The sequence below is a fragment of the Lepeophtheirus salmonis genome, chromosome 1 (assembly GCF_016086655.4).
Source record: "Lepeophtheirus salmonis chromosome 1, UVic_Lsal_1.4, whole genome shotgun sequence".
NCBI lineage: Eukaryota > Metazoa > Arthropoda > Copepoda > Siphonostomatoida > Caligidae > Lepeophtheirus > Lepeophtheirus salmonis.
In genome coordinates this window covers 32,863,047-32,916,728 of record NC_052131.2, presented here as the reverse complement: position 1 = coordinate 32,916,728, position 53,682 = coordinate 32,863,047, and the positions used below count along the sequence as shown (strand labels likewise).

Sequence of the window (53,682 nt, the reverse complement as noted above, 5' to 3'; positions counted from 1 at the left end):
ATAGGTAAGGTTTTTTTTTCGAACAGCTGTGTATTTTGAAAATGTTTCAAATATAAAAATGTATATTCGAAAATATATATATAATTCTGAGGACACTGCTGATAGCAAAATGGTATTTTTTAACTATTATTTTAAATTTAAGGAATTGGAATAGGTATCGGGATTTTTCACTTTAATCGAATCGGTATCCAATTTTTTTTAATCGTCACATCACTAGATTTGATTCCCTCACCTTTAATGTTATTTATTTTGTAAATGTTTATTTATATATGTACATTTAAAGGGTAGAAGTTTGAGGTCCCAAAGCCTCTTAAAAACATAGCAAAACTGCATTTATTTATAGGACTCAAAAAGGTATTAATCCCCCCCAAAAAAAAAAAAATCATAATAATAATAATATCTGGACTATGCATTGTTATTATATAATATAGATGGTATATTTTTGGAGCAAAATTATTTTTTGTCTATTTTCGAATGAATTCGAATTCATTTGACGTAATATTTAATTAGAAATTAATATTTCTTTTTAGTATGTTGTGCCATGGAACGTTATTAGACGATAAGGCAATGACGTAGCTAGCAATTTAGTCTGTATTATATCTATGAACATTTCATTTTCATTTTCAGCACTATAAGAAAATGACAAACATATAACCAATTTTGTATTTTTTAGTATACCTTTTTTAACATGGTACCTCATCGAAGAAACTATGTAATATTTTTTTGTTTTTGTTTTATATTAATAATACGGAAGCAATTTCTATTCTAAGAGCATGGTTCAATTTTAGACAACTGTTACTTAAGATAAATTGAATTAGTTTTACAAAAATGAGCCACTGAACCAAAAAAAAATTTAATTAAAGCTAATTCTCCAATTATTTCTGAGGCCAGATATGTAATGGCTGAATTGGAACTTTCCAATGCTGTTTGGGTTTTAAAAAAAGACAAATGTATTCACATTAGTGAGAAAAGTTATTTTACTGAATTTTCATATAGGGATTCAGGAACACAAGTCCAAGTCTTTGAACATTTTTATCGAGGTCTGTTCTAGACAACAGATTTTTTCTTTTTTCTCCCTCATAAGTAAGGTCTTTGTTAATAAATGCAAAGTAGGAAAATTGCATTTTTATAAAAACTTCAATCAACATTACTGTTAAAAATTAATTTCCCTGTAAAGATCTAAAAATTAAGTACGATCAAACTATATCAATATACAGGGTTGATCCTATCTAGTGGTACACATTTTTTTATATTCAATCTGGAATAACATGAGTGCAAAATCACGGAAGAGGACAACAAGACATCCAATCTCTGAACAAAGTAAGCTGAAACAGTTGGAAAGAGCAAAGAAGATTCTAAATTTTCTCAAAGCCAACAAAAATTTGAGCAATGTTTTGCTCTTTTCCGATGAAAAAAATTTCAAAGGTGAATCCCACTGAATAAGCAGAACAGTCACAATCACAATCATACATCCAGATAATGTCTCAGCTTCTGTGAGACATGTCTTCAGAACGAAAAATCCATTCGGAACCATGATTTTCGGCGTTTTGGATTATGCCCTCCCATTTTGGGAGGGGGGAGAGCGGCTCAATGTAGATGCTCACATTGAATTTCTGGATTAGAAAGTGCTACCTTGGCCCAGAGAAAAGTTCATGGACAACTTTGCTTTTCACTCAAGACAAAGCTCCGTATCATTGCGTCGCTAATACCAGGTATTCCTGAGAGACAACTTCAATATTTGGCCGTCTCCTCACCTGACGCGAATCCATTTGAATACTCTATCTAGGCACGTCTGAAGGAGAGGGTGTGTGCTTCTCCTCACATGAGTGTCTAGTCTCTAGAAGCTTCTATCAAGAAGGAATGGACCAAGCTTGAGTCTGACTACATAGTCAAAGTCTACAAGAGATTTAAGCCTTGTATTGAGGCAATTATTAGAGCTGAGGGGCTCACATATATAAAAGTTGTGCCGAGCACTATTTTCAAAACATTGTTTTAAAAACCATTTTACAACAATAATTCATTATTTATTTCGACCAACGGCGATAAATAAAGCCTATAAAGGACGACTTATATTTAATGCTTATAAATTATAAAAATTATCATTCTTAATAAAAGTGAATAATTTAAAATAAAAATATAATTTTTTTTAAATTACGCGACAGTAAAAGAAAAAAAAAGCATAATAAAGTAAACCACAAATGTAAAGAATATATATACGTGTCACACAAAAAAAGAATTAATTAAAAATCGCTTGATGTCAGTTTCACTACCCTGGTGAAAGCAAAAGGTATTGTATTCCAAAGAATTGTCCATCTGTAAAAGAAAATATGCTGAAAGATGTCAATCTTTGGTTTTGGTAGGTGAATGGTGGTATTGTGTGTGAAGAGTCTCGTTTTGTGGAAAAGATAGCCTTTATTTAGTATCCAGGGGGGATTTCTTTAAAATTCGGTTGAGCGTAATTATATTTTTAATAGCACGTCTATGAGACAAAGTGATGAGGCCTAGTCTATCCATTTTGCATTCATAGTTTTTGTTATCTCCCAATCATTGCAAAAATGACACAAAACACCTGACACTTGCACTTTTCTAAGGACTTAATCAAGTAGTTTCTTGAAGTATTCCAGATCTAAGATCCGTACATTAAGATCGGGAGGACGTAAAGCTTATAAAGCTTTAACATAAACGAAGGGTCACGAGTTTTTGAAGCTTCTTTTAATAATTCCCAAATTTCGATTGGTCTTCCTTACAATGCAGTGTATATGCCTCTTGAATTTCAGAGAGATATAGATTCCTAAGGCTAAGTAATCATCTACCACCTTAAGACTTTGGAGAAAGGTAGCAGGACACATTTATTTACATTTATAGGTATTCTACAAGTAAAACTTCGGTTAATAAATTTGGTATAGACATTATTGATAGAGTTTAAATCAGAACAGATGATTTTCGTATCATCCGCGTATAAAAATGTATCTTCTGATAAAATTTCCACCAAATCGTTAATGTAAATTTCAAAGACCTTGCGGAACAAATGAAGTAACGTCACAAGGCTCAGAAACAGTAGAACGGATCACTACACTGTGTATCCTATTCGTCAGCCAGAAACTAAGCCACTGTAACAACTAACCTTTTATAGCAATTTAAAGAGAAGTTTCAAAGTGAGGGACTTTATCGAAGGCCTTGTTAAAATTAAAGTTTATAACAAGTCAGTCAAGGTTACAGTTACGATGACTGACGTTGTTTATACATACGGACTTCACTTTTTGTAATGTTTTTTACTGTTTGATGATAAAACGAAAGGTTTTGAAAGGTCCGGCAGATCTTGATGAATAAAATTTCACAAAATTTGCAGCAAAATCCCAATGTTAGTTCCATAGATTCGTGGAATTTCGATGGAAAACATAGAATATCTTGCAATTCTTGAGATAATGATTCCCTCGACTACCATATGATTCGATAAGTTTCCCTTATGTTACTCTCTGTGCCATATAGGCTTTAATGTTACTAGTGAAAAAAATTTAAGAACCTTTCTTCTTCAATATTGTATGCCTGAGTAAAGGTAATTCCGAATAAAATTGTCCCTTCCAAGAAATTTGACTAACTCTCTTTCAAATATATCTGTTGACACTTATTGACTATTCAAAGAAAAGAACAGTTAATATAGACGTGCAGTGTATCATTGTATATTTCCCCACAGTTTTGGATGCTCACAAAACTAATTATATCATTTGAGATCTGTAACTTGGAAGTGAATTCCCTTTTGTGAAGAAAGTATTTCATCATCCTAAGGGTTCTCCTATGCCTAATCATGATATAATCTTTTGCAAATCTCCCCTGGTTCCGTCGACTTCACAAGCCCATAATGAAATTTCAGAAACTAAGACATAAGGGATATATGAATTTTCTATGTTCTCTGAAGAGCAAAAAGAAAATCTTCTGCTATTAAAATTGGAATTGAACTTTGGGTTGTGAACAGTAAGGGTGTATTCAAACAGGGCAATTCTATCAAGCTTCCCAGTTCCATGAAGGTTTTGGAAGAAATGTCATCTATGTCGGTTCTGCCGGAGGATATACCATTATTATTGAATCTTGGAGTTCTGGACCAAACAATTAATTTTTAAAGCTGCTCATTCACTAGATATCAAAATGATGGAATTATTGGAGAAAACAAGCGCAAGAATAACAATGACATAGATACAACTTATCCATTAAGATAGTATTTTATAGATAAATTTTTTTGCAAGTTAAATTTACGCCATTTATAACAAAATCTTAATGCAAAAGAACATCAGTTCGACCAATTGGATGGAGTTCCATACAATCCTCAAAATTTACACTTTACATATATGATAACGGTTTCCATTAAGACTAAAGGGGTAATTGAGGTCTTATCTCTTCTGGTTTTCAATCCTGATTTCACTAAGAACTTACTGAGGAAAGAAAGATAGTATAATGGGTTGATGAAAAAGTAATTACGTATTTTTCACTTTATTTCACTGCTTTATAAGAAGTGTTACAATCATCCGAATTTAAGTCAAGTTCAATAACTTTTTGTCAACGAGAATCCAACTTCAGTCATACCCTCTATTATACCGTGCCTGTTAATTTCATTTCCAGGTAATTCATTCCCTATATTTCCATTCCTAATAATTTAATTCCCAGTAAATTCATTCCCATCCCTTTCATTCCACTTTGAAGAGGGATATTTAGTGACGTAATACGGTTTCTAAACTAGTTAGTAGTTTTTGTGTAGGGCTCTAGACGGAGGGCTTGGCGCTGGGCAGTTGGCACTGGAGAGGAGTGATGAATGATGATTAGTGATGGGTGGGAGACGGATACGAATATGATATTATTTATACCTTGAGAAATACAAGTAAATGCCGGCATTGCTCTTCTTGATCGTCTATTACTAAGGGTGATAATTTTGGTAAGAATACAAAAGCGTGCGAGGAGAAGAGAAGAAATACTTATGGCATCATTGATTAAATAATATACATCCTCTTCTATCAATCAAGAACGTTATCATTCCCGCCTTTATTATTCAATATTAATATAATATTAGATGCTGATAGTCGATAGAGAAATGAATAAAATGCCTGTCTGGATTTCGGAAAATGGAGGCCCAAGAATTTGGAAAATACTTACCGGATTAGAAGCAGATGGCTTATTGAATTTATCGATGTAAATATGCTTTTAGTCCCCTGTCTAGAATTACACGCTACTCATTATCCTCATCTCATAACCAGAGTATGGATATTCATCTATAAAATCAAAGGTAACGATGAATACATCAAGTCAGACTTTAACTTTGATCTCACAAAGACGCTTATTGCATGTAATATAGCCTTATCCATTGCTAATCATCCTGCGTTCAAAAAATTTATGGAGAAATACACGGGTAAATTCTTCCCTTCCCGAGGAACCATCATTAATTAATGGAGGATGTTAGTAATGATGTCATTTATAGAAATACCTCCATTGTAAATTGTGAAGTTCAGATAATTTTCAGCCTGTTTAGAGTCATTTATACCAAATTACGAAATGGAACTCTGAATTTTGTACCATCTAACAGTAAGTATTCATTTTTTTTTTAAATCTAATTATAAAATGTGATTCTATTTTAGCTAAAATTATCAACTCATTAAATGGCAAAAACAAGTGCATAAATGGTCACAACAATGGGAAGTCAAGATTTAATGTAAACTATAATTATCTTAACGTGTGTACTAGGGTATCAAATATTTTGGATGATCTATTGTGTATGGATGAAAAAAAGATGTTTGAAAAGTTTCAGTCTTCAAAAACCGTTTCTGTGACCTAACTAGCTATTTTAAAATGAAATTTGTCAAATTGAATTTACTATTAGTTAAGGGATTGAGATGTTTTAATTTTAAAGTTATAATGCTGAATTTTAAAAGTTTCATTAAAGTTCCTTCCGCAAGTTGTACAAAAGAATATAATCCTCAATTTTTATTTTGAGGAAAAACAAATTATTGCACAAAGAACTATTTTGGATACCTAAACGATCACAAACCCTATACTGACCTCCAAATCGAATCAAATAAGTATTTGTGTAGGTGCATAATATACATGGATAGGCTGTCACAAACCCCTTTCTATTTTATAATACAGTCAATTGTGATATATTCAAACTTTACTTCTACATATTAAAAGAAGCCGTATTAAATCTTTGTAAGTTAATCGCTCAATATAAACAATTTTATAAAGTATAAAACTTGGGGCATGATTCAGAATCATTTATTGATTCCACTTCAGTTTTATTCAACTCTCAATATCCAGAATAAAGAATGATTCAAACTGATATTTAAAAAACCTGTAATGAATCAATATAGCCAATTCTTATAGATTAAATTGTAAAGTATTAGATATAAATTTATATAAAATATACATTTAAAACTATGGCGCATCATTGATTACTACACTATGGTATTCATTTGTATCAAACTGTATTTAATACAAATTGGTATTAAGGAATACAAGCTGACTTTACTTAGGCTCAGTTTAACATTCCTCATATCCTAAAACTTCCATATTACATAAATAATGATATAATATCTTGAACTTATCCTCCAGTTAATCCAATAAGAAAACCTGAGCAACCGATCGGCCGGGATGCATTTTTGGATATTATATGGGATTTATGATGCTCAGGAAAGTGTTTGTGGAAGATTTTTTTTTAACTCAATAGTTAGAGTAGACTTGAGTGAACTGCTACCTGAATGTACGTTATACGAATAATCTGTAAAGGATTCAGTTCTTTTCATGATTAAGTTCTTTTAGTGAATCAGTTCTTTTGTTAAAACAGTTCAGTTGGTAGGTAAGTGACTTTGCAATTGTTTGTGTGTGCAAATTAGAGTGCACTCAAAGTAGCAAGCTAATAAACTACCGTGCAATACACAAATATATGCTTCTTCACTTGAATATATTGATAATAACTTAATAAAAAGTCAAAGTGGATAGAAATATTTGATTGAGGTTAAGTGATATATTATAAATATGGGAAACTTACAGTATAAACGAACAAATCATTCATGTAACTGAGTCGGTTCAGTAAATTCATTAAAAAGAGTTTTTCAAAGGAACGAATTGATCGCGAACGACACAGTACTAGTCAAGGACTACTACAAAAAATGTACTAGTGCACAAACTCAAAGAGGCAAATATGATGTAAATGATTAACTATTACTAGCACGCATAAGCTTTCTTAAAAATGAAAAATGAAGAAGATTTTATTTATATTTAGCTTATTTCTGTTAAAATTCTAGACCTAAACGATTGACTATAGTCTATAATTATATAATAGGTAAATTAGAGGGTATGACTTTGCGTCATATTTTAGAAAACACAAAATCTCTTCAAATTTTCAATGTTAGTATCTCCCTCAGTAAAATTTTAATTTGTTCAGGAGAGAATAGGATTGTAATCTCTACTAGTAGAATTATGGATGTTAAATATGGTAACTCGCCTTTACTCTGTATTACATTGATAAAGATAGTTGATGCTCCCTTATAAAGAAGAGCACCTATGGGGTTGATAAAATTTTGAGGTAAGTATTTATTCACAGCTGTGAGGATGAATAAATGGAAATTTTTTCGAATGCCTTGTTAAACTCAGTTGCAATGAGTGCACCATAGTTTTATTTATATCTCAACAAATCCATAGATGCTTGAACCTTTCTACAAACATCTGCAATATTTTTGATTTTAAGAAAACCTTTCTACTCATGACCCAGCTTCTTACTTAGAATAGGTTTTATTAGCTAAGCTCCCACCATATCCTATTAGATTTGTTCAAGGTTAATAAAAATACAAGGTTATACCCAAGAAGGCTACATCTATGGAATAGACATCGATTTTTACCTGTATGTTTATTAAAGTGAATGTAGAGTCGAAGTACTAATAGAGTAAGCAATAACAAAATATGGAGGGTATATATACATTAGTATTTTATATAATTAATTAATTCAACTTCAACAAAATATTACTTAATAAGTTAATAGTAATTTTATGTACTTTTCAGACTAAGTAGGGATTATAGTAAAGAAAATTCAACAAAAAATTATTTGCCAGAAGATTCATAGGATAATTTATCGGCTTTTTTTTTTATTACTATGTGATTTTTCTTTTTTTGTTTGTTTGAGGTTTAAAAGGATATCATCATTTTTAGACCCCACAAAGTTTCAGATGTTAACATTGAAAACTTTGCTTGAAATCTTGGTGAATAAGTCCTGAAACTTGTACCCCGATTTGCATTCCTTATCTTGAATTGAAAAAGCATTTTCGTCACCAATTATTCATTGATCCACGGCACAATTGAAAATATTGGTAGCGGAAGAAGAGTCGTACATTTTTTCTTTTAAATTTTGCCGCTTATAATGCAAAGAAGAAAATTGTTTATATAGCAAATTGTTAAAAAAAAACAAGTTCGACGGAGTAATCAGCCCTTCCCTATTTACCAAATCACTGAGACTTTTTTTTATCGGCTTCTTCTTCCGTTTTGGCTTTGATACTTGTCAAGTTGAAAGAGCTACTTCAACTAAGAGACTCCGGCAACCAGAACAAGAGATTTTTTTTTTGAAACAGATCTTGCAATAAAGCCACCAATATAATAAAGAGTCGTATTCAATGCGTTATCTTCGTAAGCAAATCCAATTTTGGAGTTGCATAGTTCGTTGCAGATGTCAAAACCAAAATCCAAGTCTTTCTCATATTTTAAATCGTTAGCTTCTTTATATATTTGACAGCTCCGTGATTGGAACCTTTATGTACTTTAAAAAGGCTCTCAAACGAAGAGCTTTTCAGCTCGGAGAAGTTGTTGGATTGAAATGTAGTAATTTACCCCTGCCATGCCATCATTCGATAACGTCCAAATCTCTGTTCGATAAAATAAGACTGGAATTTTCTAGTGAGGACAAAATCAAAGTTCCGGACATTTACCAAATAAAGTGACAATGCTAGTACATCTGTAAATTTAAAATGTTTGAGGAGTTAATGAATACTTGTACTTGTCTTCTTCTTTTTTTCTTCTTTTTTCAACTTCCTTGGCTCTTTCTTCCCAATCACTCAAGAAGGTAGAAAAATCTTGAAGAAAAGAAATGGTAGTATAACTTTCACACAAAATTGCTTCTCTTGAAGGATCTCGAAGTCTTACATCATCACTCAACTCCCTAACATTCAAGCGGTTCCACCATTCTCGAATAACACGTATAAAAGGGGGCAGTCTTACCAAAATAATGATAGCCGTGATCTGCATACCACTCTAAGCCAGCCACCGTACTTTAGCGTAATACCGCAATGGCTAATTGTACCGACGATCTCACCAATGGCGTAGGTGCTAGACATTTTTCAGTAAGCAACCGAGCAATTTTGGTCCCTTTTGTCATTTCGATATTGTATAATTCTCGGATGTGAGCAAACTTTGGAGATCCCACATTCTGAGAACGAAACCGTGGCAAAAAACAAAACATTCCTGCAACAATCCAATTATTATAAATAGATTTGAATTGATGAGTTGGGCCAAAGATTCTGAAAAATTTCCGTTCAATGCTATTAGGATGAGAGAATATCCCGTTAGCAGAACATTCCTTCTTGTTATAACTGTGATTAGTTACATGATTATCGACTCCACAGGCCACAACGTGAAATCCAATATCTCCAAGGTCTCGAGTCAATGTATCAACTATATATTTTATTTTGTCACTATTCAACGCGTGGCTCTCTTGAATATAACAAATATCATGAAAGGAACCGCCAAGAGAACTTATCATCCAACAAAATATTGTCTTCGTCACTTTGTCGCATTCACTTAATCCAATGACTTTTCCTCCCGAAAACTCGATTCTTTGAGCACAATAAACTTCATCGAGAAGGAGCTTTACCCCACGCTTTCGTTCATTTAGGTCTTGGGATCTGCACTCCAGGTAGGTATTCGTAGGAGGATGAAACCTTGCTCCAACATTCAAAGGTTGCATCCTTCGGTCAAGGGTTCTGGGAGATAGAAAAATCAAAAATGGTTCATTAACAAGAGTTCTATAGCATGCAGAGGAAGTTGTTTTAAGTACTGCTGAAACACCTAATAAGCTTGGTGAGTATATTCGAGCTCCGATAGTCAAATTACATTGCTCGATCGCAAATTCCAATTTCATATTTTTGTCATCGGGAAGAACACTTTGTTTAATTTTTTCTTGTAATTTTTTGATAGCCTCTTGTATAGCAAATTTTTATTTATCAATTTCGATGCTTTTCAACAGAGACAAGGTGTTAGGGATCCGCAGAGTCTTCGTATATATTCCTTTTTTGTTAACAATTTGTTTGAGCTTATAAAGAGATACTATGGAGCCGTTAATGAAAGCTCTGAAGGTATTATCATCCTTAATAATGATCCCTCGTTCCACCAACAGAATTCCATTCTCACTCTCACAAAATAGGACAATATCAATTGTGTCGGTCTTTATTTGAAGAACTTTAACCCCACTAGGAGATGAATTTTTCATTCTAAAATGAGTAGATTAAAATTATTTTCAAAAAGGACTATACAGATTATAAATAACGATCTAGGCATTAAATGTATATAGTTAGTTCTGAATGTGAAGTGGTCAGTTACCTTTCAACAAGGAGCTTACGGTTTTAAACGGAGGGATTTTTCCAGCCTTGAAAAAAGCTTCACAAGCCGGTTCTTACCTTTCTCTCTCTTTCTGGAAGCGATGTGTAGACGTAGGCGCTGTTATTGAGCGTCTTGACGATAAAGGGGCTGAGAGATAGCGAGGCAAGTTCAGATAGATGCAAGGAACGGCATCCTCCTTTAATCGAGGCTATTAAACCTTCCGTCTGGCTTTCCCTTTTTATTCCGTCTGGCTTTTCCTTTTTATTCCGTCTGGGATTTGAATCTTTGGACTCATACGTCAAGTAATTAGGTCGAAAATGAAGGGAACACACAACTACAACTTTTTTTTAATGATCGTTATAATCGTAATGGTCTCGTACTTTTTTGAGGGCAGCAATCTATTTGCACCTTCATATAGGACCCGTTGGGATCCTGTGGGTGGAGACTTGGGGAGGCATTTCCTTTCCTCGCTGACCCACATCGGAACCAGGGGCAACACAAGAGTAAGACATTGCTTAGTTTCACTTCTATAATGATAATAATAATACTCACACCGTTTAGAAGTTCATAATGGATGTTGAATGATGATGTACATAATAAGAGGGAGAATAAAAGAAGAATCTTACCCTACACTTGCATGTGCGAGAAAAACAATGAAAAGAGTTACTATTCCATAGATGTAGCCTTTCTTGGTTATACCATAACGCTTTTCCGACTTATGTTTGACTTCCACTACGTTTTTTAATAGTGACATCAAAGAGTATAAATGTTATCAAGAGTACCAATATATTGCCTTTCTTGACTGCTACTGTTAGAGTAGTGTTGTTATACTCTATGGCATCAAAATCTGTCGGTCTTGTCCAGCAGTCGGTATGATATATCAAATTAAAAATTCTGGTAAGATCGATTACATGGTGACATACCCCTTGTATATCTTGGATTCGTTCAAAAAAATTTAAGAGTCTCGTTGCCTGAATTTGGTTACACTCGCTTTCTTGGAAGGAGGAATATTCTTCCCTAGTAAGTGATGGAGGAAGCGTTTCCTTCTTCTCCATATATGTAATTTCCAAAACTTAAAAGGTAAGGGATCAAGTCTTCAGGGCAAAAAGTGAAGATTTTACCTTTCATAAAATCTGGACGAGAACTTTATCATTCATATAAGATTTTCAAATGTAATCCGAAATATTTTTAATAAGAAAACATAGAACAACCCATTGTTATTTTTGAGCTCGCTAATTTGTAAATTGGACCAACAACAACTTTTAGTAACTTACCATGAAATATATTCAGTATCGATTTTGAATCGACTCAAATTCCTATTTGGCAAAATTTTTATTTTTTTGGGCTGAAAATTATTTTTGGATGGCAATTTTTAATCTTCTCATTGGGTTTCACCTTTTGTCAACTTTACTTGGCATTTCCTCTACTGCAATACAGACCTTCGATATAAATTATAAGTATCTGTTGTAATATTTCTTAAAAATAGAGAACTATCATTCATTTAACCTTTCTACATCTTCTTAGAACCGTTTCATCTTCTTCTTTTTTAAATTTATACAGGATACGTGGACAAAATCTGCCGCTTCAAAAAACAACAACTACAAGCTTATTTTATAATATTTATTGATAAAATAAAAACGAATATCTTTATTAGGATATGCAGCAGCTATCTATTTAATTTAACCGCCGTCTGCGGCCAAAATCTGCTGAATGCGGCTACGAAACCGGGAACAGGCATTTTGGATCTGCGCTGCTTCTATCTCACTAAATTTATCCTTGATGCAGGTGATAAGAGATTGCTTGGTGTTATGGGAGGAGCTGTTGGTCATGTTCTCCACGTAGGACCAGACAAAGTACTCCAACGGGTTCAAATCCGTTGATGAGGGAGGCCAAGAGAAGAAGGGTACGAACGCAAAAGCATTGTTTTTCAGCCATTCTTGCGTCCGCTTAGCTTTGTGGGCCGGAGCCGAGTTCTTCTGCCTGAGGCCTGTCTTGAAGATGTGGGGCGGCATGACATGACCCTCACTTGACATGACCCCAAAGACCATGACAGTGGACGGAAACTTGGTCTTCATGACCCTGGGGACATCTCTGTTGTTCACGGCAATCCAGCGATGGTTCTGGGAGTTGTGGATTTGATCCTGAACAAAATTCTTCTCATCAGAGAAGAACCAGAGCATGGTTTAAAAGCAATTCTTTATGTATTACTTAAAAATGCTTTGAACACTCTTCCAATTCTTTGATCCATTTCGAAATTATAAAAACCTTCCGTGTTGGGCAGCCAAAAATTATAGTTTCAATATTTTGTGCTCACCAGATTATTCTGTATTGACAGCAAACTCTCCTCAAATAAAATTTAAAAAAAGAATAAAGATATTCAATCATGATCTAACCAAAAAGAACGAAGAAACTTGAAACTAAATCGTCCTCTGGATTTCACATTTTATTAGCAATAACTACATAACTCTAGACATGAAATGCTCATAAATTTTTTCAAAGTCCTGGATGCGACCAGTATTCATAAATTAAATAAACTTCACCCTATCCAATTTTCAGGCAACAGGTATTTTAAATAAAGATAAGTGAGTATATTATAAGGCATCCCTTCAAATAACAGACAAATGCATTATACCAATAATTTATCGATTTGATGTTTTTTGTTTTTTAGAATGACCTTTGCATGAAGTGTTAGATTATTTTAGATTTATATTATTATTAAGTTTTTATATAGATTTTTTTGATCATGTTGAACACTTGAATAGAAATGTGATTAAATAAATCTTTAGAAAATTACCATTTAAACATGTATGTTCTCCTTACATAGTTTTTTAATCAATTTTAACTTTTAAAAAAATGAGAAAATACATTTATAAAATGTTGACATTGAAAAAAATTAGATTTGATGTTTTTTGTCTTCATGATGAGATTGTAGACATTATATATTTGAACTACTAAAGAAAACGTACCGTCACTTGGGATATGGCGTCCTCGTAGGTTTATTTTCTCTATTAGTATAGTTATCATTATTACCCATTGAATAGGGTAGAATAAATGGAACGCCGTCCTCCTCTTGTGGATGCAAACTCAAAACGGATAAATATTTTACGTTTTCCTCAGAAAAAAATTCCGTTTTGTGCAAAGGATAATCTTGAAATAATTCAAGATTTCTCTCTAAAATACTGATGTGCTCATCTCACTCCAAGTAAGATGAACACATAGCCACTTAAAGGTCAACTTCATCTTGACTAAAGCAATTGAGATCCCTCTTCCAAAAAATTATATGAAAACATTAAAAAGAAATATTTTTTTACTCCAATTTCTATAGAGTTTTTTCATAAGATGTCAGCATTGTTGATATCGGCCAAAGTTGTATAAGATTAAAAACCCTTTTCCGTTAAGATTATCGAAAATAGTAATCTACTGTCATATGTATTTGAATGTCAAAATGGGTTTGACAAATCAAAGGTAGTTTATAAATATTTACTGTTCATCAAAAATAAATATATCTAACGTTCAGCTTTATTATTTATCACAATCACAAAAATATGTTATCATACCATTATATGTTAATCCAAATTTGGAGATGGTTTCTTGCACGCCCTGTTCTCGAAAATGGACGAGATTCCAAAATCCATCGGGTTCAAATCCAAACTAGATGGAGGTCAAAAGTCACCGTTCCAAAAGCAAGAAAGATGAGTCTTGCACCACCCCTACGTCATATTGTACATGCTGTAATTTGGATAAGCAGACTGTAGATTGTACAAGTAGCAATTCGTATACTTCATAACATATTATCTAATTACAACATCAATCATATAAAATAAATAATTATGCATTGATGCTATTTTTTTCATTTTCATCCATTAATCTAACTTATCTATAATATATTCTTACAAGCTAATGAACTGAGGATCCTTGTACTATAATCTAATGTGCAACAGAGTTCTTAGTATTAGTAAATTTTATTTAAAATAGCTACAAAATCCCCAAAGAATAAATCGACCAGATAAAACATAATCAGTTATTCTCACTACAAGTATTGTAAACTAGTGCTGTGTCAGTACTTATTTATTGGGTCCATTCCAGGCTTAGGATTGGCCCTATTAGTCCTCAGGACCGCTCCTTAGGACTGTCAGTCATTCGGAATAACACAATATTATAATTATGGACTTGAAATGCCTGAAGTTGGTTCTAAAGAAATCTGAGGACTCCAATTGGACTCGATAAAAAGATTCAAGGACTTGGAGTTAAGACTATATTTGGAGTTGTAGTGTAACGACTTTTTTCCATCTCTGATTGTCACTCTATTTAAGTATTTCATTTTGATATCCATAACTGTATTTAAACACATTTAAGGAGTTTATTGGTGAATCAATACTTTGGACCTTCACAAGTTCACAAAATTTGGCATAATTCTGTTTAATTTTCTATGTTGAAATAATACGTAAATAAAAAATTAGATATGTATAATTAACCTATTTAAGTTATTTTTTTTTCTGTTTTTTAATGCCGAAGGGTAGATGGCTCGGGGAGTGAAATGCTAAGGTGTTAAAGGACGGAGGGGTACTCACTTGGGAGTAAAATGAAGGGGGGTAGTAGTTTAGAGAGGGTTAGGAACCATAGAATCATTGATAGGACCGATTTTGGTGTTGAAATCCAAAACAGTTGAACAAATCAGTCTGAAATTTAGCAAGATATAAAATATATATATATGTATAAAATAACATATACTTTCTTATGATATTTTTTGGTGACTCGAAGGTGTGTCTTTGAGCGAAATAAAACCTCATTCCCCTTCTCTTTTTCCAAATATCTTTCCTTCTTTCTCTCTCTCCTCTTCTCCCTCTCTCTTATTTCTACATCCCTCTCTCGGTTCTATGACGATTCGCCTGGAACCTTTTTGCCTTGTACATTAAGGTGTCCCATAAAATTAATATTAATTTTTCCGGAATACATACCCTCCCTTTTTTTCTATCTGATCTCAGCTACTCAATTATGAAAAGAAAATGTCTCTAAGACAACGATAACAGGTGCCGACGAGAGCATAAAGTTAATTCGATGACTCGATTGTAGGGTGGACTGGGAAATTTGTATTTAAATAAAGATTAAACAAAAGGTACTTATCATAATTGACTATTAGTATATAGATGTATGTCTATTGTGTAAGACTTTGGTCAGTTGAATTTTTAGTATCTCCAAGTAATTCAGAAGACGTGTTTCAACTTTCTCCGTTTCACCCTACTCTATATAAAGTGATGAGTTTATCGTTCAGAATTGATAAATAATAGGACTCTATTTCATATATTAGGATTATTTTTACTTAATAACGCAATAAATTAATATTTTAGGATATATTTCCTTTTAAGTGTTTTATTTTATATTGAGGATATATGTATGTTCTTGTGTTCAGGAATGCAACGTAGTATAAATTGCTTTTGTTCCTCACCCGCTGTAATTAAACCATGGAAGTCTTTCCTAAACTTTTGAAATATATAAAATCAGCCGTAACATTAACTGCTCTAAGAATTGCCAATTTTTTTTCGGGCTCCAATCCAAGTAGAATTACTATCCCATAAAGATGAAGCTTCACGAAGAAAATAATTTTCAATTTATAAAGAAGAAAACCGTGTCATGCTTTTGACCGATATGATATAACATTTTTTTTTAAATCTGAAATCAAATTTCATATAATGATAGACAAGTTGTTAATGAAACAATAAATAAAGTTATCACTATTTTTAAAAACATTCACACACCAAACTAAGAACCATCAAATGCTGCTCCATTCGATGCGACATATCTTTTGCTATGTCCCTAGATATTTTCATATTTCAAATTTACGACCATTTTTTCTTTAGATTCTTGATCGATATCCTCATTGAAGAATGAAAGGGTAACAGCTTCCTCAGTCAAATACCATAAATGATAACTAAGTTTTTTTTCAGGCAGCTCATTATATTGCTTCGTCTATTTTTTCTTAAGCTTTCAATAGTTTTAACAAGCATAAATCGTTATATGGTGCTTTGAATGCTAAAATAAATTGAAAACAAGGCTTAACGTATATTGTTACAATCAATAAACATATATATAATAACACTATTTTATCGTCTTTATTTATTTTAAGCTGGTAGCTTAATAAGGATATCTTTAGAGAGTATAATTATTCTGGCCATCCAATGAGAATTTTTTTTATCATTGTCTCCACCTAAAAATATAATAGATAGTTGTATGAGCTCCATGTAATCATATCCTACAATTTCTAAGGATTGTAAGGAGTTTATTTGGACTATATTTTTCCAATAATCTTTTAATTTTTGAAAGAAAGGGATATTTGGACATGGAGTTACATTTTTGATTTTCACTTCCAAAACACTTTTTTTAGTTTGTTCATGAAGATGATGACGACAAGCAAATAAAAACATTTATATTTCAAATTTTTGCTCCAGTAGCATAACCGTGATTTTTCATCACAAAGTAAAACTACAAAATCTTGTACTTTGTCTTTAAAATCATTTTTTATGGAGTTCCCCGATCTTTCTTCGATCACTCCATATCCTTTGGATAGAAGACTTACTAATAGAAAATTCATGAATATTCAACCCCAATGAATCAATAATTGCTTCAAGAATAAAGACTATATCTCTCATACTTAATTGACACCTACTTAATGCAGCTACTAAGTTTGGAGTAATAAAATCTTTCTTAATCATTTTTTGGGTCTTTATTTCATGTGAAATTAGTTTGAACTTGTTTAGATATAAATCAGAAAAAAATTCAAACAGATTGTATAATATCTTGGAGCTCCTAGTCTGTAATTGCCTTTGAAGTTAAAATCAAACAAGTTCATAACATTTCTCTGATTTGAAATTTAAAATGTATGTAAAACCTCACTGTCTTCAAATTATACTAAGACATAATTGAATACTATTACGATGAGTAAAAAAGGTATTATTTATTAATTTTGAAAGATAAACTTAACATAATCACTCTATATAGAGTAAGGTGGACCAGAGAAAGTTGAAACACGTCTTCTGAATACTTCTAATTAAACTGACCAAAGTCTTACTAAACAGACATACATCTATATACTAATAGTCAAATGAGTTAAAACATATTTATGTTATGTACTTTTTGTGTAATCTTTGTTTGAATGCAAATTTTCCGGTCCACACTACAATCAAGTAATCGAATTGACTTTAAGCTCTCGTCAGAACCTATTATTGTTGTCTTAGAGATTTTTTTTTCATATTTGAGTAGCTGAGATCCAATAGAAAAAAAATGGGGGTATACATTCCAAATTTTTGAGAATTTTTTTTAATGCTTTGTAACGCTTTCGCATTGAGACGTTTTTACCTTGTACTGTTTTGCCTTGCAACATTTTTTCTTTATTGCTTTTTTGCCGATAACAATAATAGAGGGAATGCTATTTTTTTCTTAGTTATATAGGTTTGTCAGTGGAATTTTTACCGTTGTATTAGCAAAGCAAAAGAGGACACGGGGAAAACGTCTCAAGGCAAGAACGACTCAAGGCGAAAGCGTCACAAGGCAAAATGTTCTGTTCTAAGTCTACTAACCCCTGGAACTGGATGACTACCCCCTTATACGTTATTCCTATTACAAAATAATCGGCATTATGTATTTTAATTGAAAAATGTATTTATTTTAGTATTAAAAATTTTATGATTTATAGAACTCATAGCTTTTTTTTTAATTCAAACTCAAAAGTAGCATTGCCCAAATACTGCTATTAATAACCATAATATTCATTTATGAGTTTGGCCCTCTATCGTTTACTTGCTGTACTTCTCAATAATAATGATAAAATAGTTCGCATAATGTCTATATATAAAGTAATGTTTATTTCTCAATGATATATATCTAAGCAATAAACCTGCCCATAATAATTAACAGCTGACAATATAAAAAATACAGAAGACTAGCAACCACATGTTTTTTTCAAATGTTTCCTTCACCTTGTATCAGTCGAGGTTTGCAAAGTAATATAACAGCCAAACAGGATATCAACTAAGAATCTGCCATGGATTACACCTCTATATTTTTCCTTCAACTGCATAACCTCATTGGTGTATTAGAAGTTGTGCCGTTGAGGTGGTCCCACTCCAGATATTTAAATATAGAACTCCTTGCCATATAGTTTAAGCCAGAGGTTGGTAACCCTCGGCCCGTGAGTGAATTTTTACCTGCCCACAACCTTATCAATGACAATCATCTAAATTAATGCAATAAAATCTTTTAATACTGTTGTACATAACTATAACTGGGTATACCCAGACGGTTAGGAGTAATGAACACTTCTGAAGAGCTTTTTTAGATATCTCTCAACGAGTATATGTGGAGAAAGTGTCTCAGGGATATTAGTTCTTTTTATCGAATACTTGACGACATTATGAGTCAATATCCGACATGAGGTTATTTCATATTTTTCATTTATTTTTTTAAAATTCTCGAATAAAATAACTCCAAAAAGTTGAGATCCTTCACTTCATCGGTCAGATATTCTTCACTCCGCATTTTTTCGCTTGACGTACCAAAGTTATTTCCTTATTATTAAAAGGTTGCAAGAATTTAATTTCAAGTCTGTCGTTGTCTCCAATTTCGAGTTAGAAAGAGAAAGCATTGCATTGCACCTGGAGATGCAGATTAGAGAAGTCAAATATAGATGAAGTGGTAGGGTTCCATTTATCTTAATCCTCTTATATATTTCCTTTATAATTCCTGTAGTAAAAAAAGGGTTTTGTTTGAATATAGTTATATTGAATCCTTGTTTTCTCTAAACACCCAGAAAATCAATTATATATTAAATAATATGATTCTCCGCCATGATTTTCCAGCAATAGCTGTTTGGCCCTCTACCATGACACTACATAGCTGTTTGTCCCATACTCTCCAAGATATTACCGAACCTTGGTTTAAACATTAAATAATTCGCAACATTGTCTTCATTGACTACACGTAACCTATCAATTTATTTATTATGTAGGTTATAAACCTCTTAACTACACATGTTATGGGCAATGTGCAAAATACCCCAGCAATCAATAAAATTTCCAAATTTACATTGTCAGGTAAAATGATAATGAGTAATTTGATTATCAAACAATTCATTGCATGCAATTTGATCATTGAGGATTTGATTGAGATACAATTTCATTACAAGCAATTTGATAATCTAATGAAGGGATGTCCAACCTGTGGATCTCGGGCAGCATTACGGTCCACCGAATGTTTACGTGTGGTCCACTACTCATTCTTACTTACTTAAAGTAGTATTATTAGCAAAATTGTTGCAATATCATCACAATACGTAGAACGCTCATAATACGTACAAACATTGAAAAATATTTGACAGCTTATCGTATTGTCTAACATTCTAATAGGTCTGCTAGTTTAGTTGTTTTATTTTGCAATTTTGCAGGTAAAAATTAAATTTGGTCTTTATTTATATTTGGTCTAAAATTGAAATAGATTCCTATAAAATAGTTTTGTTTTAAATTTACATTTTTCAAGAAATATAACTTAATAGGTACTGTGTACCACTAAAATATTACAAGTGGCAATGCGTCCTATTATATTAAATGGCTAGACATACACGATCTAGTACATTTTGATTGATATTGTATTCAGAAGATCAAACTACAGTATGATAAGAAATTGTCACAAGAGACTCAATTTTATTTTGCAAAATATACCTCGGCCAACAGGTTTTGCAGGTGGATCTAAACCTATCGCCACTTCTATCCTGAGTATCAAGGGAAAATTACCACTTATAATATATTCTAATACACCCCGACCCACGGGTTACACTAGTTAACCGCTTGTCCACAAGTGGGATCAAAATCAATCACCGCTGCTATCCCAAAGTATGAGGAACCCCTTCTAATATCCTATGATACACCTCATCCCACGGGTAGCGCGAAAGACCTCGAGGTTCATGAGGGGAATCATTACCCACCACCACCGCTTCCTTCAGTATTAAGAAACTATCTATTAGGTGTTTATAATACATCTCGGCCCACGGGTTGGGCATGTGAACTTGTGTATGGAAATCGCCATCACTCACAATCTCAGAAATCATGTGAGAGTACAAATGGAGATATTCAAAACATTCTTATGATGTGGCAACTTGACAACAAGACGAGTAAGTTGAGTGATGGATAGTGGCTCGTTCAGTATGTCAAGAATCACCGCTTTCACTCTGATATTGGGCTAACTTCATACCAAGCTATGTATCACCATCCGATATAGGTCGGACTTGAGGGCTTGTATTTATCCAATCCAATTAGAGTGTGATATAACCACGGAGTAGCATCTATTAAAGATGTGTGGAAATATAGACCGTGAAAGGCCCGAAGTTGAGGGGAAAGAAAGAACACTGGTTGATCATAAGAAATAGGTATTCTGTCTACAATCTGTATCTGGAGAACAAAATTGTTCCATCTACAGTTTTAGATACTATGCTTCAGAAACTAACTCCCAGGGTTCTTATTTGGGGGGAAATGAAGATGATAGGACATCTATTCTCAAAGCAGTTTAAGGAAACTGAGGTAGACAATGCGTCAAAGTCAAAGTTCCAAATATCGACCGTGGAAAAATAGATCCCTCCTACGTCTTCTCTGTTGTTATCCATGTAGCAGAGAACGGATATTATAGATTAGGGACAAAAAAATGATGTCTTAATGTAAGAAAGTAGTTTGAGCCTTGCAAGGAGTCATTCCTCCCTATTGATTAAGTTCCCCGAGAGAAGGAAGTTATATTGCGACTGACTGCATCAATTCTGTTGGATGAAATGAAGATGGCTTTAAGTAGGCAATTGCACAGACTAAAAACAAATAAGTTCGTTTTCTAAAAAAAAAAAAAAAAAAAAAAAAAAAAAAACCTCTGTAATAGGAAATGATGACATAAGAGCACAACATGCTGCAAAAGTAGTTTATTTGGGGAATGTGTTTGTTAAATATTTAGGTAATATTAGGTATGTTACGTATGTTCAAAAAGATGATTTTTTGTAATTATTACATTTGATGTTGAAAAGTATATTTAAATAGGTTTTTAGCTTATGTATATTTTGAAGAAACTAATAAAATTTATATGAAATGTAGAACCATGTAGTTCGAATATTATCAAATAAGATCAACAATTCTAATGTAAATGTTATTAGATCTTTACTTGTTACTGTAGTTATCCTGATATACCCACATATAATCTCGTTCATTCAAAACATCTTAACCCTCCGGCTGCAGAGGAACCGCATTACGGTAATAAACCAAAACCAAAGTTACACATACCTTTACAGAGCCCACTAAGTATAATACCAAAAAAAGTTCAATTCCTGTGTGAATAAAGGAGGTTCTTGATGCTCAATTAATTAGTGGCAGTGGCTAATGACCCACCCTTTCGACCAGTGGTTCCCTTGCACAACCCATAGACTTGGGTGAATTATCGGATATTGAAAGGAGCCCTTGATACTCAGGAAAGCGGTGGCTGAGGGTAATTATCCCCCTTTTGGAACAGAACTTCACTTGTAAAATCCGTTGCTAGATCAGAGATGTCTAGCCTTTTAATAAAATAGGCCGCATTGCCACTTGAAATATTTTAATGAGCCACAGAACATATTAAGTTATATTTCTTGAAAAATGTAAATTTAAAACAAAACTATTATATACAAATTTATTTCAATTTTAAACCAAATATAAATAAAGGCTAAATTTCATTTTTCAAGGCAAAACTGCTAAAAACAGCTTAACTGCCAACCTTGTTAGAGTATCAGAAAATAAGAGATACCGTCAAATATTTGTCAATGTTTGTACGTATTATGAGTGTTCTACGTATTTTGATGATATTGCAATAATTTTGTTAATAATAATAGTTTAAGTAAGTAAGAATGAGTAGTGGGCCACACATAAACATTCGGCAGGCTGCAATATTGCCACCGATTCACAGGTTGGACATCCCAGCATTAAATTATCAAATTGCTTGCAATGAATTGTTTAATAATCAGATTACTCACTATCATTTTACCTGACATGTAAATGAAGTAAAAATGACAATTGGAAATTTTATAGATTGTCCGGGCATTCTGTACATTATCCGCTCTAAAAGTAATTTGAACATAGCCCGGGAATTTTGCAAAGTGCCCGATTTTCCACATTTCCCGTAATACAAACATCATAAGTTAGGATGTCACAAAAAAATAGAATATGCATACCCCTATTTTTTTCTATTTCATAACAACTACACTAATATGATATAATTCTTTATAGAGCAACGATAACACGTATTGATTTTATGTACCCGTGACTTAGGCATAGGGGGACTGAGATCTTTGATACTCTTAATACAGTTTACAGAGAAGTACCTTCTAATTTTAAGTTTATTTTAAATTTTTTTGACTTTAATGAAAAACCTATTGAATATTAATATTAAATATGAAGACAAAATATTTTGTTTTTGAGGTGGACAATTCTACAGGAAAAGAGTAATCAGGATTTGTTTGGAGGGCAATCTTAAGCTAGAGCATCAGTCGAACAGATCCGTCTGAGGTATTACCCCCTGCTCGTGGATTATATGAGTCGAAATAATAATATGAGATATATAATGAATATTATCTATTTAATGTTTTTTAATGAACATATGATTAATTATCAAAATAGACAAGGAATAGTCGATTGATTTCGAATATAATTAATATTTTTATCCTAATCTGTAGATAAAATCGTAGATTATAAACGATTAAAAAATTATACACATAAATCAAATCTACATATGCCGAGTATTTCCCATTCCTCCATGTCCCGCCTGAGAAGCTCCTTTGTTTGATCCAGCCTGTAATCCAATTTGAGAGTCTCTTCCTGCTTTGATCTGCTCTTCTGTAAAGTTCCTCTCATTTTTGGTGGACATTTTAGGTCCAATCTTTGGTCCAGTGTACTCAGGATGTTTTTGTGTTATTCGTCCCAAAGAGTATAGACAGAGCGTCACTTGTGAGATATTTCTGGCTTCAAAGAGATCCGGTGTTTGAAAAGCTTCTTCTTCAGGAACACCATAGGCTTTGACCGCTTTCTGTAAATATGTACAAATATTAGTACATATAATATAGCATGAACTTGCATAAATAAGTAGGTGTACTTACGAGGAAGGCGTTAATATTTTCCATCAACAGAAAAGCGGGACCTTTTTCTTTAAACTTGCTAATAGCTCCAGGAGATATTTTATTCATGAGTTTACAGAGGATCACACCGTTTTGTAGGATTTCTTCGAAATCTCCTTTGGGAAGGGGTTCTTCCAAAACAGATTCAACCCATTGGAGGATCTCTTTTTCTTCTTCTGGCTTCCTTGGTCCCATTTTGATACTGATGATGGTGGTGGTGAGTGGAGGATATGATTATGTAAATATACAAAGATGCGGTGGATGAGTAAGAGTGAATATGAGGTGTTCTACTTATAGACGGTAGAATACACTACAGGGATGAAATTAAATCATGATTTTCATACAGTTATGTCAGTGTGAGTGGGCCGTTCATGAACAAAGAGAAGCGCATTTCTTTTTTTATTTTTGTTAGGTAATAAGTAACTTTTGTGAATAAGTACATATTATTTCATGGAATTACCTATACCTATATAATATATATACATGACTATAGTTATATATTTAGAAAACAAAGTCATGTATGAAGTGAAACCATGGCACTCCCTTCTACTCATCATCGGCTATGCATATTACATATGTAGGGAAGACTGGGCATATTAGAAATATTTTTTGCTTCCCCCAATTAAAAACTAAGTTTTTTATGTATGCTGTCAATATTTGAGTGATTCTTGTCACAATTCAACAATATTTATTGTTTATTCTAAAAAAAAGATCATTTGTTAAACTTTTGCTTCTTAAAAATAAAGGTCATTCTTAAATTTGTCGTTTCTACAAGTAGGTAATTAAAAAAAAAAAAAAAACATTGCAAAAATTTCAAGAAACCCAACATCCCTTCCCCCCCCCCCAAGTATCGGCCCTAATGACATAACAAAACTGCCCTCAGGTAAACCCAACCACCGTTTTTTATTGTAAAAGCTATTTAGATGAACTAAGTGGGTAATTAGTAGGGATTAAGTCAAGTTATTTTATTTCTTTAACAATAGAGTTCATGACTAATTAATCAAAGTAAGCAAATCTGAAAAACATGATTTATTCTGTGAAGGCAGGGCAAAAAACTGAAAAATATGTGGATAATAGGTTTTACAAACAGAGGCAAGAACATAATGTCTGCTATTCTTTGAATCCCTTTGGAAATTTTATTGGCCAGGAACAATGAATGTGACACGTCAAAAGTTGCAAATATCCTCTTTACTCGAAACGGTTGCAAGAGTTAAACAAATATCTTAAGTTTGAGTTAGGAATTGTAAAAAAAAAAATAATGGGTTCAATAATATTTTTTGAAAAAAATGAAGAACTAGACCTTCTAAGGTGTTGAATAATATTATTAACTTTGAATGAATTATAACAGATTAAAATAGAATAATATGACTGATCAATATTATAGATCGGAGAAATTCACTCTTATAAACCTCTTCAGAGCCTTATCCTGGTCCTCAAACATGCTTTATTTGTAGTATAATTATATAAAATAATAAGTAAGAAAAGAAAATATGAGGAGAGTTGCAACTACAAATGACCCCTCTATGTGAGCGTGGTAATATCTCAAATTTATATTCAAAAACTGTTTTGCCCCCAAAACCAGTTTTAATTCAATATCTCGAAGAAAAGTTGACAAAAATGATTGATTTTTCGCCACAATAATTTGCAATCTATTATACAATTGTTATAATCCGTTTTGGCTGTAGTTTTTTGCTATTGGAGAAAAGAGGGATGTTCTAGCAATCGTCTCCGGTCTTCCCTACACTCAATAAAATGTAATACTATAATAGTATATTCTTAAAACAAAATTTTACTTTATCATTTAATAATAAGTAATGTAGACAGAATATAGAATTACGTATTTTTCAAATAGTCTTGAAATTCGACTCTCTTAATCTGTTGATCGAATAATATAATCATCCAACTCCTAACCTTATCTTAAAGAGAATAAAACATGACTCATTGATTATAACGGATAAGAAGGGAAACACCCAAAAATAAGATAAACGTGTGGTTAAAAACTGAAACGGAAATCCAAAAGGGGGAGCCAAATCCCCAATATTATTTATTTCTACAATAACAATTAATATAAATAATATAATAACTAAGATAGATATATACCAACTTACCGATGATGTTCCGTCAGTAATTATTGTAAAATATGGGAGAGAGAGAGATAGGGAGCTGTTCGTATATTGTACTGACTTAAAAACACACACCCGCCAATATTTGGATTCACAAAATTATGACTGATAAGTGATAATGAAAATCCATGATTTTTTTTGTGCGCCTTTCCCACATATTTAAAATGTTATCTGCTCATAAATATTTGCCTAGGTATTAACATAAAGGGATTTTCTCTTTTATAATTATATAAGAAAGAGGGTGTGAGTATTCTTTCCGGCTCATGGATGACAAGTCATCATTAAGGAAAACACTGACGAATATATACATCAAAGAGGCCTAACAAAGCGCGCTAATTTGAAAAAATAATAGTATTCATATTTTAATAATAATATTAATAAGTATTGTTGATGATTGGTTAAATAAATAGGTCGTGAAGTCGGGAAGGAGTAATGACCTAATAATGGCTCACACCGCCGCTATTAATTACAGCATCATGCTGCAGCATACATACCTTTATGTGTTTAAGATCCTTTTCTCTTTTATTAATTCAAATTCTCTTTTGAGACCCATCTCCATTCATTATATTTCAATCTGTGCTATCACTATAGCAAATTTACTGTTTGGAGATCCGTTCTGGCTAAATATTATGTAAAGTATTTTAGCTAGTTATAGGCCTTTCGGTGTGTGACGTCATTTTCTCTCACAACACTCATGCGCACAAGGGATCCATTATAATTTAATAATAGTGTATCCAATATCACTTACACTGACTATAAAAATATATATAATAACAAGTAAACGAAAGGGAAAAGTTATAACATCCCCTCTTTCTCGAATATCAGAAAAACACAATCACAAAATTAACATTACAATTGTATAATATAATACAGATTATTGTAGTGAAAAAAGCCAATAATTTTTACAAACTTTTCTTTGAGATATTGTATAAAAACTGATTTTGAGTGATAAAAGTTATTATTTATTTATTTTGTATTATTTTGAGTGATAAAAGTTATTATTTATTTATTTTGTATTATTTTGACTGTAACTTACCTTTATCATTTGAATTATTTTATCAGTTCATATATTTTTTTAAATTCAAAATACTTCCATTGAGAAGAAATTTGGCATATAGAGAGTTTTTACGTGACGTCACAATTTATATGTCGTCCATTTTGATTGCCTAAACACCAGTTTTATAACAATGAAAACCTTTTTTTCATTAATATTAAGGAAAATAATGAACTATTGGATGCTAAAACGGTACCAACAAATAGAAGGACTTAAAACTTACTATGTATAAAAATGTTATTCACCATTGCCGAGTTTTATTAAATATCTGACCCTAAAATGTACTAAAAATATGTTATTACATCGTTATACAATCTTAATTCCGTGTTTTATAACTATCATAATGGAAAGAATAAAGGCGGGTTACCACATCTATTCTGTGTCTACACGTCTAAGTGTACATATAGGTATAAATATAATATACCTAGATTAATATTAATGATATTTTTGTTAGACGAACCCTTCTCCCGATATTATTTATATATATCAATACTTTTATACCTATACAGGTGTGCGCGTCTAAAACTGAAAACTCCTTTAAATTTTGTGCGTTTTTCCTTGTCTACAGGCTTGAGAGCTTGACGAGGGGTTCTCTTGTAGACCTTAAGGCCAAGATCTTTCTTAATTAGCCGGTCCATGGTTCTTCTGCTGACGTTGAACTCCCTGGAGAGGCCGCTGACGGTGACCTTCCCTCTCTTGTCCTCGACATACTTTTTCACGGCAGCAACCATTTCGTCCGACCTTCGAGGCCTTAACTTAGATCTTGTGGTCGCCTCAGGAGTACCTTTGGCTACCACGCTATAAATAGTGGTGCGGCTGCAGTTCAGAACCTTGGCAATTTCAGTGGGAGTTTTTCCCCGCGCGGAAAGTTCCAAAATCGCGACTCGACGTATCTCCATATTATCTGCTGTTGTTTCACTGTTGCTGTTTAGATTTAGCCGGAGTTTTGTTTATAACTAGTCAAGACCCTTGCCTCGAAGTATAAATCGGGTTCAACTCAATAAAATCACGAATATGTGCATGGCGTAAAATTTAAAGGAGTGTTCAGTTTTAGACGCGCACACCTGTATATACACATAGGTATATCTTAAACGTGTACACGCAGGATAGACGTGGTAAGCCGTTATAAATTAAAAATATATTATAACTTATAATATATTTTTCTCTAACTATCTTACTTTTATCGCCCCTAATCGATCCAAAAAAAAAATAATACAAATTTATCCATTCTTAGGAATTTTCAATACATATTATTTTCATTATATTCAAATATCAGAGCTTATCATTGGCTTCAAGTAGTATTCAGTGCCACTATTAGGCCCTTTTTTATTAAAGCCATTTGATGGGGATTTATTGGAAATTTTTCCATTTTATATCCTAAAATATCAACTTAGTGCCCCCTAAATGGTGTGTCCTTCAATTATGATGCTATTTATGACTTACGTGAAAATGCTCCATACAAATCTACTATTTCTTCATCTTTATTATTTTATATTTCACAGCAAACATGTTTATCTGGCAGGGCAAGGCTTCGAAAAGGGCGGTGAGAGTAAATTTATCTAGGGAGTACTGTGTACATGGAGAGTGCACTTCTTTTCAGAAAATACATAGATTGACCAAAGCAATCATCTTTAGTAAATCTAGGTATATTCTTTTATATAATCAAACGCCACGTAGATAATCAACACCTCAAGAGGTCCATTTATTTCTTTTTTAGTCAAATTTTCTTAATTTATAACTTAAACTTTTTAACTATTGCAAACGTACCTAGGGATATAGTTCCAACACTTGACTCGCTACATTCAAATGCAGTTTGTGAGGAAACTACTTACTGATAGTATCTATAAATAAATTTAAACAATATAAGATATATTTTGCATATTGTGTCAAATTTTGGCATGTCTGAGCCAAACCAAATACCAATAATTGAGCTAAAAGCAAAAAGTATTGTAATTAGTCTTCTCTCCCCTACGCATACATTTAGTCAACATCAACCTCATGAATATTTTTAATGGGATATTTTTTTATTATAATCAGTCACTTTATATATTAATCATATTTTAAAGTCATATGATATAAAATATATCATATGTATGCAGAGTGCACATATTGTAGTAATTATCCATTCCTTTTATAATGAATTTACAATTAGAAACAACTGGCACAAAAACAAAAATTTATAATTTTTTTAAATTGTCAATGATAATTATTTTTTTCTTTCTCTATGGTATAGCCTTGATGATCCAAAAATCATCAATGATTGCGCCCTCCTAAAATGAGAGAAACATCAAATATAATTAGGAAATAAATCTAATCGTATCATATTTTATATTTTTTTACTTGGTCATCTGAAACTTGTTGGATATGCAAATGGGAACCATTCATCACATTCAATCTGGTGTAACCATAATCCATAGAACGAAACGCTGTACGATTGGGGAGTGGAAGAAACCCATCATGCCTTTCTTGGCATCCCTAAAAAAATTGTAAATAAGTGCAAATGAATAGCTACTCTTTTAATAAAATATGACATTAATACAGTTGAGTAGACTTGTTATTGTCTACTATTATATGTTTAAAAATAGGTACAAGGAGAAATATTCAGAACTATTACTAAAAATGGGAACATCTAACCTTTCACTATAAATAAAATTTGGCATTTTTTCTCTATTCTCTTTGTACTCTTAGATTAAAAATAATATAAAGAGAGCTGTAGGCATTCGTAATTCATAATTAAATTGGTACGAATTAGGTCTATTGAAGGTACAGTTATGATTTATGAATGATCGGGTATCTTCTGTCCTTCAATTATAAATGACATAAAAACGTTACTCAACAATATTTATGTGACGTCATAGCTAGATAAGCGAATATTGTATTTGTACCTAGTATGACTGCTTTCTCATATTGAAAGAAGTTCCAATATCAATATGAATATAGTCAGTGTAAGATTAAAATAGTCTGTGGAAATATGAGAAGGGATTCCTGGGATGAGGACTAATTATAATCCTTTATTTATATAACATTATTTTCTTTTAGACTATATTATGGAATTTGACCTTTGATTCAAAGAGCTGGGCCGTCTTTCTAAGCTAAGAGAAGCTAGAGGAAAAGAAAACATAATATCTCACACAATCTGGATTAATTCGTTGTCCTTTGCTACATATATTGTATGTTTAACTTGATAAACAACATGTACTAAATCATTACTATTTCTAAGTAATACAGCATACACTAGCAGCTTCCGTCTATAGTTGTGTTTTGTACTTCCTATAAATAACAAATCTCAAGACGCAAACCATTTGTTGGTAAGAAAATGAGTGAGCCTACTCCTCTTTTCCTACTGAGCCCAAACCTCATCACAGACAAAGAGTTTAAATCCTATCGAGTGAGTCGAGAGCCCATATCAGAGGTAAATCAAGTCGTGAAGAATGCAATCAATAAACCTGAACTACAGTCAAGTCATCAAAAGTCTGCAATTCTTGATCCTGAAGCCCGGAAAAACGAATTCAGTATTACTCTGAAAATCTTTCTCAAGGATTTTGACACACTTAAAGCCCAGGAGGCCATTGATCAGATCTTGGAGATATTAGGAACAGAGTATGTTGAAAATCTAAATTTAGCGCTCCCTGAAATGGGTTGCGACGCTCTAGGGTTTACATCTGATAACGTGGATCCAAATACTACGTCTGAGCATAGAGAAAATTTGATTAAATTGTGGAGATTTCTTGAAAAGCTCGTGGATCGTAAAGTTATAAAAAATCTGGGGATATCCGATGTAGAAACTGAAGTATTCAAATATATTTTTAACAATGTTAAAATTAAGCCCAATAATGTTCAGGTTCGTAAAACTAAAGAGTATTCGTTGAATAGGATTAATGAAATTGTCAATTTGGATTAGGTTAATCAAACTACATGCTGTGTCGTTCCTCCTGAGCTCAAAATTTTTGCTAAAGACAATGATGTCCATTTACTTACTCACAATGATCCTCCAATTATCTGGAATCCAAAATGCGAATCCTTGCAAAAGTTTAATTTACGATGGATAATTAGATCATTGGTAAAATTATCCCTTATGAGTCTATATATTACTATTAATTTAATTCTTCATAGGTTCATATCGAAGCAAGAGGAGTATTAAAAGATAAAAGATATGCCATCAGTCTGGAATAAAGGCATCATCATTTCATTGAAAGGAATGGTGAAAAACTTAGTCTTAAGATGTAAATTTACTGTGCTTATCAATCAATTTCTAATATACCTAACTCTCGAACTTAATCATCAGATACATTCATAGTAAAACAGGAGATTTAAAAGTCGTTTAGTTATCACTATGATTGCAATTTTACTTACAGCAGATCCCGTAATTATGTGAACTGGAGCCTTTGGATTGTCGTATGGCCTTTCATATGACCCATTCATTACTTTTGTGTTATAAATGGGCCATAGTCTTTCATAGTCATGCTCATGAGCCCATACGGCTAGGTCCACTTTATATTTGTACATAAGATCTTCCAACCCATATCTGAAAAAATGAGTTTAAACAAAATGTGTCAAGGGCCCGACATGATCAATTTACAAATGTAGAAGTGGAAGGCCAACGCGTGTTCTAGCTTTGAATTTTGTGCAATCATCCTTATCTGTATTTGAACAGTACATAGGTCGGTGACCAAAAACAAGGATCCAAGGTCGCTTCTCTCTGTTCTTAGACAGATTGGCCAACTTTTTTTTTTACAAAAAAAAAAAAAAAATTAAGGAACTATGGGTTTGAAGATATTGGGGTTTCCTTACTTTTAAATCGTTTTCAAACCAATCATGTTGTTGTTTAACTTGATTTAGGCCATAATTTAAAAAGTAATAGTATTCTGTCGACAAACTAATGATATGCATAGGTCCCATGTTGAAGCTATAGTACATGTTATCCCCTCGTTCATCATTTGGCATGTTGAAACGAGCTTTATAGTGGCTAAAATTCCTATAATGAAATAAACCTTAGATTGTACCTATTGGCATTTTTACGATATGTACGCAAATTGTTCGTGGTTTCCATTGCAAGTCATATATGGTACATAAGCTGCAATTGATTCTATTTGTCTCATGAATTCATCTCCAACTAGTCCTTCATCCGTATTCATGTCATACGCGAAGTCACCCACATGGAAAATAGCATCATACATTCCTTTTTGGGTATCCTGTTGTAGCCGAGGTAAGGACTGAGCATTGATATTCCCCATGTCTCCGTACATAGCTATCGATGGACTCCAATATGTGCCTTCAGGGAATGTTTTGAACCAAAATATTCCCGACCATCCCAAGGAACTTCCAACATGATAGTCTGCGATGAAAAAATGTTTTTTATTTTGAGGGAAAAAATTACGCTTATTTATGCATCTTACAGTAGGTTGTGTTTGGCCTTAATTCACTCATTTTTACCTTGTGAATATATTCATGTCTGGATGAGTCTTGACTAGTGTAAAAAATGTTTGAAGAGCCTGAGGCCGTTTGAGTCAAATTTTGAGGACTAAGACCATAGTTTGCATATGATGAAGTTTGATTCCAAGTGACCCATGTTACAAGCATAGATTGTTTCGAATCTAATGATAGTTAAATATGGTTAATTAAGGTTGATAGTATAAACCAATAGTAAAATAAAGAAGTTGGGATTCTTTTTTTAAAATCAATGATACACAAGAACGTAATACCTGTGAGTGATAAATGAATTTGTTCAGGAGTAAAGTAATCAATGGGTTGAGGAAAAACACCCGTGAAAAGAACACAAATAACAAGTTTGTTAATAAATTTTAGAGACATGTTGCCTTATATTTAAATGTAATTATACTAAAAGTTGTTTCCACTATGTTAAATAAAGTAAAATACAGTGTTATTCCCTATTCAATTGTATTTGTGTTCTACCCCATTCTAACTGCGTTGTTGATAAGAAGAATATAATGAAATGTTTTGTTTATGTAGAGCTACATTTATAAATAGCACATAAATATATTTGTAAATAAATATCCCAAACTTGATATACATTTTTTTTTTGAGAAGTGAAATAAGAGATTGGCCGGAATAACATTAAAAATGTACGATTTATTTAATATTTAAATAAGATGAGAGCAAAACTCCTTAAGCAGATCCTTTGATTATAAAGTATTTTTCTACAGTAGACCAATCTTGAGTATTCGATGCATCCATTCGAGTCTTTTCAGTGAAATAAACATTATCAAAATAATCAATAAGGATAAGAGTTTGAGATCTTGTTCCATAGGTACTTCCAGGACCCGATAGAATGAATAGGGAGGTGAGGAACTCGTATCTCGATCGGAATGAGGGATTAAGACATTGTTTCTCAATTTGAGGATCGGGGTAACATTTATCCGTGCATTGAAGGGCATTAAACAGAGATTCCGTTAAGGTAGATTGTTGAGATGTATCATTGTATTCGTGAACAATGTTAGAAAATTTGTGTAGATTGGTGGATGTTTTCCGATAAGGGGAAGATAATGGATGGTTGCTAAGGCCAATAAATGAGTCGTGGATTTGTAAGGGGCCTTCATTTTGAATATGATCTGCAAATAATAAAAGAAAACAGTTCAATTATTTGGATTAGAATCTATATTCAAAGTGTACCTTCTAATCCTGGACAGTAGTAGAAGGAGTCGAATGATCCCTGTGCATTAGGACTCATGAGAAAGAGATTGAAGGGATTGTATACATTCCCATGTTTTGAGAGTTCATTTAGATAATCCATTGATGTCTTTATCTTCCCCTCCTATTATTCAATATATTAATTTTTTTCTCAGAGCTACTATATATTAATCAAACTACTATTTGAAATTAAACCTTAAGGTAATCAATGATTAAACTCCCACGACTCAAACGATTGTAAGACTGTCCCGTGAAAATATTCGTAAGGAACCCAATTTTACCCTCTTCATTGATAGCACACCATGTTCCACCACGCTCTGAGGATACTTTTTCATCTCTTCCACAGAGTATTCCATCTTCCCAAGAAGCACTCGAAGTGGGACGATCAAAATGTTCATCCCTATTCATAATCATAATTAATTTGAACGTTTTTAGACTTGGGGAAGGATTCACGTAGCAAAAAGTAATACACATTTTTTTAAGCAGTAAAAAATATACTAATTAGCACAAAATATACAATGAAATATAATGAATAATTTTTGCTGGTAATTTTAGACAGGATCTTAAGTGACAACTGACAATTTGAAGTTCATTGTAACCGTATATCAATATGCGCACTTTCCAAGCAATTGATCGATAACAATAATAAATACTTATTAGTCGTTAATATTTATTATTTCATCAACAGCTGCATCCTGAAAACATTACGCAATAATTCATAGAGCGACATCTACCAGGGGGAGTTGATACGATTGAGCAAAAATCCTTCTCTTGCTAATAAACACAGGCCTTACCTCGCTAACACAAAAATATCCTAGGTATTTTGTTCTCAGCTGTCGATTCCCTTCTCTCGCTTCATACGCCATGGCTATTTCATAATTTATTATTTTTCATAAATATACAAAGTAGTAAGTTATTTTATACTGATGCTCCGTTTCCAAAAGAACAGGAATTCAATTTCTTGTTGATCCCTCGTCGTTTACATAATATATATATTTACCATCTCATTATTTATAAGAATAAATTTTGCCTATCATATTTTAATACAAATTAAAATAAAATATTACTAAGCAGTACTATAATAATCTAACGAATAAAATATAATGTAAATATTACAAAATATATTTTTAAATGGTGAAAAAGTAATATATGACGGTGATAGTCTAGGAGTACATACGAGAAACATAGCAATTGGTTTGATCGACTTATTTAGCTAAATACCAAATGATTTCGGGCCCTTTTTCTCTTTCTTTTCGGAGGAAAGGTTGCGTGGAACAAAGAAGATAACGACGTGAGCTAGGGTTTTCCTATGAAAACTTAAGAAGCTCAAGTGTAGTTTTTTCATAGGAATCATTTTAATTTAATCAAAAATATTTAAAAGCTCGAAAAATTACTCTTTTCTATTGTCGTTACTTAAATAATGAATCTAAACAGAATTTTTATTCCAGTTGATAGAATAAATAAATAATTAACTGACATAATTAGGTGCATATATGCTCAATTACAACCCAACTTTAGTAAATATGACTAATTTCATTCAAATATCAGTGTTTATCATTGGCAGTGAGTAGTATTCAATACAGATATCAAGTCTTTTTTTATTCTTAAAGCCATTTGATGAGGTTTTATCAATATTTATTGGAAATGTGTCTCTTTTATTTAGTAAAAATATTAACTTTGAGGCCCCAAGATAGCGTCTTCTTCAATTATGTTAAAGATGTTAATAAGATAACAAATAACATTCCCTTGAAAATGTAATTTCTTGGTCTTGAATAAATAGCATTATATTTAAATGACATTTTGTGAGTCAATCTCTCATTTAAAAAATCGATTAAATTAGTTAGTTAAAGTTAAATTTATTTTGTTATTCTAAGTTGAAATACTAAAAAAACTGTCTGGAATTAACCGTTAGTTCTCCGATTATTTAGTTAAACACCGTGTCGACATTATCTGTTCTAGTAAACTTTTCAACTGGAGCATTCCACATCTAATTGATAAAAATGATATTTTCTCAGTGTCGTAGAAAATGTTGTTTTTATATTATCTCCGATATTTTTATAATATTACATATAGTTTAAAATTAGATAGAAATTCAAAAATCTAAAATTTTAGCTGTCTTTGACTTCCATTATAGTAGTAACTTGAATTAATATTTCTTTCTTGATCGTTCAATTGGAAGTGGATAAAAATTTTAGTAAAAGAGACCGACAGAATCATCTTTATAGTTAATCTTGATAAAACTCTTAATGTACTAACTTAAATAGTTATTTTTTAATATCGGAATTAATTTTAACTTAAGCAAGGTTAGGTAAGTTTATTTAACTAAAATTACTCTAAAGTTAATTAACTTAAACTTAACTAGTTAAAAAAAATAAACTCAAAATTAATTTTAACTGAACAATTTAATTTTCATAAAAATTGAAATTAACTTTAATTCAAATAGTTATCAAAATAAAATAATAATTAACTTTAACTTAACCAGTTAAAAGATAAGTTAACTTGCCCATCACTGTTAATGACACACTAAATTTTCAAAATATTATGAGATGAAAAGTCACATAATAATGTGTGCCTTTAGGGGAAGGAATGTCTGGGGAATTTCCGAGTCATGCATCCTTTGTATAGTCACAACCCCATTTTATAATATAATTCAACGCCCATTTCTTGGTTTATACGAGAAATGATATATAAGCAAAGAACCTAGTATATTGTTTTGTATGTATATAGTATGAAAAGGCCCAGGCATAGATATATCATACTAAGAGAGAATAAAGGAGGAAGAACTATAGTATAAGTAGAATATAAAAACATTGAATTGTTTAGAGCGAAACTAGTCGTTTTTTTAATGTGAAAGGCAGAGGAGCTCCCATCCTTTTAAACAAATGCTTAAAGTGTTACAAAAATAGAAAATAGATACTTACAAACTGAGTCTTCAAAATTTGTGTGGAGTGGATATTACAATTAAAATACCTTGTGTTCGGATCAAATCACGAGAGTGCGACATATCTAATGAGATATTCACTCTAATTAATAACTTCTTATCACATATCTTCATTTTCTTTATATATATATTTTTTTATTAATTAAGAACGAAGTTATTATTATGAGTAAATATGAACAAGTTGAAGAAAGAGGAATTTATTGTTTCGAATTCTCATCTCCATAGTCTTCTTTCTCAGTCAGAAAGCAAAATGGACCCTAATCTCATAGGAACTATTATTGAGAACTTACTAGTGCAGAATATCAATATGGATTCACAAAATGATAAGATTAATGAACAAATCGATAATGAGAAATGCCTTGCAATTATTCAAAATAGAAGAAACTTCAAGCCACGTTTGAGGGAAACTCACTCTCTTTCTAGTAGAGGAAGAGAAGTTCCCAAACTCTCTCTCATGGTTGAGTTTGATGAAAAGTCATCCAAAGGAAAGAGCTGTAGTAAAACAGTTTTACATAAGTTTAACGCCAAGCGACTTCCAAATAATGCAAAGATTCAATTTCTGTAAAAAAAAAAAAAAAAAAAAAAAAAAAAAAAAAAAAAAAAATCCCGCATTCTTATTTATAGTGTTTAATATAATATATATTTATATTTGTAATGAATGGTTAATAAAGGTTTAATTACTACATAATATTACCAAATTTGATATTATACTTCGCATTATTTATTTTTGAAATATCTACAAAATTGATATCATAGAGCTTATGAGATAGATAAGCTTCTTACCTAAATTGAGTTTAGCTATAGATCCAATGATTTGCTTATTAAATTTTCCCGCTTTTGAAATTTAAACTTATTTGATGAAACGTCATAAACCTCAGTGATTGGCTGATATATTAATTTGTTCACTTATCCAGAATTATAGTGCTGATAGCTAGAGAAAAATATTACAACCAGGAAGGGAGTGAGGAAATATGGTGCTTGGAAAGCCTGGAGGGAAAAAGTTTCATTTACCTAAATCCCAAACCAAGTTTCGGGTTCCTAAGGAATCTGGAGGAGTGAACAAAAAGTTTAAACCACTTCATCCCATTGCATCATCTGTGACTCGTGATATTCTCTTGGAACATGAGTCTTCTTCTCGTGGTGGCGATAATGAACGACCCATGAGCTTGTCTCAGGGCTCTGTTTCTTCAAAGAAAACGTTTTCTTTGAGTAAAAATCGCCTTCACTCATCGCAAACAAATGGAGTATTTAAGAATAAACCAAAGTTTAATGTTAAAAGGTTTGGTTACTTCTTTCCATCTTATTAATTATGTAGATCGAAATTCTAAACTTTTTTTTTTTTTTCCTCTTCTTAACACGTATTTGTCGAAGGAAATGGAGCATAAAGTAATATGCCCTATATAATCAGGAACCTTTTAATGACATAGTAAAGAGGGCTCTATATTTCGTTTGCTACATTCAATTAGACACGTGTTTGAAATTGAGTAAATGCCTCCCTTAATGTTCTAAAATTCTATTAATTAATGTAAATGTACATCGGTGGAGTTTGGCGGGGGCTCCTGAGTTCAGACCCTCTAGATACATGTACGTTAAACTTATTCATTTCTTTTTTTTTACGAAATGTTGGAAGGTCAGAGTCCAAAAAATGCTGAAATATAAAGTTTGAGCTATATTGAAACGCTTATGAGAAAAGCTTACGATCTTATTATACGTACATAGATGACTAAAAAAGTACAAGTTGTACTTAGTATATCAATACATTATGTATTCATAAGAAATAATTATTTTAGGGGAGCTCTGTTTTTATTAAAATATGACATAAATAAGTATACTTAATTCATGTCTACTTTTAAAACTGTTGAAGGATTATTTAATCACATAATTTTTTTAATTTTTTATACGTATTCTATTATGACTTATGTTAAGTAAGAGTTTTAATTTTTCATAAAATCCTGAAATTTATAACTACAAGGGGTTAGAACAACTTTTTAACATTAATCAATATGACTCAGATGCGACTCATAACTTATTTTTCTTATCATTCAAAAATTATGGCGTTGGGGAAAAAATTTAAAATGGAAAATAGGGGGGAATAAGGTCAGTTGGTGAAATTAATGCCTAGTCCCAAAAATGCTTACTAAAAAAACAAGGCCCCCAATAAAATCCTGCCAACGCTCTTATGGTCGTAACTTTATATTTCATTATTTTTTATCAAAAGAAACCTTTTTGGAGTATGCCCCTCTTACATTTCAAAAATAAAAATACCCATGTCTAATGTATATATTATATAATACCTAGTATATAAATTTCAAACTCTGCCTATGTTAATATACCATTAATGGTCGTTTTCTTTAGTTAAAATATTCGGATTATGATGAAAGTATATATCAGGATATAATATTTTTACCTTAAAATAACCAAAATGTTCTAATGAATATATGTTGTGTACAACTTATAACTTATAATAGTAATTTGTACTAGTTGTTGCAATTTAAAATGCCTAATTTTATTATAACACCAAGCGTTTTTATTACCAAGATTATTTGATCCTATCATTTTGTTATATTAAAATTGCACATTTACTATGTATTTACAATTTATATTAATGAGTGAATTGGAGCTTTATAATGTGCAATAACAATAGTCCACAGGATTATATATATATATATATTTTAAATATCAAAAAGTTAAAATTTTTTGAAAACAAATTCAAAAATTATATTTTTCTGATAAAATATTCAAAAATCCGTAAGTGTTCTCAAAAAATTAAATTGTTTGGAATTTTTTTTTCTCCAAAATTCACAGTAGTTGACAAAAAAATTCAAATTTTTAATTTTTTGAAAATAAATTCCAAAAATCCACAGATGTTCACAAAAAATAAAATTATTCAGTAAAAAAATTCCAAAAATCCATAGTATATCTCTAAAAATTAAATTTCAAATATAAAATTTTCTGGTAAAAAGCAAAAAAAAAATAATTTTTTTTTTATGGGGGGCTACAGCCTCTTTAGCCAACCCCCTATTGACACTCCTGAATAGATTACTTGTCAATTATTAATTTTCATCAAAAAAAGTCAAAAATTACCCCTTTAATATAACAAACATCCATTGAAAATCTAATCATTGTATTAATTATCTTTCTCACAAGTAATAAAAATCATATATCATTTATAAGGCTTAAGATCAATTTTTGATTGCAATTTTTACACGACCTATATAAACGCTTTCTTTTTAATCTCCGTCATATGAAAAAAGATAATATTTAGGATCGGGCCTAGACATGGGTGTTTATGAACAAATGGTGACACTGCTGACCAAATTAAAGGACGCAAAAAGACGGATCATTTATTTAAGATAAAAAAATAGATGAAAGTGCTTTTATAAACATATAAAATCTTCATCTTATTTAGGGTAGGCTCTGCCAATATTTATTGGTTGGTATATACATATATATATATAGTTATAAATTATAAGGTGTATACTAATTCGTCTGCCTATACTTCTTTTCAAAGTAATTTGTTATTTATCTAAAACTTTCCAGATTTCTTACTCCATGACATTGATTGATTGATGATGATGATCAAATGAAGTATAACATTTTTTTTTTTAGTTGAAACATATTGAAACCATAGTTGAAACCGTACATATTTTATTAATTATGTGTATATTTATTACAATATAATGTTTTTTTTTAAATGTTAAAACACATTGAATTTTAGAATCTAAGTTATTATTATGTTTTACATTATTGAACTTTTTTACCCAATTTTTCAGTCATACGCAAAAAAAATATACCCGAAAAAACAAAAAAATCTGAAGAGAAAACTAAGGATATCAATTCGAATAGTAATTTGTCAAAGTTGAAATGTGTGAGTATTTTATGTATTCATAAAATTATAGCAATGTATTTGTTTTTAACATCTCAATTTGATCTAGATTTAGGATCGGTGTTAAGGGAGCATAGGGTAAACTTGCCTAAAGATACCTAGAGACTAAACCTCAGTGCTAGATATTTCTTTTAAATAAACAAGAAAGTGCATTTAAGTTGATTTTTTTAATAATTTGACTTATTTTTTAGAAAATCAAATGTGAAGTTTTTTTCCAATGGTCTTTTTATAAAACACTTCTTTTTTCAAATGATATTTTTTAGAAAACAAATTCATTTTTTTTTTCCTCAAGTGATCTTCCTTAAAGGATATGTATTTCTTACTTAAGATTATTATTAATTTAAATGAAAATACCGTTCACGGACCTGAGGTAAATTCTTCCTATCCCTCCTAAAATTACCACAGTATAAATTACTAAAATAATTTATATTAATCGCAAGTAAAACTTGAATCACTTCCAAAACTGAGGATTCTTTGAACGTGTCCTTTCAATAGTATATACATAAGTTCAAGGTATAAAATTTTTCTTTGGTGAAAAATTGAATCAGAATATATCGATTAAAATAAGAAATATATGTGAGCAAAAAGTAAAGAATCATTTTCCCACCTTACTACAATTAAGTTATTTGTAAGCTATTTTATCAAGTTCAGAACAAGATAAAGAAATATTGAAATTCGGACGTCTTTAGGTTTTCTTTTTGTTAAAAATTAGTCTAAATTCTTGATATGTGCTTAAAAAATATTTGGTTTTTCACTCAAAATCACCCAGTAAATCATAAAAGGACCAAGTTAAAATGTCAATTTTGGGTTTTTTGACAATAAAAAAAATATAATAACCAATACAAACCTGGAATGTCGTTTAAATAAAAATTTACTCATTATTAATCTTACCAGAACAAGGGTAGGTAATAAGAAAATGGCTAGATGAGTTTTAGCTATTAATACTACATAAATTTAAAAGGTAAAAATTTGTGGTTACTCAATATTTCTTAAGCGATATTTTACCAAATATAATTTCAAAAGCAAGTTTTTAAATTTCATAAATTATTATGACATAGACACAACACATATTAATAAAAAATATGTTAAAATATTTTTGATTTATTTAATTTAATTAGGTAAATAAAACTAAAAGAGTCTGTGCAGTGACTATTTGTAGAAACCCAAGAGGCGTTTCATACCAGTGATTCCGGAAAGACTTTGGAAGAGAGAAGGCTTAGATTTTGGCTTATCGAAGAAAATACGAATTCAATACTAATGTCGATTAAGTCAGAATTTGTGCTCTTCATTTTGATTCTTATTGTTTGATAATTTATTAAATTTGAAAGCTTACTTTTGACATTATATTAAGTGAAATATCGCTTAAGAAATATAGAGTATACACAAATTTTATGATAATGTTATCATTTATTTAAATTTTTACATTTTAAATTTATGTAGTATCAATAATCAAACCTTGTCCCAATGACGTAACTAGAAATAGAAAGAGATATTTATTTAATAAATCTGCTGTGCATGCCCAGCATTTTCTTGTTGCCTAACCTTGTTCTAGTAACATTGCTCTGTATTTCGTTGTCAGATGTCGATTCTTCTGCTCCGCCTCCGTATCAGTGTTTTGAACGTTGTTGGCAGGATTAACTTGAATTAGCTCAAGTTTAAAGCTCTGTACAATTCTTAACAATCATTAATCAATAGTTAGGACAGTATTAGGGAGATGGAGGACTAACTTTTTTGTTTACCTACAGATAAAGTCCTCTATCCTCATTCTGTTCATATGTTTTGCGCTCCTTTTTCACTGTTTATAATTTCAGGTATTCTTGGTTTAAGATAAATTTTTGCTCTCGATTTAAAATAATTAGGAATCATCCAAAATGAAATAATAAACATTCTAGTTTAAAATTATACCATAAAGCTGAACTTCTTTCTACGATATCTCATAAGTCATTTTGTAATGAAGTTCTTCGCGTAGAGATTAACTATATTAGTGGATATATCGCTTATTCTATTTTCAAAAATGGAGTCAAACATTGTTCTAGGAGTATGTTTGGCTACGGATGATTTAGAATTCCGTGGCTCAGCTCATCCAATGATTTAACAATTTCAATATATGAAAATGGAAATCATCAACAGATCGATTGGTCTTTGATTAAGTCAATAGAGGTGGACTTGTAAGACCAAGGGATTTTATGACCCTCATAGTTCTCCATACATATAATGTACTCAAAAAATATTTGATTATGATGTTATATGAAAAATTATTATTTACTTTAAACATCCTAAACATGTGCACTTGAGAAAAATGCTGATGGGTCAAGAAAAGGTGACAAAGTATGATTTTAAGAATTATTTAAAATTAATTTCTTCAAAAATGTTTGATTTATTTTCAAAAAATTATACTATAGATATAAATATCCAGGTAACATTCAACCAAAAAGAAATCAGCCCAAAAATAAAGAATCAGGATTATTATTATTTTTTGGTAATTTAGATTGGTTTCTAATTAATGGTCAGTTATAACAAAGTTATTTATACAGTTTTTGAATATCACTTGTATCCTTAGATCTTTCCAAAATCGATTAATATATAATGATTTGATTAAGACATTTTGAAAAATTCTTTATTACTTATACATTTTAAAATACATGATACATATATTGTATACTTAATACGTAACAATCAGCGTATATTTCAGTGTTGTTGAACATTGTTTGTATACATATTTCTTATCGGAATAAATTAAAACTTAATTGTATTGTAATGTATATCGGAATTAAGTTTCAAAAAATATTAGAGTCCATGTGGAACTAGATTTTTAGGAAAAAATTATATTAAAAAAGAGTGAGTTTCTCCATCGACAAAAAGGTTTGTATCGATCCCACAAGATAAAAATGACCGAATTTCTTATTTTTCCCGCAGTCACGATTTAAACTATGTCTGCGCCCAAATATCCGTCCAAATTTGTCTAGAAATAATTACTTTAGACCAAAACGTGGAAAAAATAGATACTGAGTTTTTACATAAATTACGACGTTCTGATGATAAGATATTAGATGCTTCATGTAAGTGCCAACTCGTCTTGAAATATTTTAGATGTTGTTATATATTTATAATTATAATTAATTATTTCTTTGTTTTTACTGCTTCATTATTATTTATTTGTAAATATGATCATCAATGAAAGTATCTCCTTACTTTATTAGGTGCCTTCCAACCTAAATGAAGATGATGATCTTAATACAACCATCGATGAGGTAAGAAATTTTTGCAAGGGACTTAAATTTTTTTTTTTTCTTCTTTAATTTTCTTTAATTACAATTTGATTTATAAAGCTCATTAAACTTATAAGAGTTCAAAGTAATACTTTATAAAAAAAACTATATACCATTTAATATGTACTGCTTAATCTCTTTTCTTTACATATGTCACTTATATATGGAAAACACGAAAGGGTTCACATTACTCTCTTCAAAAATGAAATTAAAGTGTTGTTTTTTTTGTATAAAATTAACTTTGCTGAACATTAGTATTTTTTTAAAGCAGTGGTTCTTAACCAAGGGAGTGGGAATTTAGATCTTGTTTAAAAACGTTCATATTTAGAAATTAGTTTATATGTGTTAAGTACAAGTTGTGATTTGTAAAAGTGGTAACTTGTACAAGCAAATTGTACAAATTGAAACAAAAAAAAATAAGATGAATTATTTTAAACGAAAAATTTACTATACTTATGATGAATATAATGCAATAATTAAGTATTCTATAATGATTGATTTTATAATGATGTAATTTTTGACTATTTTCATGAACATTGCTAATTTACAAGTATTCCATGCTGTAATCACCATAAGGGACAGAGGGACTGGGCACTCCAATACTTTTTTCCAGCAGTAGTAGTTATTGGTCTATTTTTGTTGAGTCATCCATAGTCAATCCAGTTAGATAACATAACTGTGATTACCGTACTGTATTCTGTAGTACATTCAAAAGTTCAAACGAGCTAGTTTAAGAAGTCACGTGGACTAAGCTATATTTTTTTGTTCCCCTGACCTGACTGCCAGTTTGAGTTTATGTATGAATATAATTAGTACACATTACAAATGTATCGCTTAAGAGATTACCCGCACTAAGCAGTCGATTTTTCATTTTTCACTTGCCTAACTCCAGTTTTGATTGCATGTCTAATATATGTAAATATATATAAGAGTACACGGCATTGTCAAAAGTTATTAGGCGTCGACAAACAGGCACACTTTGCTTTATTAATATAGAAGATAACTCCCCAAAGAATCATCAGTATTAATCTCGGTTTACCGTGAGTGCACTATTATGTTTACTTACTCAATACTTTCATGTTCTCTCCTCAAGAGTTAAATAATAATAATAACCGACCGTTTTTTTTAATATGAGGTGATGAGCTAAAGAGTACTTTAGTCTCTAGAGTCCAACCTGGCTGACCTTTAACTACACACGCATTTTGCTAAACTTCATATAAAATCACGTTCATTATTTTATTTTTCCTATTATGTACTTTTTTCTTTTGTTATATGAAGTACACGCTCGATCCTACATTCAAAATTTTATTAATGTCACCACATTTGTACATCTCATAACGATTTATCTATGGACTATGATAAAATTAGTCATTTAAATGATCAACTATTAATTGATGTACAAAATCGCGACTTGTACACAATATATATATAACCTTTTATCAGGGGGCGTCCGCACGATTTTATTTTGGGGGAGGGGTTGGTTTTTGGAATGTTTTTTTATCCATTGCTATTTTGTGGAAAAAAAAATCCAAAAATCCATAGCTGTTCACAAAAAAAAATCATATTACATTTTTTGGCAAAAAAATTAACCGCTATTTTCGCTTAAAAATTTTCCCTCCTGAGAAAAAAAAAATCGTAAAAAACAGCCCCTCTAGCTCACCATTTGCGGACGCCCCTGTTTATTTACATAATTTCTCTGGTAAAAAAAAAAAGAATCTAAGGGAAATTAGATAATGAAGGGATGATTTAAAATATTTAATCAAACTTTTATTAATACTTTTTTATTAATTTTATATTACTTAATATTTATAATTTCTTATTATCAATCACAAAGAATGAAACTGGAGCCAGAGGGAGTCATTGCAATGAGGAAGATTCAACTCCTATATCATCTTCTTCTCTTACAGAAGGTTGAAATAATTTTATTCATAGAAAAAATAAATTAAATTCTCTCTCGTAGAAAATTTAAAAAAATATATTAATGCTTGCTTATATTTGTAGAGTCCGTTTCTGATGAAGAAGAAATAGGTCCATCGACTCAGGATACTGTTTTGTTGCCTAGTACTCAAGTATAAAAAGTCGTTTTTTTAAATCATAATTCATCTGCATATAGGCGGAGCGGAAGGTTATCAAAAATAAAGGGAGGAAAATGGCAAAAAAGTGAATTTGCAAAAAACAAAACAAAAAAACACAGTTTCCGATCAAATGCCCTTTTTAATGGCATAACTTAGAAATTCAGAGTCCGCACGCAAGATTAATCAATATAATATAATTTTTATTAATTGTTCGATAGTTAAAGGATCATATGCTAAGGCATTCAGCATTCCACCCAAGGCCGTTACTAGGATTTTTATTGGGGTGGGCTTTTTGACAATTTCGACATAATATTTTTTTTTTAAATTGTCAACAATTAAAACTGTTAATTTCAAAATTGTGATAAAAAAAGTGACCATTTTAGTGTGGCATCCCTCCCCCCCCCCTTCTTGTCACGACCCTGATTTCACCCCTTTATTAGGACCGTCGTGGGGAATTGTATAGAAATAAAACTATTTGTATTGATTTAAGGGAGTAAAATTTTATTTCATATGAAAAATTATGCCGCCCCTGGTTATGTGGATATATTAATGTGATGTTGCAATTTGTAACTTTATCTATACCATTTAGGAGATGATTGAAAATGTTATTTACGAATCACCACCAATAGGGAATGAAATTAATGATGAAATGAGTCAGACCAGAAAGGTATTATTTTAATAATATGTAAATTAATTCAATAAACAATTTTGTTTGGTGTTATTATATCAATTAGGTTAGGATTGAAAATGTTATTCACGAACCACCAACATTAGGGAATTCAAAAAAAAATGAAATGAGCCTGACCAGAAAAGTATTATTATATATAAATTTTTTTTTCATAATATGTAGATGAATTAAGTATACAATTTTGTTTGGTGTTATTATTAGGGAGATAAGGACTGCAATAAGAGAAGCAAGAATAAAAAGGATTCAATAAAAAAAATGAAAATGATGGAGAGGAACATTGCTCAAATACAACCTGTTCAAGTATGTTCTAAATGAATTTTTTAGCAAAACTATTACGTTGTTCTAAAATAATAATAATTAATTAATATATATCCTATGTTTCTAGAAAAAGAAAAAAATTGTGAGTCTGGAAGGACCTAAAAAAGTAAGGACTCCTATCAAGAAGAAGAGTACGAATGAAAATCAAGTAAGAGATTGAGCAGCTAATTATAATCATAATCATTGATATTTTTCAAAAAATGAGGATGTTTTTTTTAGCAGACAGATTCCTTGATCATCTTTTTTATATAGAAAATACATTTTTGTTGCCTTTTTTTAACCAAAAGTATTTTTTGAGGGCCTTTTTTAACCAAATTTTTAGTGATATTTATCAAATTACATTTTTCTGAGAACATAACATTATTTTTTATTTTTAGAAGTGCATTGTAGATAAGGTCAATCCTTCTTATGGCCTTTTTTGCTTATTTGCTCTCATATTTCATTTAATTAATTTTTAAAAGTAGTTTTTTTCTATTGATAATCTGCCCTCTATAATATTTGCCCGAATGTACCATAAATATAGATAGTTTTCACTGAATTGGGGCAAAGGCAAAACCGCTGGTTTTTACCACTATGATTATAATTACATGAATCAAATATGATCCTGAATGGTCATTTATCAATCCTTTGGGTTGTTTACGAATTAATGTTTAAAAGTTCTTCATATACCTTCATAGTATTTCAAAATTCAATATTGTATTCTGTTCATTGCATCACATTTATGTATATAATGTATATATATATATATATATATATATGTTACGGGCAATATGCCTGTCAGAGGGGGCAATGTGCAAAATGCCCGGGCAATCTATTAAATTTCCAATAGAGTGGTCATTTTAACTTCATTTATATTGTCAGGTAAAATGATTATGAGGAATTTGATTATCAAACAATTCATTGCAAGCAATTTGATCATTAAGGATTTGATTAAGATAATATTTAATTGCAAGCAATTTGATAATCCAGTGCAGGGATGTGGACATCCCTGCACCAGTGGAACCCACCTTTTCGACTAGCTATTCACTTGTACAAACCATAGGATATTGAAAGGGGTCCATGATGTTCAAGCAAGGCGGTGGCTAATGATCTAACTCTTGAACCTGCTTGTCTTTTGCGCAACCCGTGGGTGGGGATATTATAGGATAGTAAAAGGGTTCTTGATGCTCAGGGAAGCAGTAACTGTTGGTAATAATACACCTTTTGGACTAGAGATTCACTTGCACAACCCGTGGGTCGGGGTATAATATAGAATATCAGAAAGGGTACTTTATACTCAGGATAGTGGTAGCGATAAGTATGGATCCACCTGCAAGACCTGTATTCCGAGGAATATTTTCCAGAATAAAATTGAGTCTCTTGCGACAATTTCTTATCATACTATAGTTTGATTCTCGGAATACAATATGAACTTCAATAAAAATGAACTAGATTAGGTATGTCTAGCCTTTTAATATAATCGGCCGGATTGTCACTTTAAATATTTTAATGGGCCGCAGAACTTAATAAGTTAAATTGATTGAAAAATGGCCATATAAAACAAAGCTATTAAATATTTCCACATATATACTGTAAATGTCATATTATATGTATAAATATACATGTCTGTTTTTAATGCTTTAAATATAGGTAGGCCGTTTTTATTTTGCTAAATGACATGTTAATAGTCTCATTCATAGATCTCTTCTTTTCTTTTTTCTTACAGTAAGCAAACAAAATTTAAAAAAATAAAGAATAAAAATAGAAAATAAGTGAGATTGTTTTGATAGTTTTTAAAGGAATTTTTATTGAATGAATTGAGGTTTTTTTATTAACATAAAAAAAGTTATTTATTATTATACTCCTATTTGAACCAAAAACAACGTTATTTCATATTAATTCTAGTGTACATGTTATTAACAAATTTAGTCTAATCCACGTAACATGATCTCTTTTCTATAAGTTGACTAAGACGTTAGACGACAAGGAACGTGAAATAGATAAAAATGGATCTCAGGAATACAAAGAATCTTGTTTTCTTAAAGGTCCCCAACCTCCAACAAAGAAACCTGTAACGTTGCTTCATATTAATAATAAATTATATATTTACAAATGTAGTCTGAATCTATGTAATATATATGATCTCTTTTCCATAAGTTGTCAAAGACGATAGAATACAATGAATCCGGAGAAACTTCGTTACCAGAGGCTCCTCATACAATACCAAACAAATCTGTAAGCTGCTTTCTTCTTTGACATTATGTACAATTTAAAGTGTACACACTACATCATGTGGGGTTTTTCCCTTCCTAATCCTCTCGTTATATTTTCTATATTTAGCTAAAGGAATACAAAATTAAAGGGAAATATAAGAAGATAATCGATCTTATGGAAAAGGAAAGAGAAAAAGGAACATGTAAGTATGTTAAGAAGGTATCTATGTTACGTAGTTGATTGCTCTCTTTATTAATTAAGAGACAACTTAATAATGGCTTATGAGTATACATACAATAATATCATTCATATTCATAGTACATATATTCCCAACTTTCATATCTTTCTAATTAATTCAAATAGAAAGCAGTTATACATAAAGAGTTGAATTCTTACATAGATAACTTTTCTCGTTAAATAAGCTTTTAAAAGATTGTATATATAACTAAGTTTTCAAATATCTCATACTTAGTTATTATTTTATTTTATATCTTCCATTTTTATTTGATTGAAAGTCCTGTACTCAAGTACCAACAATTTTTTCTTTAGTTCATTATAAATACAGTCAAACCTGTATTAATCGTTCAGGCAAGGTAAATAAAAAAAGAGACTCCTTACTACAGGTGACCTCTTAAACCAGGCTTCTTATTTTTTAACCATTCTAAATTTGAAAACTGAATATGGTTGCTTAGTGCAGTGACACGCCTAAAACACAAGGCCATTAGACCAGGTTTTACTGTATATATAAGTAGTTAAGTGATCCTCAAAAACTCTATAGAGTATTATTCCCTGAGTCCTTATATAATTTAATTAGTTAGGAGAGGAGCTGTTTTTCAGATTATATTATTTTAAGACGAAATTTATCGTTCTTATATTTATAGATATTTACATTATGTATAAACATTCACCTTAAAGTAAATATAAACACTTACTTTAAGGTTAATGTGCTATATCACTCAAATGTTGCATAATTATCTATTCCTTTTTGTCTAAGGCAACCTTAGCTATTATAAAACCCTATGTGAAACGGATTGTATGATGCCTACAACACAATCTTAACTTTCTTTTATTTTTTAAAATTTAATTTAAAAAAAAAGATATATTGTCACTTTTTTATAAAAATAAAATGCAGGGCTTTCCAAAACTATCTTTTATAAATTTCGGTCGGGCTTTTTTAATATTTTTTTATTTAATTTTTTTATTAAGTTATGGAAATACTTTTTATTAGAAAGTAATACTTGATATTCTTTTTAATGATTTTTAAAGGAAAAACCATTCCTTCTTGAGGTCTTTTTTAATAAATTGTATCCATATTTGATTGAATGATATTTTTTTCTTACAATATAATATTCCGTCCTATTTTTTTAAATGACTTTTTTTAAGAAAATACATTTTTTTCTTTTTTATGAAAGATAAATTTATCAATTGCATTTTTCTAGAGAGCACTACTTTTTGAGCAAAGAAGGTTTTTATGGGTCTCTCTCTTATGTACTTAACATATTATATTCTTCTTAGATGTGGAATGTTGTCAATGTAAAAAATGGCGATATTTGAGAAAAGTTTTGGATCCTAGTACTGTTCCTCAATTTTGGGTCTGCTCTCAAAATCCAGATTCAAGGTACAGTTCCTGTTCAGTACCTCAAGTAAATCTAAACACAATCCCAGACGATGAATGGGTTGAAAATACTTTTACATCGGGATCTTTGGTTTGGGCAAAGATAGACAAAGACTTTACTTGGTGGCCGGCCATGATTGATGATGATCCAGATACTGGAAAGTTTTGTTGGATTGAAGAGTCGGAGAGTAATGTACCCTTATGGTATACATATTTATTTATATTATTTATTTATGTCGGACTGACACAATTTTCAGAGGATGTCATTTGTAAATTTTAGAACCCCTACGTAACAGATTTATAAAAGTGTAATGTAAAAAAAAAAAGCTCTTTTTTAGTGGACTTTTTGTTCTAGAAAAGAAAATTCAGATCTTTTGATTTTACTTAGAATATTTTATTTAAAAATTTAGAATTTTTTTTTTTAATAAATAATTTGACTTCTTTCTTGAAAAGATAAATATTGAATTTTCTCTAACAGCCTTCATAACGAATGTTATGCATATTTCATTAAATTTCATTTAAAAAAATATATATATATTTATTTACTTTCTTATATGATCTTATTTTTATTGTATTTATTTAAAAAAGAGGGAATTTCCATTTTTCTTTAATTATCTTTCTTTTTATTTTTTTTGATAAAAAAACATTTTGCGTAGATATTGTTATAGTAAAGGAATTAAAGGAATTTCCAAATTTCAAACTAAAATTGATTTAATTTATTATTTATTTCCTAATTTCGTACCTCCTCTAATTTTTGCCAACATTAAGATATTCATTGCTGTGAGACATATACCCTGTGGTCCCCCTGCCACTAGTCTTATAAACATTCTTTCTATCAAAATAGGTATCACGTCTTGTTTTTCAATCGATATCAAGATCTGATTGCTCGATCTTGGATTGAAGCAAAGTATGTTGTTGGTTTTGCGGAGGACTCATTATCCAACTATAAAGTAGAGTCTAGTTATCTACAAGCTCAAGCCATCAAAGAGACGTTGAGTGCAAAGTTACTGTCGCTCAAGGAGCGTAGGAAGAAGTATGGATATATATTTAGATACAAAGGTTTTTGGAAATTACCCTGGGATAAAAAACTGTGGGGTAACACTGGTGACAGCTCGGAAGCAAATAATTCAAATTATACAAGCACTTCATGTGACGATGAAAGCGAATCTGAAGTATCTTCCTTGAAGACACGTGTTGATAAAAAAGTATCTTCAATTATTGAGAGCTCGAGTGAGGAGGAGAATGTTACTAATTCAAAAATGATGAAATCTTGCTTAAACAATCAGGACAAAACATTCAATAATATGCTAAATTCTAACGATGAAGTATGTAAGAACAACAATGGATTAAGTTCCAACGATGAAATGTGCGAGAACAACCACGTACTAAGTCACAACGATGAAATGCGTGAGAACAACAAAATATTAAATCCCAACAATGAAATGTGTGAGAACAACAATATTGTAATTTCCAACGATGAAATGTTTAAGAACAACAATGTAGTAAGTCCGAACGAGGAATTGATTAAGGGCAACAATGTAATAATTTCCAATGATGAAATGTTTAAGGACAACAATGTACTAAGTCCCAACGATGAAATTTGTGAGAAGAACAACAATATAGTAAGTTTCAATGATGAAATATTTAAGGACAACAATGTAGTAAGTCCCAACGATGAAATGTGTGAGCACAACATTGTAGTAAATCGCAACGATGAAATGTGTGAGAATAACAATGTATTAAGCCCCATCAATGAAATGTTTGAGAACAATAATATTGTAAGTTCTAACGATGAAATGTGTGACCACAACAATGTTGTAAATTCCAATGATGAAATGTGTGAGAATAACAATGTATTAAGTCCCATCAATGAAATGTTTGAGAACAACATTATTGTAAGTTCCAACGACGAAATGTTTAAGGGCAACAATGTAGTAAGTTCCAACAATGAAATTTGTTCGAAGGTTCTGACTCAAACGGTGAGTCAACGTAGCTGGAGCGAAATAGATGTAATATTGCCGCTAACTCAAAATAATAATCAGTATCTATTAGAAAAAAGTGTCTTGAATTGCAATCAATCTGAAGTTAATGAAGAATAATAATTATATGTAAAATACGGAACATAAATTAATTAAATGCATTGTGGATTGAATTAAAAGCATATTTTTCACTCTTATTAGCTATTTGTCGGGTATGTACATACTTTATTATAAAAGACTGAAATAATAAAATGCTTCTATAAAATATATTAAATATAAATACATCAATTAGTATCCTATGTATTGCTATTTTTCTTTTTATTAATCATGGATAAAAATAATATCATTTTACATACCTACAAAATTAAATTATGTACTTTGCAATTTATCAATTTTTATTAGAAGAGTCTTTTTTGGTGCAAACCCCTTTTGCGACATGATATTTCAAACCAGATGGATCTTTGAACTTTTTCCAACAGTTTTCGCAATGGTAAATAGAGTCTTTTAGATGAGTAAGAGAATGACGTGTAATAGAAGTCTTTTTGAAAAAGGCTTTGGAGCAGCCTTGGAATGGACATATAAAGTTTTTAACTTGTTCATGAACTTCTTCTACATGCCTTGTGAGTCTATATTTTTGAGGAAAGGATTTATGACACATCTCACAAGTAAACTGAGACGTGGCTGATGCAGAAGAGGTAATTGGAGGCTCTAATGCCTTTGTATCCATTAGTGGAGGAGGGGAAGAGGGGAGTACATCATCAAGTACTATCATTTCTTCGACTTGTTCGTACTTTTGATCCGGACTCAAGGCGGATTTAGAAGAAGCATAACTATGTAAAGAGTCTATATTTGTCGATCGTTTTGAAGAACTTTTACTCCTTAGTGAGTGGGAAATATTTTTTCGCTTATTATTACCAGTGCCGTTGTTTGTGGTAGGAATCCCGCAGTTAGATCCCTTTGAACTATCTGTTCGAGATGAATATGGATGATCAGAGGAAGTGGCTGGAGGTGGATTCGCATAGGGGTGATCAATGCTTCTCCTACTATGATTGCGACTCTTTCTTGGCTCCGCATACTGATGATCCACATTAGCGTTGTTGATGGTATGAGT

The 53,682-nt window shown here is 31.1% G+C and overlaps 5 protein-coding genes across 8 annotated transcripts; 2 read left to right on the top strand and 3 right to left on the bottom strand.

Annotated features, from left to right (window-relative positions):
* Nucleotides 1–23,228: 23,228 nt before the first annotated feature.
* Nucleotides 23,229–27,072, bottom strand: LOC121124661 (myophilin). 3 transcript variants are annotated; one of them, XM_071891259.1, is made up of 3 exons: nucleotides 26,942–27,072; nucleotides 23,765–24,092; nucleotides 23,229–23,694 (listed from the first exon to the last, which is right to left on the bottom strand). In XM_071891259.1, exons 2-3 carry the CDS (start codon nucleotides 23,975–23,977, stop codon nucleotides 23,395–23,397), a joined length of 513 nt encoding a protein of 170 aa, XP_071747360.1. In that variant the 5' UTR covers nucleotides 23,978–24,092; nucleotides 26,942–27,072; the 3' UTR covers nucleotides 23,229–23,394. The 3 variants fall into 3 exon arrangements, with proteins under 3 accessions (XP_071747360.1, XP_040575784.1, XP_040575788.1); XM_040719850.2 differs by lacking the exon at nucleotides 26,942–27,072 and adding an exon at nucleotides 25,891–26,049; XM_040719854.2 differs by lacking the exon at nucleotides 26,942–27,072 and adding an exon at nucleotides 25,891–26,040 and having other exon boundaries at nucleotides 23,765–23,984.
* A 1,890-nt stretch (nucleotides 27,073–28,962) lies between these two features.
* LOC121124639 (acid phosphatase type 7) lies at nucleotides 28,963–32,995 on the bottom strand. The gene is made up of 8 exons (XM_040719819.2): nucleotides 32,662–32,995; nucleotides 32,356–32,553; nucleotides 31,988–32,294; nucleotides 31,751–31,934; nucleotides 31,539–31,681; nucleotides 31,313–31,484; nucleotides 29,300–29,434; nucleotides 28,963–29,229 (listed from the first exon to the last, which is right to left on the bottom strand). Exons 1-8 carry the CDS (start codon nucleotides 32,768–32,770, stop codon nucleotides 29,182–29,184), a joined length of 1,296 nt encoding a protein of 431 aa, XP_040575753.1. The 5' UTR covers nucleotides 32,771–32,995; the 3' UTR covers nucleotides 28,963–29,181.
* On the top strand, nucleotides 29,816–32,985 carry Gclm (Glutamate-cysteine ligase modifier subunit). The gene is made up of 3 exons (XM_040719843.2): nucleotides 29,816–30,800; nucleotides 30,861–31,019; nucleotides 31,073–32,985. The coding sequence occupies exons 1-3, from the start codon at nucleotides 30,276–30,278 to the stop codon at nucleotides 31,130–31,132; spliced, it is 744 nt and encodes a 247-aa protein (XP_040575777.1). The 5' UTR covers nucleotides 29,816–30,275; the 3' UTR covers nucleotides 31,133–32,985.
* Nucleotides 32,996–33,029: 34 nt separating the features above from the next.
* On the bottom strand, nucleotides 33,030–34,288 carry LOC121124647 (transport and Golgi organization protein 2 homolog). Its single transcript, XM_040719830.2, has 3 exons — nucleotides 33,803–34,288; nucleotides 33,590–33,731; nucleotides 33,030–33,528 (listed from the first exon to the last, which is right to left on the bottom strand). Exons 1-3 carry the CDS (start codon nucleotides 34,079–34,081, stop codon nucleotides 33,086–33,088), a joined length of 864 nt encoding a protein of 287 aa, XP_040575764.1. The 5' UTR covers nucleotides 34,082–34,288; the 3' UTR covers nucleotides 33,030–33,085.
* Nucleotides 34,289–37,412: 3,124 nt separating this feature from the next.
* On the top strand, nucleotides 37,413–52,870 carry LOC121124604 (uncharacterized). 2 transcript variants are annotated; one of them, XM_040719763.2, is made up of 14 exons: nucleotides 37,413–37,827; nucleotides 40,322–40,416; nucleotides 43,635–43,685; nucleotides 45,538–45,613; nucleotides 45,705–45,772; nucleotides 46,368–46,445; nucleotides 46,513–46,590; nucleotides 46,668–46,766; nucleotides 46,852–46,932; nucleotides 48,727–48,834; nucleotides 48,921–48,998; nucleotides 49,104–49,179; nucleotides 50,493–50,796; nucleotides 51,437–52,870. In XM_040719763.2, exons 1-14 carry the CDS (start codon nucleotides 37,788–37,790, stop codon nucleotides 52,689–52,691), a joined length of 2,487 nt encoding a protein of 828 aa, XP_040575697.1. In that variant the 5' UTR covers nucleotides 37,413–37,787; the 3' UTR covers nucleotides 52,692–52,870. The 2 variants fall into 2 exon arrangements, with proteins under 2 accessions (XP_040575697.1, XP_040575706.1); XM_040719772.2 differs by lacking the exons at nucleotides 45,538–45,613; nucleotides 45,705–45,772 and having other exon boundaries at nucleotides 37,425–37,827.
* The last annotated feature ends 812 nt before the right edge of the window (nucleotides 52,871–53,682 follow it).

Bases quoted from the DNA above. Each gene is read 5' to 3' on its own strand.
- LOC121124661 (XM_071891259.1), bottom strand. From the start codon at position 23,977: ATGGGACCAAGGAAGCCAGAAGAAGAAAAAGAGATCCTCCAATGGGTT. The intron at 23,695-23,764 runs GTAAGTACACCT...ACATATTTACAG, and splicing joins AAAATATTAACGCCTTCCTC to AAAGCGGTCAAAGCCTATGG.
- Gclm (XM_040719843.2), top strand. From the start codon at position 30,276: ATGAGTGAGCCTACTCCTCTTTTCCTACTGAGCCCAAACCTCATCACA. The intron at 30,801-30,860 runs GTTCGTAAAACT...AATTTGGATTAG, and splicing joins TTAAGCCCAATAATGTTCAG to GTTAATCAAACTACATGCTG. The intron at 31,020-31,072 runs GTAAAATTATCC...AATTCTTCATAG, and splicing joins GATGGATAATTAGATCATTG to GTTCATATCGAAGCAAGAGG.
- LOC121124639 (XM_040719819.2), bottom strand. From the start codon at position 32,770: ATGTCTCTAAAATTTATTAACAAACTTGTTATTTGTGTTCTTTTCACG. The intron at 31,485-31,538 runs GTAAATTGATCA...TCATTTTTTCAG, and splicing joins GGCCTTCCACTTCTACATTT to ATATGGGTTGGAAGATCTTA. The intron at 29,230-29,299 runs GTAAAAAAATAT...CTCTCATTTTAG, and splicing joins AACAAGTTTCAGATGACCAA to GAGGGCGCAATCATTGATGA.
- LOC121124647 (XM_040719830.2), bottom strand. From the start codon at position 34,081: ATGTGTATTACTTTTTGCTACGTGAATCCTTCCCCAAGTCTAAAAACG. The intron at 33,732-33,802 runs GTTTAATTTCAA...ATTGAATAATAG, and splicing joins TAATCATTGATTACCTTAAG to GAGGGGAAGATAAAGACATC. The intron at 33,529-33,589 runs GTACACTTTGAA...TATTATTTGCAG, and splicing joins CTACTGTCCAGGATTAGAAG to ATCATATTCAAAATGAAGGC.
- LOC121124604 (XM_040719763.2), top strand. From the start codon at position 37,788: ATGGAGTATTTAAGAATAAACCAAAGTTTAATGTTAAAAG. The intron at 43,686-45,537 runs GTAAGAAATTTT...TCAATCACAAAG, and splicing joins TTAATACAACCATCGATGAG to AATGAAACTGGAGCCAGAGG. The intron at 46,446-46,512 runs GTATTATTTTAA...TATATCAATTAG, and splicing joins AAATGAGTCAGACCAGAAAG to GTTAGGATTGAAAATGTTAT.